A 67,015-nucleotide genomic window follows, 5' to 3' on the forward strand; every position below is an offset into this window, starting at 1 on the left:
CGGCCCACCATGCACCTGTCTCTGTACCAGCTGTGTTTCTGGTGCTTTTTTAACTATTCTGGACGACGCTCTGACAGTAAGAGCAGTGTACCCAGCCTGGCTCTAGCTGTACTGCATAATGTTGGCAGCAAAGAGGCAGAGTTTTTACCTCAAGCATTTTTTGTGATCAAGTTACTTGAGTAACGAGTAATCGTTACTGCCTTCCTGCATATGAATTACTTCCAAAACCATTTATATCATACATTGATCGGACTCACATAAAAATGTATTTTACAAAAGAGCCAGAAAAGACAGCAAGGTAAAACAATTAGAAACTATAGAACAGCTTTTCAAGTTGCTACTCTAGTTTGACATTTAGTGATATACGCTCGTCTTTCTTGCAGTGTTAGATGAGAGGACTGATACCACTCTCTAGTGTCGGTGCTTCGCCAGTTAGAAAATCGGGGGATACAGCTCATCTGGCTCTGTGTAAAGGTTACAAAGTCCACCTATAGGCACCTCTAAAGCTTAGGCCAAAAATGTGTCCAGCTTGTCCAACTCAAAAGAATTGCATTTTCCAAAATCTCAAAACTAAACCCTAAACCAAAATCAGGAAAAATTAAAAATCTCTTTTTCAAGATCTGGAGCCAACTTTCACGGTGAAAAAAGTAATGTAAGCCAAGCCCAGCAATTTGTGTGGTGCCGTTTATGTTCTGTAACTGTATGAAATCAGCAAGGAATTAGCAAGCTAGCTAGACGGCCCCTAAATGAGTAAAAATGAACAGATTAATGCAACATCCACACACTTCCACAGCGCAGGAAGGCACATTGTTATTGCCAGATGATCTGTTAATAACACTGACTCACCAGATTTTGTAATGCTAATATTTTTAGAGTCCACACAAAAGAGAGAAAGGCCTGTGGTCTGCTCCGACTTAAATGCTACGCTAGTTGTGGAAAATAAGCTGAAGATAGATGTGACTGGGTGTGTCTCCCCTGCTAGCTTAGTTACCAGAAGGTGACAGCTGCCTTCAAGGATCAGTATCTGCCAGTAGCACATCAGTTTTAAGTGACACCTGCTGCCATTAAGTAGTATATATCAGTGGAACCACTGTGTCAAGCTGTTAAAGCTGCATAATGTTATATCGATACAGAAGTGGCATTATGCCAATACAAAGCTGCTGGGATACACCTTAACACTGCCAGCAGTTTTCACAGGAATTATTTCTCCAGTCGTTAAGTTTCAATGAAAACTGTTCACAATGGTTTAGTGTTATCTGAGTAACCAGAACTTTGTTCCAGTGAAAACGAAATTCAAACATTTATGCACCATAGTTGAAATTCCATTCATCGCTTTTGTCTTGGGGTGGAACCAGAAACATCAAAACTAACACTGACCTTGCTTACATGCAGTCATGTTCCACTATCATTACGAAAATGACTATATTCCCAATTATATTCTGAATTAGGCCTTATTCCAGACAATATCATTTTATTCTGATATTCGGGTTTTAGAAGGATTTTTTGGACATGTATTCAGAGCATTCCCCAATGTGTCTCATTTAGGGCTTTTAATGGCACTTTGTGACACACTGTCTCTGGACACTTTGCTCTGTGGCAGCGCTGTGTATTGTACACAAACTAACTACCCAACCATTTGTAGTAGAAATGCATGCCCAAAATAAAAGATCACAATTCTAGTCTTAAGGAGAAACGCATACTTTTAAGCAAGTCAACCTCTTCAAGACGGTTGAGGGAATGAAAGAGGGAAGATATGTTTGCACAGTTGAACAACATTTTGATGCAAAAGTGCATTAATCAGAATATGCAGTGCTGCATGTAAATAGGATTATTAGTGAATTCTACAATATTGTCTTACTAAGCAAAAAATTGTCCTTCTAAGGCCACAAACCAGAATATCTGGTGTATGTCAAAGTAGTCATTGTATCTTAAACGCTAAGGAAATGTAACCAATGCTCTCAGCATGGCTTGATACCAGGGCTGTACCGAATAGTATGAGGCTTTATTCATGACGTTGACATTCAAATTCTAAATCATCATTTGAATGCTGCACAACATTTACCATGTCTATTCATTCTGTTTAAACTTTCTGCTCAGTCGCAAATAAGAACTGGGCTAATCTTAGGCTACGCTTACATGACAAATGTCTCACTAAAAACTTTCCTTTGTATTAAAAAAAAGTTCAAATTTGAGAACTTGAGTTGAAGTTGAGATCCTATTCCGGGTGATTATGTTGAAAAATGTTGTATAAACAACCTATGCTTTAATGGCCTACGGCTTACATTGTTAGCATTATACCATTTGATTCTAGTGTTTTAGTTCTAGTCAATTTAGAAAGATGTTATATCTAACAAAATATACTGCTTCAATCCATATTTGTTGGCATATGGTGTTTCAAATGCTAAATTCTCACCATGGTCAAAAAATTTGCTATCCTGCTTGCCCGCACAAAAGGGAAGCACATACCTGCATTAACACCACTGATGAAGTGTGCTGAAAAATACTATAATTGATTCTGTCAATACTGCCCAGCTCTGCTCCCTGCAGCCCCCAGCAGAGTGCTCCCAGACAGAAGTGATGTTTTATGCTGAGCTTCCACAAACAGCTCTGCGATGTGGCAGCTCATCAAGCTCCAAGACGCCCTGCAGCAGCTGACGAGTCATTCAGAGCCACGACAGTTGCATGCTTACTGCTGCACCAGCCATAAAAACAGGTGATTTATCTGGACCATGTGTCTGTCCTGTTGGTGAGCTCTGACCGCGCAAGTATGCCAGCAACACCTTTACTGTGCCCATAATAGAAAGTCAGCCAATTTGTTTAGTAATGCACAAGATTCTGAAAGCTCAGTGTCGTGTGTTTGGATGTTACGCATCCATAAACCATCAGGGATCGCAGTAGCAACGTGTCACATGATTTTGTTGTCACCACTGCTGATGGTAAGCAATAAAATTGTGGTCACTTATATGATGAAACACCTCCGCTATAATTGTATTTTCATCATTACTAGTCTTTCATTAATGTTATCTGGTCCTCAATTAAACTCTCACAACGTTGCTTTAATTAAAATATTGTGAGAACAAGTCTTGTTAGGGCAAAATTACACCTCATACTGAGTCTCTGTCCCTGTTTTGAGTAATCTAGTAAAACTCCTGTGCCTTGGGCTGTTTTGACAACCAGCAGCTCACTGCTGTCATGCTTTATTGGGGATAAAAAAAAAAGTCACAGATCACATGGACACATGTAATGCTTCGGAGAAAAGAGGAAAATCAGTTGATTGAAACAGCTGTTTTCTAGTAATACCCTTACAAAAATCATGAGTTGTTTTTTTCTTTGAGGAAACCAGTGGCCTTATAAGCTGATTCAACGAGACAGAGAATGCCTCTAATGCTTTGGTAATATCTTTGACAGCTGTCAAGCAGAACACGAAGGCTCTCTCTTCTAGCTTCATCTATTTTCTCCACTACTACAAAAGAGGTAGATTATTACTTGACAGGAGCCTTCACAAGCTTGGAATAAAAATATCCTGACGGTCTTGGAGTTGTAAATTTAAAAATGGTCACAGAAAGCAGCAGGATTTACATAACGTTGTTGGAGGACCCCTGAGGAAGAACCAGTCAGACTCGTGGCCCAGGTTTCAAAGAGCAAATGACAACCAGGAATGGATGTCGCTTGAGGCCAGAAAGCATAAACAGGATTACTGTGCGTTATATGATTTGCATACCAAATGTTTGACCCCAATCAGCAAACTGTTGTACCGATGAGAAGTTATTAAGATATTTTCCTCTTGGCATTAACTTCAATTCAGCTCAACATGGCCTGATTTCTTTGTTGCATTTCTCCTGATGAAGACAGACATGTTCAATCAGCCTCTGAATGGGCCGCATGTTAACAGACGGCCAGCATCTGATGACAAGGCCCGCCCCATTAGCTCCATAATCACACCAAGCATCCCTGGCGGTTATGGATGACGTTGCTACAGTAAGGCTTGTGTGTTAGCTCATGTGAACAAACCCAACATCAAATATCCAACTAAATAAACTCTGCTTACACCTCTGTTAGTGTCAGGTGGAGCATAGATTTAAATATTCAGGTGGAGCTCACTGGAACAGGCAGAAGACTGAACAATGCACCTCAAATGAAGAGACAAACAGCCCACTAAAAGTAGCAATTACACGTTGACAGTGTGCCTACTGCCCCGACTTACTCAATCATCCATTATCCGAACTTGTGATAAGCAACAGAACAACTGTAATTCATACAAAACTCCCCTCACTAAAACACTATTTGCTTTCAGTGTAGGCTTACAAATACCATACACTAATTTATGACTGTGTCAAGACATTTCTTAATTCACCATTTCCTATATAAAAAATAAAAAAAACCATAGGAGTTGACACTGTAGTGAGCAAGTAAAGTAAGTAAAATTTGATTTCTTACCATTTCAAACAACATTTTGTATCACAATTATTTGCTGCTTTAACATATAATGTAGACTCTGTTAATAAATAAACAGCCACCCAGCACTGACAATTTCATGGACATGTTGGGTGCATCTGGTCTTGTGTAACCCTGTCCCACAATACCTGTTGTTTGCAAAGTTGCAGAGGAATTTACTCAACCTTTGATCACACAGCACCACATTGCGTATGTGATTATGAGCGTTCCAAGGATGTGCATGTAGCTCCAGGATAGCCAGTCATGTAATTTGCAGTGCCAAACTAGCAGCAGGAGAAGAGAAACAGGTGACAGGCCATATCAGAGCATTCCTACTCTTGGCCTTCAACATCTGGCTACACGGCACTCTCACCGCACCACCGCCACCCTCACAGTGAGCAGAACAGCTGGCCCATGCAGACCCCAGACCCTGTGCCAAGATCCTACACTTTGTACAGATCAACAGCTCGCGGACCACAACAAAAGGGATCACTGTGAAGCTTAGCTTACCGACATAGCGAACATGGTGGCTGCCAAAGGATCACGATTAAGCCCTCATAGTCACTCTTACTGTCAACAATCGGGGCATAAATCAAATCAAATACAGCTGGGACAAGACTCAATCACCACCTCACTATATCTTAGTCCTACAGAAGAGATATTCTTCAAAATATCCTGTTAAAAGTGTGATATTAAAAAATCTAATTTCTCAATTATCAACTTATTTCCATCACATCCATCAAAACTTCCTTAACTTTCATAAACCTAAAAGCAAGCATACACACACATGTGTGTGTGTGTGTGTGTGTGTGTGTGTGTGTGTGTGTGTGTGTGTGTGTGTGTGTGTATATATATATATGCGTGTGTGTAAATTTCAATTTTCAGGAGTGCTGTCTTTTTATTTATATATATATATATATATATATATATATATATATATATATATATATATTATATATATATATATATATATATATATATATATATATATATATATATATATTTATATATATATATATATATATATATATATATATATATATATATATATATATATTTATATATATATATATATATATAAATAAAAGACAGCACTCCTGAAAGTGTTAGTCTTTAAATTTTAAACAGTGTTGTAAAAGCAGGCTGTGGTCTTGGAAAATGTTTTTGTCAAACGGGATTAACGTTAGCTGGCGTTATGTCAAATGGACGGAGTTATAATATGGACCTCTGTGCTTGGTGAATGTCTCTTCTCCCTTGTGTACATGCCCTGTCACAAGATTTCCATTAATGGTTCAATAATGTAGCAAACCACGTGTTTTCTGTCGTTAAGTAAGCACTCTACATTCAACATGGACGGGGGGCAACGCAGCCTGTGAGGAGCAGCTAACGACGTTAGCTAGCTCGATGGCTAGCGGAGAGGCAGGGAGGGACTGGGAGTGCGCCAGGCGAGCCGAGCTATTAGCCCGTGTGCTCTCTGCAAACAAGCTTCATTTCTGCTGTTGAGCTTTTAGCCAATAAAAGTACAAAACTAATACATATCAGGTCGGCAACAACATACATCATTACAAAACTTTACGTCGATTTAACACGATAACAGTAATCAACGCACTTCCCTTTAACCCGGTGACAATTGACGGTTTTAACACCTAGCGTTACCGTTCGAGCACACACGTCAACGTAAACTTGTTCAACTAGATTAACTAACCAAGGCGGCGGCACTGTTTGTACAACCACACGGCGTAACTCAACACACGACATGTTCTCAAAAAGCAAATAGATGCATTTTTCTGGACCGATAGCGAAACGTGTTATCTCCGGAAGCACATGTCACTTGACTATTGTAGCGCGCCTAGTAAGCGATACCGAGCTAGCAAACTGCGTATACTTCCAGTCACTTTGGGTAATATGGTGTGAGATCAAAAGGTGTGTGCTCAGTAGTACGATGTGTGTTGCACGTATTTAAGTGCCTTCTGCCGGGGGCTACTTCTCCTAGTTAGACTACTTCAACTTCAGGTGAGCGTATCGTCACCGTTCGTCTGATTAGCACCGTTAGCATCCCAGTTGGCTAACGGTAGCTAACTCCCAACTCGCGCCGAACTGTTTTTTCCCCTCTGAAGAAACACTCACAAATGTGCGGGTTTGCTAACGCAGAGAGGCGGGGGGACAACGCAGATCAATACTCGGATTACTTACATTGTGTCGCTCGAAGACATTAACCGACTTTCAGCCAGAGGGTGGAAATCCAGGTTGTACGCCGAAGTCATGCTCAAAACAACGTCTATCTAACAATGAGAAGAGACGTCCGCTCACTCGCAAGAGGCTCAACTCCTGCGAGACAAGACGAAGCAGAACAGGTGCGGGGAGGGGGCGTCTTGTTCAAAACTGCATGAGAGAGCGAGAGGGAACCGGTATCCGCCTTGTTCCTTCCTCCTAATTTCTCTCTTGTCCCCGACCGAAATAAATTCAGGCAAGCCGCTGTCACACTGCACATCGAGCTGCAGCAAACCAGAGGCGTGGCCTTTCAACAAAAGTCTGAAGCCATGCTGCTGCCTACTGCTGCTGCTGCTCAAAAAGCCTCACAGCGCCTCTACCCCGATGTAAAATGACTGTAATGTCCCCATAGGGACTGCCATGTGGTCTTATATAGAGCGTTTAGTGACCTATTTGGAGTTTCCGAGGTTTTATACTCTTATAATGACTGATACTCTGCAGCCTTTTCAGAGATAAATGGCACCTTATAATAATCCGATTTTGTCCAGCTTTATTGGTTAGCCTGTCAATGAGTCGGGGGAAGTAATGGTTCTGATTAGAGAGGCAATCCACATGTTTAAATATAGAATCCGGGTCATTATCATCAAGATTAATAACACTGCTCATTTCCACATTTTCTCAGGAGTAAATTAGGTGCCTGTTGTTGTTTTTTAATTGGATTATGCAAATAAGTAAGACTATTTCCAGCTTGTTTATTGCCTTACGTTGCTTATAGGTTCATACATTTCTTCCAGTCAAAAGTGAGATGGTTAAAATGCAGTTTTTCTTGCTGTCTTCAGCAGTGCTCTTACCCCCAGGGTCATAGGTCACGTTCCCTTTGTGCTGGGCTGTTGTTTCCCTGGGGGAGGGGGAGCTTATCTTCTTTTGTTGTGTTGGACTTGCTGGGCGAGTCTTCCACACTTGGGGGGGGGGTGGGGGGGGGGTTGTCATGTACTGTTTGCCATAGCAGAGAGGCATGGGGGCCTAGCCTAATTATCAAATCATTCATTATTGCTCTAGCAGCTGCACAATCCAAAAATATTATTCATAGCGAGTAATCCTTGTATCCATAGCAATTTCAAGGCAACTTGGCACTAGTGCAGAGCAGGCTCTATTAAACGGTGCCTAAAAGAGGTTTTTGTATGCAAAATTTGATATGCAACTTATTTTTGCCATACCTGTAGACAAGCCTACCATGCAACGTGCATAACAGTTAAACTTGAGGGCTTGCTATCAAAAGATAAACCTCGTTGGAGAATCAGGTTTCATTCAAATGGCGGAACAATACAATAATGTCATCCATTCTGCAGCATCCACATATTTACTTTGACTCAATTAGATCTCAGGGGATCTCATTGAATAGATTTGTTATAAAAGGCTCAGGATTCTTGTAAGGAAGGGCTCCTGTTTCTCTCGTAGGTATACAACACAAAATATACAGTTTCTGTAGCATTAATTATGTCATCGCAGCCATTTATGCATCTCCATCTCTTTTCAAAGACGGAGATGTTTTTTGGAGTGGATTCCAGAGGCTGATGCATAGTCGCTAGCACCTTATAATACTAGCCTCCTATTCTTGATCTCAGATTATTACTACTCTAATCCTATCATAATCCTCCACACGTTGCATGCTTTTGTTGTTTACATCAAATGTTTTCCCCGCATGCAGTGGAGCTGAAGTCCCAGACACCCATCATCATCATCATTATCATCATCATCATCATCCAACATTTTTAATTTTCACCCCTTCATGACAAACTGCACAGTGTAAAAGTAGGCCAGCTTCAAACCCAAATGGGTCACATCACGTCTTTTTGAACACGTCACCTCGGATTGGGAGGCACACTTCTTCTCAGCTCTGCCTTCCATGAAAGCACTTGCAGAATGGCGACCAACTAAAGGGCTCTCAAAATGGAGAGATAGAACTTCATCTTATCATGCTTTCCAGAGGAAATCGATTGAGTCGAGATGTACTGAGCATGCATGAGAACACTGCCTTCTCAGAATCCATTTCCACACAATTTAAATCAAGTTCCAAGATGGATGCAAATGCTCATTCTTGTTATTTTAAAAATAATTTATATATTTTGTCGTTTTTGACGGAGGAGTACAGTGAGGCCTGGGTTAGTTTAAGTAGATGTCTAATCACACAGATATATATTTTAAATTTCAGAGGCAAACACCTGCATCACTGACACATCCATCCCTCTTTATCGTTCAATCGAGTATTTGAGCCCTCGTGAAACTTTGAAAAGAGAAGGAAGGTTATTAAATGACATAAGAATGCTATTCATTTTTCTATTCAGCGACAATTTAAAACCGATCCTATACATTCTGATGGAATCATTTTGTCTCGGGAAGATGGGATTGACATGAATGGCCAGATTCAGATACATTGTACCTGGGATCCTAGAAAAAAAATCCTAAAAAATTCCCACAGCCTGCCCACGGTCACACAGTCACAGCATGAAAGAAATGCCTCAACTGGAAACAATACATCCTATGACAATATTCAGCCCAGACAAAGAAGCAGACCAAATACGGGCTGCTCTACAAAAGCTAGCCCAGATTTGAATGAGGGGCCAACCCCAACGTACCTCATAGGCAGGTCCTCATTCCTGACAGAGATCCCGGCTGCAGAGGAGGGACAGCGCATGCTGTTGGCATACAAACTCTGCACCAGAGCCAGCTCAGAAGAGTGTTCCAACATCGGTGCTCTGGAAAAATCCACCCGGTGTAATGGACACTTTCTTCTCTTTCCCTCTTTCCTCTATGTGTTTCTCTCCCTTTTTCTGTCTCCCGCCCACTCTTTCTCCTCGGTTTAGTGCAGCAGAGCGGCGCCCACCCCCTTCGCTGACTGGCGTGGCTGAAATAATCCTCTCTGACAGCTCATCGTGCGCTAATGCATTGTGCTGCCTGCGGCAGCCCAGTTTGCAGGCTGTAAAGCTGTGGCCACAGTAGCACTCTTGCACTAATTGACACCCATATTAGGAAAACTTCAACAAATCGGACATGGATGATTTATCACCACTGTCAGATTGGGGGGGATTAAAGGAAACATAGACACAGTTGCTACAAGATCTCATCCACAAGTCCTGGTTTTGTGGCACACTTCTGTGCATGTTAGCTTGCATGGATGCTCCAAAAACTGCCCATTGCAAGTATTTGTATGATTACACATTCTTATCACTGAGCACCTGCACATAGGTAACCATTACAACCAGTTTCTATTCATTTCCTGTGGAGATGCACTTGTCACTGTCCCTCCATGAGTTGGCTGATGATAAATCAGTGGGTGACAGGTAGACCGCTGATGCCATTATTATTCTGGAGTAGATGGGTAAAGATAGCCTGCTAGAATACAAGCATATATTGGAGTCAGCATGAATATTTCTTAAATAACCTTCAACATTTCAGACTGCAGGTAATCTATGCTGAAATACCTGCAAATACTGCCTGTGACTCTGCTACAGGCCCATCTATGGGCCTACTACAGTATTCCAGAGCAAAATGTACGTATACTCCTCATTACAAATACATTACTGGAAGCCCTAACCATCAACTGATGGCATATTGAAGCAGTTCATTTGCTTTTGTTCTGAGCCGTATAGCTGCTAACATGATGAAGGCAACACAGATAATGAAGCTGCTGAACATTGCAGTACACAGTATTCATAACTATCACATTAAAAACATGTGTTTCTGTCACTACGGCATCCAATTTCAAATTTGAAAGCAATTTGTCACAATACCGTCTGCACAAAACACAAGAGACATTAAATCTAGGTCTCAGTCTCCCATAGGTGTTGTGTCCTTTTAGAGTAATGTGACATTAAGTAGGAAAGTCATCTGGAACAGGGTCATGTCAGTGTGTGCTGGTATCATAGAAGACCAGCATGAAGGGGCTCCACTTCCTCTGATCATGGTACAAAACCCTCCTCATTCCAGCCCTGCTCTTTTCTGCTGACATGAATATTTAAAATACTGAAATCCAGTTCTTTATGATGTGTTGCTGCTTAAATATGACTGTCAGCACCACAGGCGTCATGTAGAGCGCCGAATCTCTGTAAGCTCTGATCTTGCCAACATTTCAGAACACCAAAAAAAGTGTGCTAACGTGCGTATTAACGCTTTCTAGTTGAAATCGAATTCAAAAGAGTTTGTAGTAGTGAAATAACCCAACATGGCTATTGGTGAACGCTGTAGGAAATGCATTTGTAACTCGTGGATGTGCAGCAAAGATGCATCGCTGTGAGAGAATAAACCACATCCTGCTAACATCCCAGCGGAGAGAGAGAGGGGGTGTAAGTGGGTCTCATGTCTAATATGTCAAACCGTAGCGCATGTTTAGAGCGTTGCAGGTGGCCTCGTGATGAGTGAAAGTAACTATCAGCTTTCCCTTTTTACCACTCTCGGGCTCTCTTGGGACTGATTGTGCAAGCAAATACCGTCTGTGTTTTTGTGGATTAAAACTGAAACTGTTCCAGCTCGGTGCACATCGGTGTGTCCTGTAGCGCGTGCAAATGTGCACAGCACGGCACACGTGAGGTTTAACAGTGAAGACGGGAATAAAACCTGAATTCTATCCTGTTTGTGAAGCAGCGTAGATGTATGTCAAAAAGGTGAGAACTTGTTTGCCTAATTAGAGATAAAGACCATTTTCATGTCTGACGTGGCAGAGCTCTATCTTTACCAGTTCTAGGCAGTTAAATTTATGATCCAACAGATATAGCAACAAACTTCGACTGTACGAGACCTGACACCAACATGTGTGATTGAAGAGAGAGAGAGAGAGAGAGAGAGAGAGAGAGAGAGAGAGAGAGAGAGAGAGAGGGAGAGAAAGGGAGAGGCCCACAACCACAAGTGGAGTTAGCATTTTAGCATTATAGATTACTCGACTATCTTGCCATTTTAATTAATATAGTCTCATTTGTCTATGGTTAAACGTATTTGCAAATAATTTATTTATATATATTATATTTATTGATTAATATACTTTATTTTTCTGAAATTACTGTTCGTGTGGACTTGCACAAGTGAATGTGTCTCATATGACAAAAAAGCAACAGCACATTGAAATGTCAGCTTGTTTTTGGGCAGAAGTCTTTTAACTTCCCCTTTTACTTCAGTCACACATAATTTTTTCCACTTCCCCTTTAATTTTGCATTATCGGAAGACACAGGATAGATTACCGTCAGGGCTATTTTTGGAGCGCGGTAAATAAGTAAAATTATTCGTTCACAAATTTAAAAAGCGAGTGTATGCTATATAACATGATGCATCCACATATAATCACGCTATCTGTGGGCCTGAGGTTTAATCTGATCTATTACAAAACCATGACTGTTTTCTGTGACTGCACTCAGCAAATAAGGGCATTGAATTCAGTGATAGGGTGTGCCACGAATCACCTTCAATTAAATGAGGATAAAACTGAAATAATGTTATAAAGGCCTTTAAAAGGCCTCCTGATGACTTTTTAATCAAAACAAGTCTGTTTACTTGAGTCCATCATCATCCAAAAAATATAGCAGAATCAGAGAATTAATGTCTGAAGCAGATTTAATTAATCCATGCTTTTACCGTTAGTAGGTCGAACAAATTTAATAATTTTCTCAGGTTTTCCTCAGAGCTCTCCGGCAGCTCATTCACATCAATGCTGCTACGCACATCAGGCCACTCTGTCAAATAATTTATTTTAAAATAGTGCTACTGTTAATAAATCATTAAATGGTTTTACACCAAAATACATTTCTGATATGCCATCAACCCGGTAGACTTCTCCAGGCAGCCCTGGTCTGCTGATTACTCCCAGAAATAAACAGAAGCACAGAGAATCTGATACACATCTAGACCTTTCAGGGTTCAGTACATCAAGTCAAGCTTGACTGGTAATAAAACCTTCTGCTGTAGATATGACATGTTGCATGTTCACTAGCGTTTGACTTCGATGGAAAATTTTGATTGGACATGCAAAAGTCTAAATCCTATTTCTAGTCTTAGTCGTCGATAGGTCGTCCCATGAAGAATGGCACTTCTGGAGCTGGTTTTAATTGTGAGATTAGGAGTGCACATGCATTAACTAAGAGACACCTGTCACATTTCTTCACATTCATAATGCATTTTATGAGCTGCTTTTCCTCCCTTGCAAGCCTGCTGTGGTGTCTGCACATGTCATGAGCGGCATGCTTCGGTGTCTGTGCAGGAAGAATGACACCATGTGGTCACGGAGGGAAGAGCAAAAACAACACTGCTGCGAACGGCAAAAGGAGACATATTGTCAGACACACTTCTAAAGAGAGAGAAAACAATCCTCAATCGATCTTTTAGAAACACTGCCATGCAATGAGATTGCCAAGCACTCTCCCATTTCTGGCGTAGACGAAGTGCAAGATGACAACTCTGCAGAATAGCCCCAATCTAGGCTAATGCATCGCACAGACTGCTGCAAGGGAGGATCCTGGATTTGATCTGTAACAAAATGGCACACGCTAAGACAAATAGTTTTGTCAACAAGGCTGAAATGGGTAAGAACAAAATTCAACATCTGAAACTCAGTTTGTTAAAATATTTACAATCTATTCTATTCCACTCAAGCAAATGCAAATCATCAGCTACCGAAAAAAAAAAATTGAAATAAAATGTAGGGTACAATTTTGATGGGAATGACATTTACGTCTTAAAGTCTGCGAGTACACAGACCTTTCATCTTTAATATTGAAATATCAGCGAAATTAATTACATTACAAGCACAGCTACAGTATTAACTCCAGGACATATCCATATGAAGGGAAAAAAAATACAAACTTTAAATTTAAAAAAAAGAAAAAAAAATGTACAGAAATTACAGAAAATCAGTCGAGTTAAAAACCAATATCTGAAAATGGATTTAACAATCAGAATTCTAAGAACAGTATGCACTTGGCTTGGAAGTTGGTATTGACACGTTTATACACACCTGATGCCATCATTATTATATACATGACATTTCAATGATACTGCAGAAAAAAGGGGAAAGATTTGACTTGCTGATCATTCCTTTTGTGGCGACACAAAGGGAAACAGAAATAAAGAAGGTGGATGTTAGTTGTTCTCTGCTTTGTCGAGCTCTCATCTTAGACAAATTGTCACGGCCTCCTTATACAGATATAATCGTCATGATCTCCTACGACTGGTCATCCAAAACAACAAGCTAACAATTTACAGGTGAAAGAGGAAAACCACAGAGCCCACACAATAACTAAGGCTGGATATGTGCTGGTAAGCCTTTTTTCTTACCAACTCACAATGCATCATGGCTGACATAATTTTAAAAAAATCATCAGGTGTTAGTATCAGCCACACTTTTAAACTTTCTTTTTTTTTTTCTTCTTTTTTTTTTTTTTTTTTTTTACAGCAGTGCCACGAGTGTCCAGGGATGGCTTTAAGTCCAAAAAAGTCCAAAATATGTGCTTTTTGCATAGTCTCAATGCAGTTTGTGTTTCCTTTTCTTGTGTTTTTTGTCTTTCTTCTTGCTGGAACATTTTACACAGAACCACTGCTGTTCATCAGGGGGGGCTGTACTCATCCCAACACAAGGCCTAAACAGACAGGAGAGGAAAAGGGTTCAGATGCAGATGATGCAGTAGTGAATACAACACTTGTATTAGTCACAAATCATTGTTCAGTTTGTTATGAGGCTTTCTTCAGTTTGGGATATGCCCAGTTAACCAAATATATTCTCTCAAATAAGCTTAATACTTGCTCTTAAATGGGGAAAAATGTGCTGACGTACACTACTAACGGCCACCTAAAGATATTTCAAAAACTATAGAGATGCTTCATGCATTAGTTTGAAACCAAACAATTCTGTATATTCTGATAATAAAATTAAGCTTTTAGATGGCATTATGATGAACTAATGAGCCATGTTTGTGTTTTAAAAGAAATATATAATTCATTTTAATTCTTAGTTATGCGTGTGTGTGTCTGTGTGTGTGTGTGTGTGTGTGTGTATGGGTATCTATTTGGTTGAAATTGTCACGCCTTTATTTGTGACGAGTTTGGAACATTTCTTAAGTGCGAGAGTTCCATCCGGACAGCTTTGGCAGTGGGACAATTAATGAGACAAATGAGAGAGCCGAGCTGGTGGATGTCAATCAGATGTATCCTTCGGAAGCATTATGGTTTACCAGTAAGATCCAATGACACTGGACAAAGCTGAGTGGGTTGTCAATATTATGTCATAAAATGAGTTAGCATTTTGCACTTCCTTTCCATCGAAGTCGATGCAAGCTTAAGAGGTTTGAACATTTTGTTCTATGACGTAAAATACATCAGGTAGATACCCCTTTTGTGAATTCTGAAGCTTTTGCGCGTCTTTAAAAAAGGCGGTTGCTAGCAAATGCTTAAATGTCACTACAAAACGTCATCACGCAGACTAGTCCACCTTTACAGCCTTGTCGTGTTATCATGCTCATGCCACTGGAGTGTCGTTCATTTATAGCCGTTAGCTTTTTACTTCTGGTGGTTGCCGTTAAGCTGTAAAAATCATAAAACTGGTGTTCGTTTGTGACCATTATCTTGCTGAACAAAATGTACAAGAACCGTAAACTTGTCCGTGCCACGTTTGTCGAGGGAATCAGGGCGATGCCAACTTCTGGGGTTGGCTTAGAAGAATGAGTCATCCCTGCACCACTATATGACAGGGCCTCACTGTAATGCGTCTTTGCATGTACATGTCAGTCAAAGGCAAGGAGCAGCCATCCAGGAATTATCCACTGCCTGACTCAGAATCTCATGTATAAATAAACCTCCAGAACTACAGAGAGTAAATGGGTAAAACTTGAACAGAGTGAATGTATTCTTGGCTGAGCATACAATGAAACAACTGCATATTATGCTGCACTGCTGTCTCTGTTGTTTGATATAACCTAATTCTAAATATTATGCGGTTATCTACATGACCTTCTTCTTCCATCTACTTTGTAGTTACACATATGAATCTTTTGTAATAAGAATTGTGTATTATTCATATACTGACGTTTAGCAGGTCGAGTTGAGCCAGAAAGCCCCACTCTGCTTTTACTTTTTTTTCTGACCAACTGTTCCACCGGCCAGTGTCACACTTTTTACATTTTTCAAAACAAAAAGGACACAATTGTGTTCATCTGCATGTCTTCTGAATGTTGTGTATCATTACAACCCAAACAGGCTAAAAACAGATCAGTGAATTAAATATGTAATTGATGGTAACAATTCAAACCATGGTACAAAAGGGAGTCGTTGGGCCAGAAAACAAGTGTCAAGAAAGGAAACAGGTATCTTACCAATGATACCAATCATCGCAGTCATCACATCCTATCATGGGACTGCCATCATCAGGTTTGTTGCATCCGGGACAAATCCAGATCTGGTTTCCCCATTCATCTCGGATCTAAGGTAAATACATATTACAGAAAGCATTAGCAACCCACCGCTCAATGACAAAATAGCTATTACGTTAACATGTAGTTTGTTTTATCTTAGGTGTAATTAATTTACTGTTCACTAAAACTCGAGAAAACCTTAAAAATGAAACACAAGCACTTTATAAATAGTGTCATCATGTGCACTGATTGTCAATAAACACAAGTACAAGCACTCACCACGTAGGTGCTGACGGTCTCGGTTACTACGCTGCGGACCGGCGTTTTGAAGGATGCAGCAGGAGACAGCAGAGGGGCAGGAGGGAGCAATGATGACGGAGCAGGAGCTGGTGGGAGCGGAGAGGGAGGTGGGGGCAGAGTGGGGATGACGGGGCAGAGTACTGGGGGTGGTGGGGGCGTCCGAGGGCGGTTCCCAGGTCCAGACTTGGCAGTGGGGGTCTTGGGCGCTGGTGTCTTGGGCTCTGAATTTGGAACCACCTTACTGATAACACTGGTGATGGACGGGGACAAATAACAAATAGGAGCTTTTATTGTCTTTATTATACAAGTTAGACAAATATATGTCATAATAATTTTAACCAGAAACATCACTAGAAACATTCATTCAGTGCTTACATTTTGTCCTGGCCGGCTCCCACCCTGAGTGTCAGTCTGGGGATGACTGGAGATGGGAGAGCTGCTGGAGTGTCTACTTTCACCTACGGAAACAGGAAGGACAAGGTTAATACCAGAAAGACTTTAACTGAGACACAGAATGACATGGCAAACCAAAAAGTTACCTTCTCCAATCGAATTCTCTCTTTTTCTTTCTCTTTCTCCTTCTCTCTTTTTTCCTTTTCCCTCTCCTTTTCTTTCCTCTTCTCTTCTTTCTCCCTCTCTTTTTCTTTGGCCTTCTCTCGCTCCTTATCCTTCTCCTTGTCTTTTTTCTTCTTCTTCTCCTTCTTGTCTTTCTTCTTGTCCTTCTCCTTGCTCTTTGTGTCCTTATCCTGGAGGATCGGGGCCAAGGGAGGAAGCATGGAGGGGATGCGCAGGCAGGCCGAGGGGCAGAACAGTGGGGGGAGTTCACCCAGAGCAAAGGGGGCTAAGGAGGATTGTTTCTGTCTGTCCTCCTTGTTCCTCTCTTTACCCTTGTCCCTCTTATCTTTGTCCTTTTTACTTTTTTCTTTATCTTTCTTTTTGTCTTTGTGTTTCTCCTTCTCCTTCTTAGGGACATCTACATCTCGGGTTTTTATCTTGATGGAGCCCTCAGGCAGAGTAAAGTCTCGCTGAAGGAAGTGCTCATCGTCCTTCATTCCAAACTCCTTCCAGGGCATCTTGCTATCCTTTGAAAAGTCCTTGTTTTTATCTCTGTTCTTATCCTTGTTCTTCTCTTTCAGTTTGCCCTTATCCTTCTCCCGGTCTTTGTCTTTCGGCTTGTCTTTCTCCTTCTTCTTCAGTTTAGTTTTGAGCTCCTTCTTCAGCTTTTTCTTGACATCTACTGATGACACAATCTTGTTCTTCTCCTCAAACACCTTGAGTAAAGGTTCAGGAGTAGGTGGTGAGGCTGATCCCGACGAGATATAGTCTCCTTGGTTTAGTGGGGGTGCGGATGGACCCCCCTGGTTGACCTTTCGGATCACCTCATTGATTGAATCATCCATAGTCCAATTTCCTAGGCCTGTGTGTGCCTGTAGGTGAAGTGGTGTTGACGTGTCTTTTATAGAGATCCCAATAGAGAGTTTAGGTGTAGACGGCTCCATGATGGTCAGCCTCCTGGGGCTGGAGAATCCATTGCTATCCGAATCGGAACCCGAGGAGAAAGCAAACGGATCAGGCTCCCGCTCAGCACACGCTCTGGCAATCACAGCATCGATGGAGTCATCAATGGCCGCATTATCAGGCTCTATTTTCTTGAAGGGGCCCTCAGCTAACTCCCTGTCCTCTATATTTTGACGCATATGGATGTTCTCTTTGCCCATTCTCTCACTCAGTGCACACATCGGTAGCTTATGCAAACTATCTGTCTTGCTCTGGGGTTGAGATGCTTTGGCTGAAACCATCTTTGGGCTCTTTGGGCTCTTTGTCCTCACTGGGGATTTCTTCTTTTCCTTAGACGATTTCGGAGAATGGATGGGGCTTCCACCCACCGGAACAGGAACGACCCCTTTAGGGGACTTAGTCCGTTGTCTGCCAGGGGATGAGACCTTAGATTTTCTTCCTGGAGTGGTGAGGCCCTTTTGATCAGAGTGTTTTGGTACTACCGGCTGAGGTCTGAAGGGAGGCAGGGCTCCAGAAGGTGTTTCAGGTGACAGGGGGTCAAGGCTATCATGAGAAGGCAGCATGCCTGGGGGAACACGTTGAGGGTTGAGAGAGGTAAGGGGCTCCCTGGGCTCGATCCCCCATTCTGGGCTGAGGCCAGGGTACATGCGTGGTCTCTTGGAGGTGGGCATCATGCCCATAGCTGCATCAGGACTGTCTAGGTGCCTTTTCAGTGGGTGGTTCTCATCGTTGACCGTCTCATCTTCGTCCATTTCCTCCTCATCCTCTTCCAGTGGCACCTGCATGGCTTCAGCTGAGGTGCCCATGTCAGGAAGGACCTCCTCCTCTTCCTCTTCTATAATGGAAAGGGACAAAAAATAGTTAGTAAAACATCTGCATTCTCACAACCACAACACCTGTTTTAACACATGTTCAGGTTATTAAGGTGGACAATCCAAACTGATTTTCCCCGACCCAAAGATATTGTGTCATAGACTCAGTTGACAGTTGAGAAAGCAGAAGTCTCATACAATCTACAGCCTTCAAAAAGGTTATGTTCAGCTGTTGTAGAAACTCTACAGAGTTACAAGTGATGATAACCATCTAGAACATAAGACAATTGTTTGTAGCCAAACAAGATGTGTGTATTTGTAATATGTATGTTCTCTGTTTAAATACATTGTGGATTGTTAATAACACGTCTATCAAAAACAAACTACACACATGCAGAGCATTTGGTCATTATATGTACTGACCTTCTTGTAAGGACACCAGGGGTGGCAAGTGATCTGGAATGTAATCCTTTCTTTCCTCTGCATCTCGGGCTCCTGGCTGGGGAAACTGCAGGACGTTGTTTTTGCTGACAGGAAAGAGTGGCGTTTGTTGGGCGAAGGCCACGGGCTCCAGGTTGTGGACGTAATCCTCCAGTTCACTCAGACTCACCCCCAAGAGTCTGAAAGCCTGGCTGACATCATCCAGGACTGGATCTGTTCTCCCATCTGAAATGCACCATCACAACAAACCCTTTAAACCTTAAACTCGACCAACCTCTTGTTTGTAACTGGGATATAGTCTGGAACAAAACGTTTGACTACATTCTAGCGATTGTGCTGTACATACAAGGAGATACCCTGACTGATGTTGACATTCAACTTGAAGCAGAAAGTGTTGCTCAACAGGTCCCAGATTGATAAAGGTGAACCATTTTATAAATAAGTGTGCTAAAGTAACTAGGCCTAATGCATGGGACATCGCCTAACACAATGTGGTGACCACAGCTGGAAGCACAATAACAACAATCCATGGAAGCTACTTAGCCATGTAGCTACTGTACTTTTTTGACACATGAACCTTTGCTAGGGGGCGCCAGCCACAGAGCCAGGCAACAACAACGTGATAGACGACTTCACATTTACGGGTTTAAAAAGTAATCAGAGTACTGGAGGAACTACTTACAGAGCTCAGAGTACCGATGGCAAACCCTGCCCAACTGCTGGATATATCGATGCAGCACATCGGACAGCTGATCGCAGGCAGTGAGCTGAATCGCATCCCAGCCCAGAGCCTGGCAGATCTGCGCCACCGAAACACGCAGCAGCGAGCGGGCATAGCTCTCGCACATCTCGCTGACTTTGTTAGGGTATCAATCCCGGTCAGTTCCTCTCCCAAAACATGATTCCGGTCTTCATGCTTCACGGAACCCCTCGGGGGCTTGAGAAAACCCGCTTTCGCTGTTAATTTCGGACATCTACTTCAGTAAATATATTGGCGCTTTCGCCAGAGTCGCCATCTTGATTCCGTCGATAGACCCATCCCCGAAATCTAGATGGCGCATGCGCACAAATCGGCGTCCGCCTACGAGGTTCTGCTGTGTTCGAGCGGTTCATCGACGCCCGAGGATGCGCAGAAGCTCCGTTTGTCGGTCAAAGTACAACTGTAGTTAATAAGTAGGAGAAAGTGCGGCAGTTAATCTTAAGGAGCGGTCAAATGTTCACTCTGGTCGTGGCCGACGAGGAGTGGCCATAATGACGGATCTAACGAATCTGCTCGGTAGTTTTTAACCGTGTATTCAACGTACAGAACACGCTGAGGAGTAGTAGTAGTAGTAGTTGTAGTATTCGCTAGGCCACATCCGCTCTGCACAGTCAACTGAAGGTGTAGAAACCGTCAACGATGATTCAGGCTGACAGACTTTACAGATATGGCGGCAACACGTATAGGAGCAGTTCAGCTTCTATTTAAGCATGAATGTTGTGCAGGCCATGCCTTTGACAGTCATTTAATTAGTCCAATTTGATTTCCTGTTAAGTTTTCGAACATCAAGTAGGCAGAGATTTGGTGAATTATTGGGCTAGCAAACTTTAGCTCCAGTGGTGAGGTTGTCAAATACTTCAGATTTTCATAATTATGGCTTATACCAATTCTCGTTTATTTAAGACAGATCCCAATCTTACAGAGCTCAGGCAAGCTGTGCTATCAAACTTTTTTTTACATTTTATTTGGTTACAAATATTAGGCTAATTACTCATTAATCATCAGTGTTATCCATTTTATGTATTCATTTTGAAGCCACTGCATATTTGTTTTTACATTCCCTGTTATGGTGTATGTATTAATGGTATTGCGAGTGAGTGAGTGCATCGCTGTGTCTGTCTGCGGCTAATCTCACATGCTGCACCAAACTGCTCAAGGACATCTCATGGTTTCTCAAAACGTTCTTCGTTCACTAACTGGCACTGTTCATGCACAAGTATGTTCAAGCGACGGCCAGACCGGTCTTGAGCACCCCACCAGCGACTCCATCACATCTCTGCAAACGTTACACCAAATTGTAAAAACACGTTAAACTGGCCACATATTGGGAATCTAAATTAATACTTTCTCAAATTAAAACATAACCAAGTTACATGGCTCCACAACTTACAAGAATACAACCAATGATTAAGTTAGCCAATCTTGGGTTGTCTCCATTCAATCAAACATTACAGCAGTGGTTGTTTCAGACACACATGGCAGAAATCTGCACTCCTTAACACCTTTTTACTTTTATAAGTTTAACATTATCCTTCTCATCATATCTGCTAATCAAATTTTCTCTAGTTCATCATAAATCTGACTTTTAATGTTTGCAACCTGTGTTTAATGTGCTGCTGCAGTGGACACCTGTCAAAGACATTTTTGTTTTCAGTGAGGTTCTCTACTAGTTAAAAGTCCTTACTTATCATTTTCTAATTCATGTGTTATGTGTCAGTTTACCTACACAAAAAAATTAAAGGCGGCAAATTTGCTTATTTGAGTCTATTCCTTTTACAGCAATATTTACAGCACTTCATCTTTCACTTGTAAACAGTTGTGGGCCCGATTTTCTAAGCGTGGTCTGTGAGTGGGAACACATAGTGTAGTGTGAGAATCTCGCTCAAAGTGTATTTCTTCGGTCCGGGTGATTATTTAAAGCAAAACAATTCAAGAAACTGTTTTATTCTCAGTCATAGGGCTCTGTACAGTCATAAAATATAAAGATTTCTTAGTAATAATGTTCAATTGCTCCAACTCATCAACGCAGCAATAGTTAAGGATCACTGTCAGCAACCATGACAGTCAACATTAGTATACTTAAACATATACAGTATACACCATTTGAAAACAGCCTAATTTAGCTTTGTTGCAATATCTCAAAATGTACTTAAATGCTAATGCTAATAATGATTGTGCTGCAAATGTATGAAGAAAAGATTTGAACAAAAACAAATATAAACTGTAAAAAAAACTTTACAATAAAATGATACAAAATACATAGTGTATACAATACACCTGCCTGTACATGAACATATGTATCACTCTATTCATTAACTGAATGATAACTTAGTTGACAAATGAAACAAAAATAAATGTCAAATCATTACTTGAGAAGTATTGCTCCATACAATGTATTATTGGAAATCAGTATAAAATTATAAATTAGGGTTCTCCTCACATCCAGTGAGCGTTTTTCCATCGTCATGTTCTTGAATTAGCACAACTTGTGTGTCCATCTGACCTTTGCCAGGTCAGGCTGTAAATGTTTTGCTTGGAGAACACGTCAGGAAAGAGTCAAAAGTCATTGTTAAAATTCCATTCTTTCCAAACGAGCTGTCTGCTGTTGTATCTGTGAGAATAAGAAAAACATGTCATTACTTTTTATGCGATTTATTATGTTTATATTTACCGTCATCAGCAGTCGCTGGCAGGTTGATGTAATTAAAAAGAAAAATGACAACTGTACAATAACTAATACCTTTACAGGCACAATGCAGAAACTCAACAAGTACCATGTGATCATTTGTATCGTCCTATCTGACTCACCCGATGTAGATTGTTGGTACAATTCTGCCATTGGCCGTATCTCATATGGCATTCTCCTCCCTTCTGCTATCTATCTATTTTGCATCCTGTGCTTAGTGCCGCCCAAGACGACTGTGATTGGTTTGAAGAATTACTTAACAAAGACTAATGTCCACTGAAGTAATTGGTCTTAATTCTGCATTAGAGGTGTTTACAAAATCTTGCACAGCTTCAAAATATAATATAATCTTCAAAATTAAACCATAATATCATGCGACCCAGTGAATATAAAGGTACAGTTAATGTATTTGTGCATTAGTATCTCACCGGTTATAAAAACAGTGTAACGGGCTGATATATTCTGGACCTGCAAACGGACCAAACATGTGAGATAGTCAGGCAGATCTTTTGACATGAGATCACACTCATGATAAGGCAAGACGTCCAATATGCCAGCATCTTGGCAAAAGTTTAGGAAGTGCTTCTTCTCTTTGGCCTCTGCACTCAACCTGAATATAAGAGGAGACATGATGTTCAGAAAAGCAACATTTTAACATTTTTGTAAAGTGCACAATCAGCATCAGTCTTTCATAAAATGATAGCAAACACTGACAGCTGTGAAAATATGAGAACATTGTGTGAAATATCTGAATGAAAATATAGAGTATATAGTAAAAGTATATATATAAAAAAAAACATGAATTACCAAAACGCCTGTAAAGTGCTACATGGGACATTTAAACATTTTTTTTTTTACAAATTGAACCCCTACCTTGCATTTTCTTTCAGCCGACGGCTGTCTCTGTAGTGCAGCATCCATTTCCACTTCCCCATTCTGCTTAGCTCTTGCAAGATTTCCGACATTTTTTTCATGTTGCCTTAAAATTCATACAAAAATTAATATTATGAGTCAAACTGGCTGCATACCTGACAAGATCTTAAACAACAAAAATGTGGTATTCATTTAAAAGTTCACATACAAAGGCTGAGGGGCTCCAGTGCTGCACTGTCGAGCATTATACAGCCACCCCTTGTGAAGAGCTCCTGGTGAGTGAGATTCACAACATCATCTGGTTCGTCAATTCCGGCAAACTGCACAGCCGATGACTTCTTCAGCTCGAGCAAATGCGGGACCTGAGAAAGCAGAAAGCATTCATTTAAGTTGCCGTTGGTGAATTTTAGGATGTTTTTTTTTTTTATTATCATATTTGCTCAAACTGTCACTATATTGTAATAGTGTACATGAGACACATAATCTGTGAAAAAAAAAAACAGATTCCTCTGCCTCTCCCTTGTGCTTCTGATGGAATTTGCAAGACTTCACCTCGCTCAAAGGAAAGTAAGAGGTAGGAGTAGCAAGCTGGTCTTCCGTATAAACTCAACTGGCTTATGGCAAGTCGCTGGGGGGTCTCATGTACTACTGTCAGGGTATATTGACAAATATTATTATTATTATGTTATTTCTTTATTAAATTTACCAACTGCCGCTCTAATTCATGATCACTGCAAAAGTCCTGTCTTTTTCCCACAACTTTTTCCACCAGCTGATCAATTACCTCACAAATGTGCTCTGCAATGTCTTCATTCCTGAGGATAATGAGTAGAGATGAAGAACTATCCTCCGCAAGGAAGAACTCAGATGGCTGTACAGCAGTGTGGCCCTCCGCCTCTAATTGTGCCTTTTGAAAATTGAAAGGAAATCAACCAAATTTTAACAATGATTAGTTCTGTCTTGACTTGCTTTAATACATTTTGTGATTGGCTGTATGACATCCTTGAATTCGGGATTCCTTTAATATTATCTACTCAGTGCCCTTTTTTCAAATGTCAAACAGCACAACAATAACTGGTAAGGAGTAGTAGTCGATATGTAGTCAGACATTACATTTAATAAGACACAAAATGCTGGAAATGCCTCAGTTTTGGCTAATACATTACACAGGGCTGTCAAATATTCTAAATTCAAATATATATTTGAATAGTAAAAAAAAACTTCACTATACAATTATTACTAAATAGTTGGATATGAAAATGAATATTCTATTGTGAAAAAAAGCAGCACTATCAGGGCTACCTCACTTTCAGTTCAGTAGTAACAGTGGACACAATCCACAAAAATAGATATGCAAATAGCTCAAATCTATGTGTTTTTTAAGAATGAAATAAGGAACATTGGGGCAGTCACTGCAACATTGCCATTTGAGTGACAGAATGACTACTGGAAAATACTGAATGAGTTATTACTTGTTACTATTTAGTACTGAATGTACTAGGTATTGCAGGCAGCCAAAAGTGAAAATGTGGCAAAAACAATACATTTTGCTGCCTGGCTGGTCTGACTAGCTACTCAAGCTCAAATTACCACCGTATTTAATGTTTGTCCGTTTGTCTTTATCTTCCCTGAATGTGTGACGGTACATTTGCTGTGCGATCAACTTTAATCCAAGTTAACCACAACCTCTAACTCCATTAAGGAGCAACAACACATTTGAACTGGCACCTTCTAAATGGGATGAGTGTTACATAAACAACATTTTGGGTGGCATATCAGTAATGCAAGCTTTAAATTGTATATATTTGAAGAAATATAGTTTATAGAAATACTGCATTGGAAGTGTGTTGAAAACAAGTCTTACCTTTGTTCTCTCAAAGAAGGCATCATCTGACGTCACTAATATGTAGAATCTGTACTTTGTTCTACAGGATTTCTTCACAACGGATTTCAGATTACCACCCAAACTTTCATCCATTTTTCTCTTCATTTGATCACAGCGGTCAAAATGGTTACTTGGTTCAGTCTTTGGGTGACCGCTATCCATTCTTAAGTGTTTAGGTCTAGATGGGACCTTTTTGACAGCACAAACATCATTCATCATCGCCTTGTATTGCCTGGCACACTCTGAAGTCACACTATGAACTCCAGCATGGTTCATGTGCTTCCCTGTTCCTTGAGAACATTTTTGAGGATGCAAAGTCTTCTCTTCCTCCCACAGGTCCTTCCTGTCAGACATGTCAACCTTTATTTTTTGTCCAAGTAATGGTGCATCTAAATATGCCTTCAAGTCATCCACTGAATCCTCTTGCTCCTCTAGATTGGAAAAGTGCACAGTCACAGGACTAGCGCCAGGCAAATTCAGTCTGTCTTGTGTGTCCTGTTGGCGGATGGGTCCCTTCCTGCTCCTTTTCAAAAGCTGCTTCATTTGTTCAGAGAAGATGAGGCACTCCTGCTCCATTGACGCCTCAGTGGGATCATCTTGTATGCACCTATGAGAAACCTGCTCCAGGAAAGAATACGATCTCTTCCGACTGGTGTTATAGACCGTACACATGAGTAAGCCGCCGTCTTCGTGATCTGCATGTGAAGTCGATGCATCAGAGCAGGCTTTATGATTCATCTTAATGTTCTCTTTAGCCGTTTGCCCGACTTTCTCAAGAACACTACATGTCACACCTTTGGTTCCATCAACAAGTTTAGAGTAATGTTTTTTAGATTCAAAAGACTGCACGGCGAGAGATGATGAAGGGATCTTCTTTGAAATGTTTTGTGACTTACTGTCACTAAGGTTTGATAGCCAACTACTCTTTGACGAAAGCTCAATGGCCTCTTGTTTTTCATCATTTAGCCCATCAGAAGTACTCTCAAGACTTTCGGCCTTTTTCTCCAAGAGCATGGTAGTGGGTAAGGTGTATGTGACTACGGGGGTTTTAGTCAGTTTATTTTCAGGAAAATGTGACATTACATCGTTTTGAATTTGTCCGTCTTCAGACATGTAATCTGCTTTGCTGCTGCTGTCATCACTCTTAGATGGTTTCACTGCCATGACAGGACGCTGGCTGCATGGACGTGTTTCATGACTTAAATTGGTCGGTGATGTTGTTTTATGTATATCTTGGCTAATGTTTAATTTAATAGCTTGCAAACTCTCAGTAGAGGGACCGATTCTGTGGGGATGACAATAATCTTGCCCTGGTGGTGTTTCCTGTGATTGATCTGTTCTTTCAAAATAGTGTTGACCTGATGAGTCAGTTTTCTGTAGCTTCAGCTTTGCATCAAGTACTTCCTCTAATTTACTGAAAGCTGACAGGAGAAAGTGACCCGTTGATTCTGTGTGCAGTTCTTGTGAGGTAGAGGCGGACTGCACTGCTGGTGTTGTATTGTTCATCTTCTTGTCCTCAAAGTGAAATGAGGTGTGGCTTGGGGCTAAACTAGTGGCGATGCACTTGCTTCTGGGGTTAGGTGTTTGATCAAGAGTTTGTTTGATATCAGCTGTTTCAATCTGGCTTATTGTGTTAGTGTGGCTTGATTTGGAGAGAAACTTGTCTATACTTAATTCACATTCAGGGTGACGATCATGATGAGGGTTGGCATCAACTGTAGACTGTTCACTCATACTTAAAGCATAAGCACTTGTACTACCAGGGTCAGAGAAAGTTAAGCAATCATATGGTTTCTCATCCATTGTTGGGGTAGAGCACCGCTGGTCAGACGTACTTTCAGAGACTATTGGCTGGTTTGTTTCACTTACATCGATAAATGAAAGTGATATCTTGCCAGTAGACAGCTCTGCATTTTGACTGTACATTTGAGATGAACTGCGTGCTCCTGTGGGTAGGATCGTTTCAGGGGAGGTAGTTTCACTGAATGGTATTTCTTGCTGGCCCTGAACAACTTCTTCAACCTTGCCATCTGAGTGTGAATCATGTGGTTGTACTGTCTCCTCCCCAGAGGAGTATATTCCTATAAATGGAATAACAACCTCACTATGGCTCTTTTCAAATCCCTTATTTGTTGGGATCCATTTAGGATCCGTGTCTTTAGTCAGTGCCACTTCAGCTTTGCACAGAGATGAATCAGACCGATGATCAAATAGTTCTTTTTCAGTTGTGCTATCCACCGTTTGCTCTCCTTCAGTTGATTTGGTATCCCGATCATAATGATCATCACTACTCAGATTGATGGTTGCGATTACTTTGTTTTGGCTTTCTGTTTCATCACCGTCTGGGGAATTTGACCCATCTGTGCAAGACCCATCTAATGAACACTTCTTCTCATCAGACATGGGCAATGTTGTCTTCCGATATAGTGTTGTGTCGAGAAAAATATCGTTTTCTGAACCTTTCTCAAACATAGGTTCATTCGAAATAGGCTCTGTTTCTGATAGAGCATGAGGAAGTTCTTCTAAAATGAGATCTTCACATGTAAATGCACTGCCATTTTCACACGGCTTTCTCAACTGCAAATCACGACAGGCATCTTCTATGTTGTCGGCTTGAGATGGCTGCTCATCCAATGGTGGATTGGGATCACTCTCCGAGATGCAGTCCTTCTTTACAGAGTCTGGGCCGTCACACATCATAGACATTGGTTGATTGTTCAAATCACTGTCAGCTTCCATATGTGAAACGCAACTGTCTTTCTCATCAAGTCCATCTTCTTTTCCAAAGTAATCTTCAGCTTTGTGTACTGTACAACAATCCACATCTTCAGCCTTACCCGGTGAGACTGATTTAGACTCCTCTCTCGATAAACGCTTCTCATTCTTTGAAAGATTTACATTGCAGACTACACCTGAGTCTTCATTTGTTGAATCTTCATTTGTATGAAATACGTCTGGAGAAGGTTCTACATTGCCTTGTTGGTATGGCTTTTCTTTCACTTGCCAGTTTTCCCCATCTTTGGATTCGATTTGATCATGTTCAACAGTATGAACCACGTCACCTGCTTCTTTGTGTACTGTACAACAATCCAAATCATCATCCACATATTCAGCCTTACCCGGTGAGACTGATTTAGACTCTTCTCTTGATAACTGCTTCTCATTCACTGAAAGATTTCCATTGCAGACTACACCCGACTCTTCATTTGTTGAATCTTCATTTGTATGAAATACATCTGGAGAAGACTCTACATTGCCTTGTTGGTATGACTTTTCTTTCACTTGCCAGTTTTCCCCATCTTTGGATTCGATTTGATTATGTTCAACAGCATGGGCCACATCACCTGCTTCTTTGTGTACTGTACAACAATCCACATCTTCATTCACATATTCAGCCTTACCCGGTGAGACTGATTTAGACTCTTCTCTTGATAACTGCTTCTCATTCTCTGAAAGATTTCCATTGCAGACTACACCCGATTCTTCATTTGTTGAATTTTCATTTGTATGAAACACGTCTGGAGAAGGTTCCACATTGCCTTGTTGGTATGACTTTTCTTTCACTTGCCAGTTTTCCCCATCTTTGGATTCGATTTGATCATGTTCAACAGCATGGGCCACATCACCTGCTTCTTTGTGTACTGTACAACAATCCACATCTTCATTCACATATTCAGCCTTACGCGGTGAGACTGATTTAGACTCCTCTCGCAATAACTGCTTCTCATTCTCTGAAAGATTTCCATTGCAGACTACACCCGATTCTTCATTTGTTGAATTTTCATTTTTAAGAAACACGTCTGGAGAAGGTTCCACATTGCCTTGTTGGTATGACTTTTCTTTCACTTGCCAGTTTTCCCCATCTTTGGATTCAATTTCATCATGTTCAACAGTATGAACCACATCACCTGCTTCTTTGTTAGAGTCTACCTCTTCATCCGTCACATATTTGGATGAATCCTTTCCATGTCTTTGGACTAAACTAATCTCTGTAGCCGCTGAATTTTCAATGCCACCTTTCATATCCGTCTTCTCATTGTTGTATTCATGTAATGCATGTTCAATTCCTGAGGCAGTCTGATAATGTTCTGGCTGAGCAGATACATTTTCCATCTCTTCTTGTGCAAGAACGATTGTTCCATCATCTTTACAAGAATCAACATCAGTGTGCTCCAGGCTCCCAGCTTTTTGCGCTGGGATAAAAGTCTTCTTATTTTCATAGTCACGTCCAACATCATTCACCTCATTAATAATCTCTGTTGTATGTAGCATCTTTTTGATACACTGGAAAAAGAAAAGAAAAAAACAGTATAAGAATGACTTATCTATTACAAATAACTTTCATTCAGTGAAAACAGTGACAGACAGTGGAGAGAAATTGTACACAGATGTCTTAACAAAGTTTTGCTGTTGTTACATATGGCAACCATTTAATTAAATGAATCAAGAATTTACTCCGATTATGTCCATTTCTGAATTCTCAGTTCACTGTGGAGGAATTTCTTAAGAATTAAAGGTGATATACAAATGGTCATTTTAAAAGGTGAAGTATTCCTTTAAGAAGATAGTTGCTGCCTGATATGAGTGTGCATCCGTCATCCATCTGGGAAGTCTGTGCATTACCAGAGTGCACCATAAGGCTGACAAAATAGACACTGCACAAGGCACTTGGAAATTGCTCAGAAAGTACACAAACATTGATACTACTTCTATGTCTATTTTTCTAGACAATAATTTTAACAAATGGCAAACCATCATGACCCAATTCACAATAGGCATTATCTGTAAGTCATGAGAAGAGCACATTTGTCCGACAAATCATTCTACAGAGCCTGAGTCGACTGCCAATCTCTCAATCGACTCGTCGCAGTGATGGAAAAAACAGTGATGAAACAAAAGGATAATTTATCATTCATAATTAATGACATAACTAATTAAAAATCAAAGAATATTCCTAAATGTGTTACTCTAGCACACGTATCTATCAGAGAACGAGATACATTTTTACTTTATAAATGATTCTCTAAAATCAGCAGGGGTAGGCATGTAAAAACAACTGTTTGCAACACACAACAGGTGTTTAGCCATGCCTCGTAAGGTGGAGAAACCAGCAGCCAAATGTGACTTCATAAAGTGCACAGCGCTTATTGACTCTGGCTCTCAAGTAACCAGTATTACCCACAGATACTGGCGTAATCATCCCATAATAAGGGAGCAAAAGCCACAGCCCTCTGAAATACCCATAGAGGGCTCAGGGGGCCAGAATGTGCCCTACACTACAGTGTCCTGTGCATTGAACTGAAAGTACTGGGAAAAGAGTTTAAGAGTTAAGGAACCAATGCCATTCATGCCTTGAGAAGTCACCTTCAAGCAGCCTATGGTCAGCAGTTTCTCAAGTGGGTCAGAGAAAGCCATCCAGAGTGGTATGCAGCTCTACTGAAAGTTGGAGGCACCAAACGGAGAGAAACAGATGACACAGTAGGCCCTGCTGTGAACATTGGCCATAAGGTGCTTTTCTGGTGGACTATGGTTTGGAGTTTTCTGATGATAAGCAGGAAGAAGCTCACAAGGAGGTAAACAATGAGCTGTGTCTGAGCTTTGATCAAGTGGTGGCTGGCTGTGGTGTGGACCATAGTTAAACCACAGTAGAGGATAAGCACAAGCGCTTTCTCCTTAAAGAGCTTGTGAAGAGGAATTCAGGGGTTTTTCACAAAGCATCCCACGGAGTATGGACACACAAAAATGGTACAGCATTAAATTCTCCTAGTTGACTAAGCCCTTTTGGCTGCCATATCGCAAGAACCCCTCTTCTCACTTTTCAGAGGCTCATGTTGCTTTGGTGATTTCAAATTCACCCATCACCTGATATATCTTGATGACCTCATTATCCTCTCTTAAACATTTGATGAGCATGTTTGTTTGATCAGCTTCAGGAACATGGATTTAATTTAAAGCCCTCCAAGTGCCAGCTTGTGAGGAAGGCAGTGTAGTATCTGGGACACTTGGTGTCCGCAGAGGGGATCGACCCAGTGAAGATCAGCAGGGTCCAGGACTGGGCGATGCCCACCAATCGAAAGGAATTGCTGCAGTGCCTGGGATTTGCAGAATACTATGTGCAGGGAAGCTCAACCCTAGATGCCAGCCTCACGACTGGTGACCCCAGAAAGAGTCATAGGAGTCCTCACTCACCTTTCTTCTTTTCTTGATTAATGAATGCAAGGAGGCATTTCGGTCACTTATAGAAAAGCTGCTCCCCTGCTGGGCTATCCAGCACGGGAGCAGTCCCTTGCTGGGCTATCCAGTCTGCCATTTGTCCTTCAGACTGACGCCTCCAGAGGGGGACTTGGCATGGTCTTGGCACAAGTGCAGGATGGAGCTGATAAGGACATAGCCTATGCCAGCAGAGGCTTGAACCCAGCAGAGACATGGTATCCTGCGCACACACTTGAGTTTTTTTAATCTGAATTGGGCAGTGACAGATAAATTCTATGACCATCTCTATGAGTGCCAATTCTCTGTTCAGACAGACAACAACCCCCTCAAGTATGTGAAGACCTCAGTGAAGCTGACATCTGGCTTCTGACATCCCAGGTTTCATTTTGACCTGATCTTTGGGCCCCCTAATAAGAACGAGCGATGCAGATACAGTGATAACATCCAAACTCCACATGACTATGTTTAGGTCAACCAGATGTCTAGGAATGCTAAGATGAAACAGAAAAAGTCAAGTCTTCAGTTCAGGGAATAGAGTCCTGGTCAAAGTGTTTCATGTGGTCGGCAGAAACTGGGAGATAGATGGGAGCCTCATTCATACATCATGGTGAAAAAGCAACCTGGTGTCCCTGTGTATGTGGTGCAACAAGTGGTTGTTGAAACAGAAAGGTTGATCGAAGGCAATCTCCTTACACAATGAGTGTTTCGCCCAGTAGAGCAGGTTGGTGAAGCAGTAATGCGGCGTTCACACCGGACGCGATAGACGCGAATACAATCGCGTGAGACGCGTGTATTGCGCCGCTTGATCATTTTGCACTATTCGCTTCATTCGCGTCATTCGCTTCAGATCGGATCGAGGTAGGCTATGCTAACACTGTAGCTGCTTAATCAACGAAAATAGTTCTTGGTACAGTCTCCCATTACAAATTGGTCCATGTCCAGAGGCAGTTTTGAACACCCTTATGAAAAGGCCAAAAGAAAGCATTGTCACCCTATCTGGAATATGGAAATGGGTCAAAGTCTTGGAGGGGAATCTATAAATGATTGCCTATTAGTTGGGCCTGGCCCCATGCAGCATTGCCAGTCAGGGCCTTTTCTGTCCTGGGTAACCAACACGTAACATAATGAAGGGCCTTGTACATGGTAAGTGAGCAGCAGGCAAAGGTGAAGGCCTTGTCTAGTGGAGCACTAGCTACTGAAACTAGCAGTCAGTATGTGGAATGTCCCCTTTGGTGGAGGAGCTGTGACTTATTCAGGGGGCAGAATGACAAACTATACGTGGTAGGGTATATTTCTGTTATCCTGGATAGAAGCTGGAGTCTCCATGTTTGGAGTTGTCCACTGTGCTGAGTTGAAAATTCTGTCAGAGGAGGCTGGAGACATAATGTCTGGGAGAGCCCTGTTCAAAGTCTCCATTGCAGAAACAACTGTTTGAAGCTTTAGCTTAAAGGTCTGAAGTGATTGGCAGGGAGTTTGTGACTTCCATTCAGGTCCCATTGCACTTATTGGTGGTCCCTTATGCTGATGATTGTAAATTCATTACATGACAATCACACAAATATGACTCAGTAATTGTTCTATGTTGTAAAGACCATCTGAAAATCATGCCAAACATTACATGCAAAATAGTTAGTCTTTAATGTAGTAACCATAGAATCAAACCTCAACTGTGACGTCCTCCTGTAGTCCCACAGATGGTTTAAGTGTGTTCAGTGCTTCACCATCTTCTTTCCAATCACTGGACACAGAAGTCTCTTTTCTGTTGACTTGTGGATCTTTAGTGACAATCTCTGCATTTGATTTTCTCAGAGACAAGTCCAAAATCAGAGATCCTTGGTCCAACGCAGAGTCATCTTTTTTGCTGAGGTCAAAAGCTTTTGAAATCAAAGGGTCTGCAGTGTCTGCTATACTCGGGACAGGAGCAAATGAGTCAGCCTTGAGCTCAGACTGAGCTGGAGCTGATGCTATTCCACCGGACATTTCCAAAGAATCACTCTCTTCTGAGCACAAGTTTGAGTCAACATGAAAGAACCTTGATGTTGACCGACTGTAGAACAGACCTATCCACATGTGGATGATTAGCTGCACCTCTTCACTGGTGTCTTGCATAGAGAAATCCCATGGGCTAAGAAAAATGTGAAATGTACAAAAAAAATAGTTAGTTTCTGATGATCATATTAACTGAATTAATAGTCAACTCCACCGCATATTGCTCACATTTTGTCAACCTGATAGCACAGAAATTATATGAACACTAAAGATACATTTTTACTTTTATTTTGAGCTACCTTATATAAATAAGTAAAACAATGTACATACCCATGCAAGGCTCGGATGATAGTTCTATCCTTTGGGTCACTTGTAAACTTGCTGTCTAGATTGAAGTCATAGTTTTCTTTCCATTGCTTTGTGACTTGGATAGATTCATCCTTGTTTACCAAGGTACGGGAGTGTCTGAACTTTCTTCTGCATTTCTTCAGGTATTCTGGAGTCCAGGGGTTTTGTCTTCCAGGTTTGTCTTCCAGGCCGACAGACCGGTGTAGTGTTTCAATTCCATTGGCATACATTGTCTGGTGATGGTGCAGCAGTCTGGTAGAACCACTTAAAGGGGATACCTGGAAAGGTGTACCTGGCAAACCCAACAGTAGAGAGGAAGACGGCGGCAGTGAGTAAGCATGTTCTTCAGATACCAAACCAACCAATTCACTGCTTCCCACAAGATGGCTTGGTGAAGGAGACTCAAGAGGCAGCATGGCTCTAACAGCAGGCTGTCTAAGCAGAGCATGAAGAACTGACGCTTGTTCAGCACTGGTTAGATCTTTTGTAAGGTCACCCTTCTTCAAACTTGGCTCAGGTTTTCTCTCAAGTGCTGGGTCTGGTTGTGGTGGAACCTGGTCTTTACTTGCACTGAGTGCCAAGTCAGCAAGTAAGTTCAAAGCATCTGTAGAGGAGCAAGCATTGTTCATTTTTCCCTTAACAGTCTTCCTGACAGAATTATCTCTAGAACACGCTTTGTATTTGCGTTTTTCACTGGCAAAACAAGCTGGGCTTTGAAAATGCAACCACCCTGTGAAGACAAAACAGAGGAGAAAAAAGAGAAACGGCATGAAGATAAAAAGTAGCACATTGAAAGCATTTGAAATATAACAATGTATTACTGTTAGGAACCTATGACCAACTTGTAAACTATGCCTTGTTTCAAACAAAGGGGTTGGTTTATTAAGTCAATAACTAATTTGGGTGCAGATGCAGAGGACAGGCAAAAATGCAGCATAAGCAAAGGCAGAGCTAAAGCAAACTATAAACTTGCAAAGCGCAGCGATAGAATGTTATGGTCAGATGCAGGTGATCCATGAAACAGGTCATACATATACTAAAGAGATGTCACATCATGCACAAAAAAACAAACATTCCAAATTTCAGAATTGTGAAATATGACTTACATTTCTTTTTAACATTTTCTGTCGAGATGTCTTGATGCTTTTTAAGCATTTTAATTCTTCCCCTTCTGGGAAAGATTGATGGAGGTCTTTGTATGATTTTAGTTTGTTTGTCTAAAATTGTTTGTTCTTTTGTCTCTGACAAGTAGTTCCCTTGTTGATTACCCTGCCCCTCAGTTTTCTGTATCTTATTGGGTGTCTCTTTAGGGGTCAGACCTAGGGCAAATGCAAAAATAGGGTCAACTGATAACATCTTTGAAACTTCCTTGACATGCACATTGGTGTCCTGGACACTTGTAATGGCATAATTTCTCTTCAGTATCGCAGTTTGTGAGTCAACTTTGTCCTTTTTGAGACAGGATTCAGTGCCCAAGACAGTATCTGCAGTTATTTCCTCTGATACAAGGAGATCAGATTTTCTCTTCCCTCTTAGAAGAACTGATTTTAATTTGCTCAACAGAAGTTCACCCTTTGTGGCAATCTTTCCTGGGGCGAGGGTATCAGTTTCTTTTTCTTTAATTGTTTTTGAGGGAGGAGTTGCTGTGCCATCAGTCTTTGAATCAAGAGAGTAGTGAGCATTCTTCAAAATCAATGAACCATTGACATCTTCCGGCAGCCTCAAAATACTGTGTTCGGGATTAAGATTGCCGACAACAACATTTAGAAGATGGTTCCCACGATCCTTGGATGCTTTTTCGCCCACTGCTGTGTCTGGAGTAGGGCTACGCTCTTGCTCCATTTCAACTGTGTCATGAGCATTTACAGAGGTATCAGACATTTTTTGAGGGCACTGTTCATCTTTTGTAGATTCAAGATCATGCTTTAAAGACTTTATCTGATCCGTAAAATCTACAGAGCCATGGGGAACCAAGACTCTTCCACATTCGCTGATGACTGGCTTTAAGGCCCAGCGCTCAGTTTTCCTTCTCAGAGGACAAGCTTCAAGGTCCATTACAACGCTGCTTTCCACACTCTGCATTCCAGGGTGTATTTTCTTTTCCATTGGTACTGCTAATTCCCCCGAAGCAGACCTCACCTTTTCCATTTTTGGTGATGATTTTTTAAATTTGCGTTTTCGCCTTTGTACTTTCGTTTGATCAATATTTGAAGGATTACTGGACTGTAAGTGACCTGATGGTTCCTTGGCCTGTTCTTCCTTCTGACTCTTCAAGTTGTCATCCTCCACTGGTATTTGTAGAGTGGGAATCTCAACACAAGCTTTAGATACCTTTTTCTGACCTTTGGAATGCCTCCAGTGTAGTTTTTTCCTTTTTGATTTTGTAAGATTGGTGACTTCAGGGAAATCCACAACAGTCTCATCATTCAGAGAATTCACTCCTGCCTTTTGTAATGTAGCTGTTGAAAAAACTGAAACCTGAAAGTCATTAGGTTTTGTTGCAGAAAAACTCTTGTCAGTGACAGTTCGCTCTGCCGAAGTGATGCTGACAATAAGCTCTGCAGGAAGGTCATCTGGTGTAGAAGGAGTCAGGACATTTGTTGCCTTCATGTCATCAGTTTCATTCACCACAGTCAGATCAGATTTGCCAGTGCTTTTTGTAGAAACCCCAGCTCGCAAATCATCTGGTACAACATTTTCAGGTACAGCTTTTAAGTCAAATTGTCCTTCGGCGCTGGGTGTACAACTGTCTTCAAGAGTTTCTCCATTTACAGGAGATCTCTGGTCTGTCAACTGTTGTTCTGAATCCACGCTAAAAGGTTTTGGGGCCTCCTCAGGAGATGACAGACAGATGTAGACATCTTCATCAAGGTCTTCTATTTGCTCCTCTTGTCCGGCTGCCAGGATTTCTGAAGCCTTGGACACCGGCAGTTGAAAAGAGATTGGTTTGTTCAAGTATGACCTGAAACTCTGCCATGCCCCGTTAGTCCACTCCGGGGATGAGTACAGGTGCTTGTGGGCAACCGGCACATCATACTGATCTGGAAAGATGCTGAGTTCCCTTGAGGGACTTGTTGCCAGCCCAGGATTTATCAGTGCTGTGTAACTCTGCATATGATGTGCCAAGACGTCACACAGTTCTTCTCCTGGGTCAATGGGTGCTTTCTCAACTTCGCCTTCTGCATAACTTAGCACTGGTAGAACCTGCAGGATTTCAGATGACATGGCACGCTTTCTCTGTCCAAATTTTGTGTCTGTAAAGAAGTCCAGAAAGAGTACTTGTTTAATCTCTGATTTTGTAATTATTAACTTGTAAAATGAAATGAAATATCCACTGTTAAACATATGCTGTAATGACCTCGCTGAATCACTTGTGAGTCTGGAAACACAAACATGCCTTGCAGGACATCAGTCGCACTGGACGCAGTATCTAGAGTAAAAAAGATGTTTGTTGCTCAGTTGAAGTGAATCATTGTTAAAATAAGTTCAGCAAGTTTTGTTGTCAGACTGACTACATAACACTATCATCATTTTCATATCTTACCATCATAAGTGAGGAAATTGGAGGAGTGCAACAGGATAAGAAAACCACCATCATTCAGTTGAATAGTGAGAGCCTGTGCATAAATGTTTGTAAGTACAAGATTTTGCATAGCAAGTCAAATTCAAATACAACATTATCATGCAGTGCAAACTGACAAAAAAAAAGATGTAAGGCATGGTACATTTCCAGTTCTGAAACTATTGACTAGACAATTGACAGAAAAAAAGTATAGTATAAGTACCGTAGATGACCATTTAGTAGCCCGGGCGTTTAATATGCTAAATCGACTTGGAGCCCAGGCGTTTATAAGAACCAGGCGCGTATTTGCAACAGGCTACAATTTATTTTTGCAATGAGCAGCACCAGACCATCATGCAAAGAACAAGGAGCTCACCATAGCACCATAGCACCACTGGAACAAAACTACTTTTCCCCCCCGACGCATCTTTATTGACATCAGACAATAAATACAAAGACAGTTTGTCTGTGTTGCCGCGACACAGGGAGCTGATCAGAGCAGTGTTATGAATGATAACGGAAGGGGGGGTCGATCGCGGTAATTTCAACACTGTACATTAGCGCATTTATCTATATCCCTATATCCCTCAGTCTAGCGCGCCTGTGTTTGTGTGTCTGTGTGTGTGTGTGCGCGCGCCTGCATGCGAGAGAGAGCGCGAGAGGAGGGGCTGACTGACAGAAGAGGTGAGAGCCGGTGAAGTGCTGTTAAAAAAAAACTTTTGTTTTCTGTGCAAGACTATGGTAAACACTTAATCGCCCGGGCGTTTAATTGAACTGGCGTTTATTATGCAAAATGAGGTCGGACCCCGGCGGCTATTAGAGCACAGGCGCGTATTTGCACGCGGGCGATTATTTGGTCATCTACGGTAATCACATTATAAATTGATTTCTTTAGGTTTCTGACTGTTGGCCACCCAAATAAAACAGCATTGTGGGCTCTGATAAATTGTGATGCACATTTGTGATATTTTTTTGACATTTCTGGAGTGACTGAATAAGCCCTATACTCTCTGACAGGTTGCTCATAAACAGAAACTCACAAGATCTTTCTCCTTGACTTCCTGCAGAAGTATGGAGAGTGAGTGAGTTCCTTCTTGCTCAGAAGAAACCAACACACACAGACTGAAATATAAGCCATCTATAAAGACTGAAAGACATAAAAAGCCAGATGGATTAATGACATTTTCAATAAATCTTTGTGTTGAAAATGTTACTCCTGTGTAATAAGGCTAATATTTTACTGCAGCACACCTTCACCAGAGAAGCAGGTTTCAAAGACAGCACTTGGCAACAGCTGTCGCAGATCTAACATGGTAATGGCTCGGTCAATTTTCACCACTGGTGGCCTTCAATGGAAACAGGACAAAGCACAGAAACATTGTTATATAATCTAAATTATCTGAAACTTTAAAGAATAAAAATTTGTTATTTTCTATGTGCATATTTTAACTTACAGTTCTGCCGGGATCAAGGCCCCTGATGCAGACCTCAGCCCAACATCAAAGAACTGGGTGCCTATTTGAAGCTGACCCCTCCACGGAAAGTAATGAAAAACTGGGGGGCAGATTATGAAATTTCTTTAAACAGTGGTCCAAATCAGCTGTTTATTGTGCTTGTATTTCTATTTGACAGCAATATGTATGGAGAAAGGCTGCAGCTACCGTTTGCTATTAATTACATGTTACTTACCAAGTTTTTTCTCCTCACTGAAAAGATAAATCAGGAAACAGTTTATTAGTATGACTAAACTACCGGTATTCTCAATCTGTATGAAAAGGTATTTGTGTAGCCGTAGTGATACAGTACCTTTTCTCCTGTGGTGCTTCAAGTTTTGCTTCGGTATCCGTATATGAAAATGATACAATGGCAAAAGGACAGGCAGCGCTGGGAGATTGAGTCGTCAGATTGCTTCCATCATCTAGCAGCTCATACACGTAATACTGCAACGACAAAACAAGCCACACTTGAGCTAGCTGCGGTCTATGCCCATGTTTTCTTAACAATATTGTGCTTACAAAGGTGCATTTTCAGACAGGCAAATAAGAGAGATGCAAAATGTCATCACTTTATGATTTTTATCACCAATCAATGTCTCGTCTTACCTGTGTTCTCTCAAAAGCAAGAAAGGAGCTGGTTTTGGCAGATACTGAAGGCAGCTGGTCAGACACATGACAGTCAAACCCCGCTGTGGGCATAGTGAAATTCTGGGTGTAGTTTTCTAGAACCTTTTTAACTCTACCCTGTTGGTAAAAACAAAAGAACAATGATGTTGATCACAAAATGTTTTCTCTCAATTAGAACACGATTACATACCTGCACAAGGATTTCACAATTTCTTTTTTTCAATACCTTCGTCAGCCTGATGATTGCAATGTATCCAGATTTCCCATGATACCAGCGATTTAGATCCAGACAGTCCGAGTACATTGATATGTAAACACCTGAATAAACACAGACAACTTTTATTTAATGTGTGTTCAGTTAAAATTAAATACAGGGAGGGTCACCTATATTTTAAAAAATATAATAAATTAATTCATAATATCAAATTGTCTTTCCAAAACAACTGACACTACAGCAGCAAAGCCACACCTTGAAATAAGAATGTGTCATGGCTGCCAAGGGCACACTGCACAATTAACTAACTGACTGACCTCACCCACTGCAGCTGAACATGACACTTTTTTACATTGTGCTCATTATACAGCTTATAATGAGCCACAATACAACTATCACAAGAGCTTTTTTAAGATAAAAATAAAAGTGAACACAGGGGGTGAACACAATAGACACTTTGGGCAAAGTTTTACTTGCACTTATAATCATGTTCTTAATGATTAGTTTCCATAAAGCAAACCAATACACTCTACTGATCCCAGAAGGAGAAAGTATAGTCTCCCAGCAGCAGAAAGTACCTATAATGGACACCAGATGATGGGACGTTAACAGTCACTTTCACTACTTGCAGTGTGTCTTGGTAGGGATTGTATTGTAACTTACAATTGAATATGAATGAGCATAGATAAGAAACTTGAATTTCTGAATGTAGGAGGCTAAACAAGAGGACACACCAGACTTGCAAAGCCAAACTGGATTTGCAAGTCTGGTGTGTCCCCTACCAGCAGTGTGCTAACAAAGTGAAGGAAGTTACGACATAGTAAGAAAAATACTAACTGTATAACCTTTCCAAATGTCTTTTTTTGGCCATCAAGAACCACAGTCATAAAGTTAAGTGATTATGTGAAGGTATTTGAGAAAGTCTGAAAGTAGCATTGCAATCGCCACAAGAATTAAAACAGATAAGAACAGTTGTAGATGTGAAGTATAACTCAGATTAACACCATGCAATGCTGCTACATTCAGTGACATGTGACACTGTCGTCTCATACAAGAACAACAAGGAATTTGACCACTGTTTCCAGCTGATAACTTCGCTCTTATCACAGCCTAGAGAATGAGGAGGGATAACAGCCAAAATGTTTGAGGGGAAATGTTTCAATTGTAAAGTTAAACATTAGAAAAAATATAAGAATACATGTTACAACGTATAAGGAAATGGACAATAAATGGTTAATTCTAAGTCTTTCTGCCGTCAACACAATCCATATCCTGTGCAACAGAATCATGTATGCGTTCCTGCTCTGCACCAACATGTAGTTTCTGTTTCACAACAGAAATACTTCCACTTTCAGTTGTATACATTTATAAAACTAGGCTAACTTGCTTTCACTTTCAAACGCAGGCATGCACTAGACACTCAACACGGAGCATTCCTTAGTTTAACGTGCACTGTGAATACTTTGGATAGGCTGTATGCATGGATGATGTCCTGGAAATGCCCATCAAGGTAAGCCGTAAGTAGATCTATGTTATTATTTTATAACAATTGTTGTGTACAAATCTTAACAGTGTTTTCTGGGAAGCAATATGACTTCTTGTTTGTGGCTGATCTGGCCTTACTAAAATGTCACAGTGATCTCACTACTGGTTGACAAAGTGACAGTATGAGAGGGAGAAAAATAAACCTCACATCCTCATAATTTACCGTTTGAGGGATCTCCCAGAGTTGTGCATGTGCTGTTTCCAGTGAGCACACCAGTTTCTCCAAGTTCATTGGCCTTAAAAAAACACACACACACACAATTTTGATGTCAGCAAGATCATAAAGATTTGTTGGAGCATGTTTCTTCTTATGGTGCCAACATGACAGTGTTTTACCTTGTTGACATCATCGAACAGCAAAAACGCAAAGGATTCCTTTAGATCCTCCTCTGAATATCCTTCTTCTCTTCTCTTCGCTCGGAAAGCAGAATACTGATAGGCAATGATAAGCAGGAAGCAGGAAGAAATCAGTTGGAAGCTGTCAAATGTAATGTCGATTTCATGATTGAGTTTCCTCTCATAGCATTAAAGGACTGTTCATTAACGATTCTCTGAGGGATACCAATTATTCAAGAGTAGTCACTGCTAATGGTCAAAAGGATATATATATTTTCTTTTTCTTTTAAATATATGTCTATTCATGACATCAAACATATCTGTTTAATGGCATACACGTGACACGAGAAATAAGATTCGGACTGACCTTTTCTTCCAGTGCTGGATTCTTCAGCAAAACAGCGGACTTATATGTGAAACACTGCTTTGACTCCTCATACAAGTACGCACTTTTAAGTGGGGGCAAAATATCGGTTTGAAAGACGTCAGAATACTGTGAGACAGGTACTAAAGAACCTAGAAGTGAACAAAAAAAAATAGAAACATGAGCATAACACACGAAACGGTGTTACGAAATAACAGAAAATTACGTTTTCGCTTTTCTACAGGGAAAAAAAAGTTTCACAAGCCTGGGACTGTTTGTACTGCGAGACAAAACGTCGTGTATACGCGTCCTTTTACATCTAAACATACAACAATAGATAGGTTTGTATTTCAAGTATAGTTAGGGGGGATACCCAAAACCACGTAGCCTAAGTGAAAGTTAATGTACACGCAGAGGACTCCTTACCTTTACTCGAGGCACCACCATTCCCACTTTCCATCGCTGAACACTTATGAAATCTGTCGTTCTCCTTTCGCCCTTCGTTGAAAACAGTTGGTTTTAAACATTACAACAGAAATGTGAAGTCCTGTATATCCGGTATCCAGTAAATCGTCCAAAGTAGCTCGAGCTTTCGCTGCGGTTTCAACAGACATATTAATGCGACAACCAGGAAGTTACAAAATACGCCGACAGTCCGGACACGTAGAAACAAAAGAAGAGATTCACTGAAATAGATTTTTTATCGGGTGGAAATCCGTTTCGTTGCGAAGCATCCAACGTGTTCACGCGGGGGTGATCGGCGCATAGTCCGTTTCGAAAAAGAAACAGAAACCTATCGTGGCGAAAGCATCCATCTTGAAAGTCTACACTGAACTGGGTGGTGTTGTTGAAGCTAGCTTGCGCCTGCGGGTCACCTCTCCCGTGTGTGCATTTTCCCCTCTTTCTTGTGAATAATTAACGATTGTTAGTCGTAAACGAGCTGACTGACATTGAAAAAAAAAAACAATCGTGTTCGTACCCATAACGTAACACTGACATATGAAGGTTAATGTGGATTCTACCAAATTATAGACCTACACTGCAGTTTAGTTTGTGTAACAGTAGATGGTGCGAGACAAGTTGGGATCAGTGCTAACTGCTAAACTACTGCACTCACACTTAGGCAGCACCAAACTTTACTCACAAGTTTAACTGCTGCCGGTTTTAGGTGAAGTATTTGTGGAAAGAAACCAGTATACAAGAGATCATTCTGCCTTGAGTGAGTTATTAACAAGTGCTTAGTAACCTGGTATGGGGTTGCTTTTACAACACCGTGTACCATATTTGGCACGGGTCATGTGTACTCTGGTATGGTTCGTATCAGGCATGAAATCCAACCGTACCATAACAAAGAAGTAGGACACTATTTAGAATGTGTTATAGTGGCCGTCACATTCAGACATAGCCATAAATTCAGTGGCATTGGTACTCTATGTTGTACAACCCGTTGTCTTGCTTTTAAGCTGGTTGTTCCAAGTCCCAACAAATATCTGTAAAACACTAAAATGCCCTGGGTTTCAATAGTCACGACCAAATTGTCACGTTTTCGCCACAATTAAAATAATAATATAATATTATAACGACGTTCAACATTTATCAGGTTGGGTCTCGTCATTATTACCTAACCCAATATAAAAACAAATAATTCAATGCTGATTATGTGTCATGTCAATCAACGCATAATTGTCAAGGCTGTTGCTATGACGCTGGTGACTCTTTCTGACAGAACCTGTCGGTATGCAAACAGTTAGCTGTCGTGTCATGTCATGTCCTTCATTCGTAAAGTGAAGATGAATGATGAAGATGCTGCATTCTGCACGCACCGTAAGAGTACACAGTGGGAATGCCGATAAAAGGATCATATTTAAGGCAGTCACATAGCAATATAAAGTCGCGTGCCTATGGTGCATGAGCTTCTTTCTAATTACGTATTTTCACAGTCTTACTTTAACAGTTTTACAATAAAATTAGATTTTCATAATGGGCAAAATTATCTATTAAATTGACGAACAAAAGTGTAATTCAAATTTAAAAAAGAGATTTGTCTCTTACTGTGACCACCATCCATCCCTTTTCTGAAATAAGGTCCCATGGTGGTCTACCAAGGGTGGGACTTTGCCTATATGCTGTGTGTAGCTGAAATCATGCCATTACCTGGAATTTGAAGAGAGAATTTTTTTTATCATACTAAAAAATAATACCATAATATTATATACGTATGTTAGTACGTTATAATGTAACAGAAGGAAGTGGGTGAACAGTGACTCCTACTGTTGAATTTAAACAGCTGCCTTAAAAGCTTTAAAACGCCAATTATTCATATGAGAAATTTCTGTAAAATACAATTTACAAAATTTCTGCTGATTCATAATTGACCCTTGGAAGTACCACGTTTGAACGCAGACTGGCCAATGATAGTGTTGCTATAGCTACAGCTCTGACCAGGGTCCAACAAATCAGGCTGTGCACAATAGACTTTCATGTACCGTTGCAGATTTTCTTCCTTTTCAGACTGCTTTTTCTGGATTTGGATTAATGGTTAAACGTTGTGCCTGTGGCGTGCATAGTGATACTTGTTAACATTAGTATGTTACAGAATGTCAACACTTCTATGCTACGCTAGCTGATGGTGTAATGATGCTGCTTTTGCTTTTTAACGATTGTAAACATTTATAAAATAATGGATTCCTACAGAGGGCTGCACGGTGGTGTAGTGGGTAGCACTCTCGCCTCACAGCAAGAGGGTCCCGGGTTCGATCCCCGGGTCGGCCCGGGTTCCTTCTGTGTGGAGTTTGCATGTTCTCCCCGTGTAAGCGTGGGTTCTCTCCGGGTTCTCCGGCTTCCTCCCACAGTCCAAAGACATGCAGGATGGGGATAGGTTAATTGGTGACTCTAAATTGCCCATAGGTGTGAATGTGAGTGTGAATGGTTGTCTGTCTCTATATGTTGGGCCTGCGATAGACTGGCGACCTGTCCAGGGTGTACCCTGCCTTCGCCCAATGACAGCTGGGATCGGCTCCAGCCCCCCCCGTGACCCTGAATACAGGATAAAGCGGTAGAAAATGGATGGATGGATGGATGGATGGATTCCTACAGATATAGATTTGTTAATGAGTAAAATCCTTTTTGTTTAATGAGAAATGGCAGCAATATTGCTCAACCAGACCATTAAAGAAACAGCAATTTAACCATGTCATAACACACACTTAATTTAAACTTGACAGAAATACATACATTTTACCAAAATTGCCATGGTTCATCTTTCCACATTTTCAACAATCGCTAAGCCCCACCCAATGCTGCTACTCTCTCAAGCTGTCAGATGGAGCACATGCTTTCACTACTGCACTCCCTAAAGAAATATTCACATTTTTGGAAAAACAAAAAGAGATTTCAGAGAGAGCTAGACAGATGGATCTGCATTTGAAGGCTATATCCAGGATGTCAAACTGACTTGAAGGTTAAAAAGATAAATATAGATCAAAAGTGAACCAGTTTGTTGTTATCATAAGTGTCTTAGAACATTGTGGAAAGCACCCTACATGGTCAGACCTTTTGTTAAAGAGTAAACACATTTTTGTTTAACCAGAAACAGCAGCTATTGCTCTTGCACAATTTGCTGACAAAACAGTTTGTGACCCTGTTGTAAAACACACTACATTCAAAGTTGTCAGAAACAAAATAAAACGCACCAAACACTTCTTGGTCAGTCTTTCCAATTACAACATCTGTTTCAAAATAAGTCCTTAATTCCCTGTGTTAGATTTGAAAAATCTGGCTCTACAGCTGTTTCCCCTTGCTTCTATTATGCCTAACCTCCCTTTCTCCTCTCCTGGTATTTTCACTGGAGTTAATTACATTTTACGGACATTTAGGATTTCACCTTTTAAAGATCATTTGGTACAAAGTTTTTTTTTTACAGTTACACCACATTGATATTTGTACCAGTCAGTGTCCAAATATTCTCTCAAATATTGATTAAAACCAGACATTTTAGACTAGGTCCTCAGAAAAGAGTGTAGGCTATGCAAGGAATTTGTAAGTTTATTTTCAAACTTCAACTACACCACATGGACACGAAAAAAAGCAGATCCCAGCTGAACTTGGGTGAAGGCAGGGTTCACCTTGGACAGGTCACCAGTTTACTCATATTCACACATACAAGCAATTTACAGTCATGGGAATATAATATAGTAAATAAATACATTTGTCTAATGTCTTTTGCATTGTAAAATATCATCACAATATTTTATGTGTCTATTTTCAGTCAATTACTTGAATGTAGTAATCTATTTTACTTGAATGTAGAAAAACATCAGACAGAAATGTGGTCTGTACTCTGTGTTAAAAGGTCTGGACACAGGCATGGAAACTATGACTGGTCTGCCTCTTTTCAAAAAGCCAGTCGCCTACATATCCCAGAGTACCAAGCTATTGTTTATTTGGATTGGACCTCCGCGGCTCTCACCGAGCACCCTGCTGCCCAGCGTGTTTACTATAATGCAGGCCTTTCAGTCTCTACTCTTCTGCTATAACATGAATAACGTGTTTGGCTGAATCTACGCGGTTGCCGGAAAAGAAAACAGTAACATGAAATGGAGATCACTCGCGCCAGACCGTCCTTGTATGGAGAAATCGGTAAGTAGCTTACAGTCGGTGACCAGCAGTAACCCAAGACAACGGTTCTAAACTGAGCTAGCTAAGCGAGGGACCGGATGGGGCTGGTATCAGCATTAGCTTTCATTAGCTTCAATTTCACGGTGGCTAGCTTGTAATGTCTGTCAGACGTATAATGCTAGCTTTCTTAAACTGGCTGTTTGTGCATGGCAGCAAGCTGCAAACGTGTTAGTGAGGCCAGCAGGCACTGAAAAACACGTAGCTTCGCTCTTTAACAGCAAATGTGACATACTTAAAGATGAAAGTTAATTGACCCAATAACCCGCACCTTACAGTGTAATGCAATCTAATACACTAGTGTTATAACCTGGTTTGGATCATGCTGTACTGAGAGAGGTTTATTATGCCCCTTTCTGTGCTATCTAATATAGATGATCATGAACGTGTGAATATCTTTTTCTCTACTTTGTGCTTGATGCTAAATGAAAACAAGTAACATTTCAGCTGTATTTTAACAGTTGGAATGATAAAATAAACTTGGAAGAGAGAATCTTGTGAATCATCACAAGTTACCATGGAGATGGAGACACCCCCAAAAATATGTAAACATGTAAATATCATGAATAGAAAGGCTCAGTGTTATATATATATATATTTGCAGCTCATGGTCTTGGATTCTGGACGGACCGGTCAGCAGTGCACGAGGCCGCCGCGCAGGGCAGGGCCCTCCAGCTGCAGCAGCTGATCGAAGGCGGTGCAGCGGTTAACATTGTGGCAATTGACTCCATCACCCCCCTGCATGAGGCTTGTATACAGGGACAGACACAATGTGTCAGACTGCTGTTGGACGCTGGTGCACAGGTGAGATGGGGTCAGTGATGTTGGTGGCTTCCTTTCGCCAGTGCATGATTGACTCTGTCTTTGACTTCATCATGTTATCACTGTTTCCTCCAGGTGGATGCTCGGAACATTGATGGAAGCACTCCTCTGTGTGATGCCTGTGCAGCCGGTAGCCTTGAATGTGTCAAGCTGCTGTTAGAGTATGGAGCAACAGTTAATCCTCCACTGTTTACCTTCTCACCGCTTCATGAGGCTTGCATGGGAGGTGTGTCTTGTTACATACAACATCGCACAGGAATGTATGTTGAGCCGGTTTTGTATTGTTTCGTCCGTTTTGCATTGCCAGACCTGATCCTAAACAGTGTTTGTACTTGTACTGTTAATGCAGGTACAAACATGAACTACTAGAACTACCTATCTTTCTGGGAAAAGTGAATTAATTACTCATCAAAACAGTTTGTAATTACACTTTGTTCATCACAGTCCTAAATCGTGCTAGGAGCACATTTTCCTGTTGCTGAGTCACTGGTACGCACTCGATTGATTGCAGTATTGATTTGAATACTGAAGTGACGCGGTTGAAAAAAGCTTTACAGTAAAACTCCAGACAAAATCTATTCATACTGAACAACATACAACTGTGTATGTACTCCTGGAAGAAAACTACTAAATACAGCCACTTTAAAAGCCCACAGCAAATGAGACATCATTTGGGGTGTTGGGGCCTATATTGATTTTATTTTTTGACTCCCTGTCTCCTGGGATTTATTTCCCAGCTGTGGTTGGAAAGTCACTCTACTGCAAAGCATTTAATTTAGTTCTAAACAGGCTTTATTTTCCTGTCTTGCACAATAGGAAATTCAGATTGTGTTCAGCTCATGATTGACCAAGGAGCTTTCATGGAGGCCCATGACTGCCACTATGGGACACCGCTTCATGTAGCCTGTGCAAGGCAACTTTATGACTGCGCCAAAGTTCTCCTCAATGCAGGTGAGTTCAAACTGACCTATGTCACAATATGTTTGGTCAAAACCTGGATATGGATGAATCGCCAGTTTAATGTAATGTTTACGTATCTTTGCCTTTTTGCATTATTAATTTCAAGGCAGCAGCATGTGTTAAAGACAACCGGGTTGCATAACGAAATGCTGTAGTCCTATTTTTCTCCATAAGAACAACATACATAAAACACACAAACTTTATGTCGAGGGTGGAGGATGAGTTCTAACAGCCTGAGGCAAGAAGCTGCTCTGAAGTCTGATGGTAAGGCAGCTGATACTTCCGTAACGCTTGCTAGACGGCAGCAGGGTGAACAGGCTGTGGCTTGGGTGGTATGTTTTATATCCTCTGGGCTTTTCGCATGCACCACTTGTCACCAATACTACTGATGCTTAGTAGTTGGGTGCGAATGATGTACTGGGTGGTTTTAATCACCTGCTATAGAGCTATAGATCAGGACGCCTTACTTTAGAGGTTTTCCGGGCATCAGAGACCCTAGGGGTAGGCCCAGAACTAGATGGAGAGATTATATATCTCTTCCAACCTGTGAATGCCTCTGGGTTTCCCGGGAAGAACTGGAACGTGCTGCTCATGTGATGGACTCTATAGTGCCCTCCTAAGCCTGCTGAATCTGGATGAGTGAAAGAAGATGGATGGATGGATCATAATTGGTGTCTAAATACAAATACTACAAACAAGACTTTTTTCTCTCTCTCATACAGTTTTGTCTTTCTTTCCCAAAGGGGCAAATGTAAATGCTGCCAAGATACATGAGACGGCTCTTCATCACGCAGCCAAAATCAAGAGCACTGACTTGATTGATCTGCTTGTGGAGTTTGGGGGGAATGTGTATGCCAGAGATAACATGAACAAGAAGCCCATCCACTACACCAGCCTGGGATCTCCCTCTTATCTCTGCCTTGAGTTCTATGAGAGTAAGTTTGTCTACTTTAACTGTGCATCCAGTCACTGCATGTATATATCTAAAGGTATGTTTGGAGGTTGGCTACGTCAACAGTGTAGCTGCTCCATGACACTTAAAATAATGGCAGCAACCTTGCTATTTGTACCATACATCTGTAGTTTATACACACAGGTTTGTCTGTTCTGTACCAATATAAGGTACTATCCTAGAGCTCTAGATGACCAGATAGGCTTTCGCTTTCTGTTTCCTTCCTGTTTGGTTTGAATGTACTTTAAGAGCGTAGATAAAATCTGTTGTTTCTCTCTTCCGTAGATACCCCTCTAAGTCTCCAGCAGATCAGCAGAGTGGCTGTCAGAGTGGCTCTTGGCGTTAGAGCACGTGAAGTTGTTCCCAAGCTGAGCTTGCCCAATCCCATCATAAATTTTCTTTCTTACGTGCCACCTCCAGTTTTTGAAATTTAATCAACTATGAGAAACTTAAGACCCAGCTCTTAGAAGGTTAAATCGAGACCAGATTTGTCTGCTGACTGTGAATCTCTCGTTGGAAGTCATATGACAGGATGTTGACGAATGCGTGCTGGAGGAAGTGCAGCACAGATCAAATGTCTTAAGATTGCCAAACTAGTTGGGTGCATTGAGAAGTCATAACTAATGTAGAACTTATAATAATAATAAGAAAATTAGATATTGTTGATACATTAGCATTAGTTTCACAAAAGGTTTTGGCCAACCTCTCAGCAAACAACTGCCTGCTTACATATCCAGCTAACACAGAGCAACAAGAGCATCCCACTGAAGACATTTTTAAGGCCACCTAATGAGTCCAGTATCTACTCGCAATTAAATTCTTCACAAGAAGTGATTGCTCCTGGTGGGTAAGAGAGATTAGACTCAACCATACAGTCCTGTTTGTAAACCCATACAAGGGATACTAGTCAATGAAGCCACTTTTTGGGATTGTCCATCAAACACTCCCGTTACCTCTTTGCATGTGCTACAGCAACAAATTACACCTTTTATCTTCCTTATTACTACATGGAGTCTAATGACCTCACCCTGAGGTTTGGCCAAATCAGCCACACCTGTGTGTGGATGTAGGTCCCATAACAATTCATTTACAGAGATTTTAACAACAGGTAGGTATTGATAAATGGAGCTTGAAATATAGAAACATGAATTTGGCTTGGTTGTCATGACTTCATTGGTGTGAAATAGATCCTGTAACACCTAATTCAACCCTGAGGGAACATGAAATAGTTTGATTACTAGGATTATATCACTGTATATATTATGTATCTATTTATTTTTAATGTAAATTTGTAAATAATACAGATGGTTCTACCTCTCTCAAATGTGTGTAAATAAATAGACCACTACAGGAGTATTTTAAAAAGAATTCATTAGAGTTGTGTCTTCTGTTGTAACTAATCTACAAGGATCAAAATAGGTTCTTGTTGTTTTGTTTGTAATGTTTCTTTCAGGAAAATATTCCTTAAAAGAGGAAAACATGTTAAAGGGACAGTGTGTAGGATTTAGTGCCATCTAGTGGTGTAGTTGCAGATTGCAACCAACTGAATACCTCTCCACTCACTCATCCCTTTGAAAAAACACTGACATTAGCCACCTGACTCAAAACCGTGGTCCAGCCAGCTGCCCTTTGATTTTTGTTGCTTCTTAAGTAGTGTGAGCGAGGCGAACTTCGTTACCTTGATTTTGCACTCGGCGGCTCACTTTATTTGCAGTCTTGGAAAGGTAGTAGAAAGCTGAGGGTTAATCAGTTAGTTACCATCTTCTACAAGCTTGTTGGTGAACTACGGTGGCCTCCAGATAACAACAAAAATGCATAACACAGAGGATCCGCTCCCGACATAGATACAAAGGTTTATCAGAGCTAACGAAAACACAATTCTTAATTCCAGGTAATTATACATTAAAGAAAACATAGTTACGAGTATTATATTATTTCTAACTCAAATATGAGTCCTCCAGGATGGACACATGGATCGGAGAAATTCAGAGAAGCAATAATACATAATCAATTTAAATGTAAGGCTATATTGCCAAGTAAAAATATTTTGTTAATAGTGGGGAGATGGTTTGTAAATCTTTGTGACAGTGGAAAAACTTGCTGGTGTCATTAGAACCTACATGAGGTCAGATGGTCTGTGAACAGTGATACAAGTTCAGCTACTGCTGTCATTTCCACTGGGCCAACTTGGTCTGGAAACTTTGCTTTAAATAAAGAGATTTCCTCAAAGCCCTTTCATCTGTCAACACTGGAGAAAATAATATAATAGTAGTAAACTGGAGGATATTTGTAAATGGATGAAAAATAATCCTTTGATCAGGCCTCACAGACAGCCTTTGCCAGGCTGGATGCTGCGAGTGGGCAGACAAAGATGAGCTGGAATCACATGAAAGATAACCAAGATAAAAACACATGTAATCTCTAGGGGAAAAAACAGTTCATTTACACATTTTAAGGTTTTTGCAATGAGGGAGTTTACAGTCTGCTATTAAAAACCTGTGGTGGGCATGAGAGCTTACTTTGCTAAGTAGAAACATGTTTTTTTTTAATTTTTTTATTTAACAACATAAAATTGTTGTCACACAAATAATGCAGCAGAATGAATTGAACGGAACTTAATTTAGCCGTTAGGCTATTGCTAACAGTCTTAGCTTTTTAGCTTACCACTTTTAACTTTGTGGAATGAATGAAGTAATTGGAGCTTAAGGCTATATTTTTGTTTGTAAGTATAAATTCTATTACATAATGAATGGTCAACATGTTTTGCAACAACTGAAACTATGGCAGGCATTGTGCAAAATAACTCGGAAGCTAATATTAAACAGATAATATGCAGCTCAGTTAGCACGCCTAGAGTGATTCGTATTTTTTGTGGGAGGAAATGATGAAATAAGCCCCAAAAAAGATTAGCTAAATGAGGTTAACTTATCTTGACTTGCGTGTCACAAATGAAATGTGTAGCAGAGAGATGGTTATGTAAGGGCTTACTCAGTGAAAAAGAAAGACAGCCACATTCTTTGAAGGTGTTGAAAATCCTCCAACATTTTCACTTTCTTGAGCTTGTTATTGTATCCTACCTGAACCACAGCAGCCCGTTGTCTCCACTAACAGTTACCTTTTAAATCCTAAAATAAAGACAGCACTGACAGCTGTAATCTACACATCCAACAGTGTCTTACTTCAACAGAAGATGGTGTCGGCAAGGTTGTTGAGAAGCTATAATTGTTGGTGGTTGACCATGAGATATAAATACCAAGGTTCAGCAGCTGACACTGTGTGAGAGGCCCCAACAGTCAAATGGTAAGGGGTTTGGTGTGCAGCTGTTGTGGCAGGACCAGCAGGAAGAAGAGGAAGGGGAGTAGGGAAACAGACAGGTAACTTTAATGGGACAGGATGCTGCCGACGTGTTTGTTTACAGTTTGGATCCTGATCTTGTGCCAGACACCGACAGCCCAGTTAACCAGATGAACCAAATGATGTAAAAGCTGTTGACAGAGGAGGATTGAAGTCTGTCTTCCCGAACAGGATTCATCCAAAAGTGACTTCCTCTTTGTGCACTTTCGGATTTGGTTCCTTAACTGCACTGCAGACGTTAATGCTGTATTTTTTTCTGCATTAGGCACACATCCTTTTCTAATGTTATGTGCTAGCGTGTCACTCTTGACACATCAAATGTTGAAAATATCATCTACACGAGTACAAACTCAAGCATAACAACATTCAGCTATATTTATACTTCCATGTAAATCTAGCTTTGGAAATAAGTAAATGCACCAGTCATTGCTAATCATTTCATAGCTCTGCAGTATCCAAAGTCTTTCAGGCCAAAAAACAGCTTGATTTGTATGGAGGGCAGATCATATATCATATTTCACCAAGAACTGGAAATAAGTCAAAGTGCTGTTTTCCCCATTGGGTATTTAATGTTCCAGACATATCAAATGGTCTTTACAATTGTATTCTGACCTGAAAAAAATAACAAAACTACATTAAGGATATGAAAGATTTCAACATACTTAGTGGAAGGAAGCACGCTGAAGAAGCTTCTATTTTCGTGGCAGATTTCGCAATCACTGGTGAACAGCTCTGTCAACAGGGAAAGGAAGTGACTACGGGGTTAATAACCCCAAGCAAACTGAGAATGTCAGTCTGCTGCTTGTAACATACAATCTCAGTCAATCAAGAATCTTTTCAAGTAGAGATTCGTTCAACTTTTCAATAAATGTTTTTACTTGATCACATTCATGGTCACTGTTCTTCTCATTATCTTATATCTCGTCTCAAACATTTTTAGACATGTCTCCCGTGACGGCTTCCTTTATGGACAGCGGAAGCCATCACAGTTTCTTGATCCCTTATCTTGACACTGCACACATGCAATATAAAGTATAGATTCATTGACATTATGACTGCAGTAAAAACATGTTTTGAGAAGAGGAAGTTGCGTCAACACCGAAATGAATGTTGAAACTATATTTAAGGAGCTACAAGTGGTATAAAGGTAGACACATAAAGCCCCGACTCCACACACATTTAGCTGGCGCAAACACACATTTAAGTTACACTGATACATTGCTTTTTTCTTTTTTGTAAACTAATTACACTTTTTAAAGACTAAAACTTGACAATTCATTTGGACGGAAATGATTGGAAAGACTTTTCAGTGCAGCTACAATGACATAAAGCATAAAAACAGTGGTTGCTTGAAAATTCACAGACAGACAAATGACGAAACAGAGGCAATGTCTACACTCCAGTCTCCTTCCTCCTTAGTGAACCTTGTAACTTCTGGTCCAGTCTGGTTTTGGAGAGCGTCTGAGGCCTGAGTTTAGGACCAGAGACGGGTGGACAGTTCTCGTCTGCCTCCTCGTCAGAGATGGTGGCTAAGACGGTGGAGGAGCGACGCTTAGCTTTGACAGCTTCTCCTGGTGGATCTCTGGCTAGAGCTCCCTGTTGGTGGGCCATTGCAGTGCGTAGACAGTTGAGCCACTGCTGCTTGTGGTAGACATCATTGACATGCAGGGTGTGGGACTGGCCGTGGGAGGGATCCAGAGATCTCACACGGAAAACGTTCTTAGCTAGAAGGACAGAAAGAAAAGAGCTACGGTCAGCTGGACAACAGGCAGCAAAGAGTGGGATATACAAATCTTTGTTCATGCCACCACTTACTACTCTTACTCCCCACTCCCTCTACCTCCACCCAAAATACTGTACGTATTCTCTCCATATAGTATTTAGTCTGTCTTCATCACATTGTTAAGGATCATTAGTCAACACAGAACATTTGATTTATATCTGCTTTTCAATTAAAGAATGGATCAAACGACTATGTGTTATGCAATAGGGTCTCTTGAAATGCTGAACCAACAGGGATTTCTCATCTCACTCTGCAGTTTACGAAGTGTCTTTTTTTCCACAACAAAAACAAAAACTCTGATATGCCCATATTCAAAATGGAACATTCAGCTGCTAAAGAGTCCTTTTATTTCCTTAAAGAGCTGGCACAGACTAACATAATGATGAGAGTGAATATTGGACCTACATTTACATCTCTGAATGATAATGCTGCTCCTTGTCTGCTGCATGTGTAAATTAACCAACTGTTTGGTTGCATTTACAGCTCGTTTCTGCTGCCTCCAAGTGGTCATCACAATCAGTTATAGCAAGTTTACATAGTTTTAAAGAGGAAGGCCCATCTTCCTTGGCCATTTTTTTTACAGCTTTTGTTTATGCCTCATCTTTATGAGAAAGGAAAAAAACAGCCCCTTTAAATTGTACATTATGTCTTATGACATGTGCACGTGACAAATGACAATGTGACATGACAATGTGCATGTGACAAATAAAAATCTTAATTAAATGGTCAGTAAAGGGACACTGTACCTGGGTTAGAGGGGTGCAAAGTAAAAAATTCAGCTATATTTTATGAACACATAACAAGGGTTTGTGTGGCTGACATGTTGCGAAAACATCATTAAAAATATATATTTTTTAAATGTAAAAATAGCAGACAATACAGAGCGCAAATTGTCTTTCTTCCTGATGAACTGATCAGTGTGAATGACATAATGGTTTCTGAGCTCACAGTGAGCCTATAACAAGTTCACAATACTGTGAATGTCAGCCAGAAAATGGTATTAAGAACACAATGCCAGAAAAACCTTGAAGGTGGAAAATGTACAAAAAGTACAAGGTACAAATACACAAAAGAAAATGCTACGTAGACATCATTGTCTGTGCCGTTAGATCCATCTGTGCAGTAGCAGATCGAATGTTACAGCTAAGGTAAGATTCCAGTCAAGTTCAGTTCTACTGTTCAAGGTTCAAATTGTTGGTGGTGTGAATGCAAACGGATAGAAAGTTCTTGAGGTATAACATTCTCAGGGAGCTCCCCATTTGGCAGTTTCTCCAGGGAGTCAGTCCCCAGAACTGGTCCGAAAACGCATATTTAATACCTTACTTCCACACTGATGATTGCTTTCATTACAGATTCATCTGTGAATTACTTTTCAAATACTTAAACATTCCTGTCAGTAAATGAAACAACATGCTTCAGACACACTCTTCCAGCAGGTGGAGTGCAACTAAACCCACCTTTCTCTCCGTTGGTGAAAGCCCCTCTGAAGGAGCCCCCCATGCGGATCTCTCCATCCTGCAGGTCCTCTAGAGCCAAATCCAGAACTGGGATGGGCTGTCGATACACCTGGAAGCAGCTCCTGTCGTTCCGGGTCACCGGCCGGGTCAGAACCAACAGCTCACAGAAGAGGAACACATGCAGCCTCTGCAAAGAAACACATGAAAAGAAAATGATAGAACACAGACAACATACAGTATGTGTGTATGCTAATAATAAAGAGAGTAATCCCATTTCTCACCGAGCCACTCTTGTTCCGCAGCTCGCCGTGACAAAGTAGGGTCTTACAGTTGTCTATGAGAGGATCCCGCTGCTTCTCATCCAGATACTCCAGTTTGTCTATGTAATATTGGCACTCAGACTCCCCTTTTCTCACATTGATATCAGACAGAATCTCCTGGATTATAGTGATCTGGATATTTAAAGAAAGACAGATTAGTTGCCAAAATGCACAAGATTACATAATCAGTGAAATAGTAGCATAATATGTTATTTATCAAATATAATAGGTCATTATAAGCAACAACAGTCTGTGACTGTAATGGTATGTAATGAAAAACATACAGCTCTCTCCAGACTGACTACGTCTGGGTGATCAGGAGGAGTGTGTCTGAGGATCTCTCGTAGCAGCAGCGGGTATTTCACCAGGCGTGAACGTGGGATGTCTAGGAAGCTCCAGAGGTCCAGCTTCCTGCTGAAGGGCGACTCCAGGCAACGCTGCAGGAAGTCCTGGACCCGCCTGTCCTGTTTTTTCTGGTCCAGCAGGGCTTTGGCTGCGAGCTGGTTGCTACAGTAGCCTTTGTAAGCATTCAGACCAGGCAGCTAAGAAGATAAAGTAAAAATTACAATATTTTACATGCAGAAATTGGTCATATCTGAAGGTAATATGTGTAAGGTAAACATCAACACACACCCAGTCTATAACTATCTGTCCAATCTGAGCTACTGTTCCATCGGGGCCAGTTCCCTCTGTCAGTTTCATCAATAAGTCTGCAGATGAAAACAAAAAAACACACACACATGGTCAGAATCACTTGAAATTCCATAACAACCTAGGCTGTTTTCTGGAAAAGGCAAAACACACAGGGCATAATTAAAAAAAATACATCCATAATCCTGTAGCTCTGTCCTAAGCCCCTCCTACAAGATGAGCACAGGCATAACACAGCTGCCTGCCCTGGCCTTAAAGCAGTTTGAGATCAAGAATGGTTGGTGGAAATGTACCCTCATGTAAGGGGATGTATGCATCCAGGTCCCCAAATATGTGAGCTAGTTCCTCCTCTGTGATGATGGAGAGTTTTAGCATCGGATCATGGTATGCCTAAACGTGAGAAAGATAGCAGTGTTAGCAAAAAGGGAGCAGAACATTTTTTATTATTTTGTAGCATTTTAATGAAAGATTTCTTACCTTTCGTGCAAGTTGAAGATCTTCTATGAGATCCTGCTCTCCCCTGTAAAGCTCATGAATTGCCTGAAGAGACACAAGAGAAATCACAGCACGAGAGGTTACCATTTTTCTGCTCTCAATACTTTGAAGACGACTCTGCTGTAAACGCTTAAAAGACTGAACTGCAGAACCTCTTGTCTCTTGATCTCTTTGGTGGAGAACGTGCTCTTCTGATGGATATCCAGTGTTTCCGACCACAGCGTGCTGTTTCTGCGTTTAGTGGGCGTGGGGCCCGTGGCCTTGCTGCTAGCTCTGAGGGACATCCCCGGTGACTTGTTGTCACCACGTAATGACATGGACTAGAGAATAAAAAAGATTTTACAGTCAAACACAAATTTAACACATGTAAGTTCCTGCAATGTAAATTTGTAGAGTGAGTGTGACATTTACCTGGATGGTCTGACCAAAGCGCCGCACTGCTCCATTCTTTGAAGGAGATATCAAGTTGACGAGGGATGAAACTTTGACCAGAGGTCGGACACGCTTGTTGCTGGGTTCCTGAGAATCAAGGATATGAACCGTCTTCAGTTTAACTCAGTTATACTAAGGTGTGGATTGTTGCGGTGAAGCATACGGCATGGTTTAATACAAGGCTCTCTCAATTACACAATATGGAATACTTTTTCCAGCCCGTTTTGTTCAATGCCTGGGAAAAATGCTTTTCTGCAGTTGCAGAAATTACATGATAGATCTACCCTTTCACTTTATTACTTACAAGATAATATTTGATATGTTATAAAGCACTGTTTGGTGTCAGTTATACGGATGAGAAACCACCCTAAACGCATCAAGAAATACTCCACTGTTTTATTCCGTTCTCAAATACCATAGCTTAATTTTAGTTAAGTTTAATGTTATGGAATAAAAAATGGAGATTTAAGCTATTGACGTATAGAAAGCGTATTAACCACAGAGCCAAAACCTGCAAATCATGCTGACTCACGGATTTTCTGTCACCTTATAATTTCCTCAGACAGTTGTGCCAGTCTAAGGTGTAGTGGGATTATCCTGAGCGCATAAGACACAAGAGCACTCATGGCTGTCCAATGGGAATACCTGAGTCACGCAGGGGGATTAGAGTTTGTAGTGAGGACACATTCAAGGGTGCTACACTGGTCGCACAAAAAAGACAGACAGGAAATTGACTCTCACCTTGAGGTCAAAGCTGGAAAGACTGACTGTGTCATCTTCCTTCTCTTTGCGCTTTCTCTTCTGTAGAAAACATAAGAATACAAACTGGTTATTTACTTCCATTACAAACTGGTTACTTCCATACAGTCCACTGAAGATTCAAACAACACATTTGCAGCAACATTTCTAATCTAATCGAATCTAAGGCTCACAGCCCAAAATGCTTCAACAGGTTATAGGTGCCTTGATGTGTCCACTGCGATCTAACATGATGTTATTATGTTTTCAACGTTAACTCACTAGACTGAAGTCCCACGGAGTCCCAGGTGTGAGGAAGGTGAAGGAGCTGCCTCTCTGCAGTGGAGGTCTATGGGAAATAAGACAAAGAAAGCAATGGTCAAGCACAATGACAACCAGTTTCTATCACCTTCATTGCAGAGAGATGTCCCACTACTCGGCTGAAGATGTTTCCTTGGCTTCTATTGATGTACAAATATGATCATATGTGCAGACATAGCAGCTGAAATAGCAAATCGAGGTATATAAACTGCACTGAAGAAAAGCCAATGTATTTCACTATTGAGGGACGTTTATATCTAAAGGCTGCAGAAAAAGTCTGCTATGGACAGAACAATGCAGCTACAGAGAGTTATAATGTTTTCTTCTTCGTGAATGACACCCTGAGGGTGTTGTCGAGGCTAAAGTCAGCTGAACACACTGCTACACAACCTACTCCTTGTAAACCTGCCTTCAAGTCATCCTGAAATTAACGGCATCTAACTTACACCACCATTGATTATAGAGCTGTAATATGAATTGTAAATTGGAATATCTTTCAGTTTTAGATTGTTGGTCAACCAATACAAAGCAATAAGAAGACAGCCTTTTTGGGCTTTCATAAGTTGTGATGGGCATTTTTTTGTTGTTGACATTTTGTAAACTAAACAATTACTAAAAATCTACTTGATCAATCCATCGATTAAAAAACTATATACAAACAATACTCGTTTCAGCCACAGTTGGTCATGTTTTCATATTTAGTTATACTTGTAGCTTTCACGTGTATTAATAAACTACATGATTCTAGATTTTCCCTGCTTAAACAATCAGACAGCTTAAAGCAGCTGTTTATTATATTAAAGGTTAAACATTTAGTTTCTGTATTAGCTACATCAGCAGTTCAAAGACGAGTCGTGGGGACAACAGAATATGGAGAATATGGTTTCCGATGTGCACTTGAATGCACCGTTTGCCAGTTACAATAACAGCCCTGCCCGTCACAGTTGGCCTACCAGATAACGTCAGCGCGTGCTAAAGTGAGATTACGTGATTAAAAACAGAGTCCCCAAATTAACAAAAGAGTACATATCACATTCCATAGGCGTAATCTACGTACTTCTTGGAGCTGTTTCTCCGCAGTGTTTGGGGAGACGGCTCCGCAGCGCTGATGATACTGGTGGTGGACGTCCTCGATGACGTCCTGCGAAGTTTCTGCTTTTTCTTTACCGCCGTTCTCCCTCTAACTTCTTCATTTTCTTCCATTTTGCACGAGGCTTCGTTTTGAGACCAGTTACACCAACACGTAGTTACGGCTAAGCGAACAAAAGGCAAAGTCCAAACGTATGAAAACTGGCCCGATATGTACAAAGAAAGCAGAAGATCGATGACAACAGAACACACACCACGGCGGAAGTTTGAATATGGCGGATTCTTGGATATGGACCAATCAGGAGAGGGCTCCGAGCTCCGCTGCTCGGATACCATGAGCTGGGAGGGGCCAGCGAGACTAAAAGGACCTTGAATGTAGCATCGGTTATCGTGTTTCTTCTCTTTCTTCGATTTCTATTCATTCTTTTTAGTCTACGGTAAGTCATATTTCCTTGTCCCAAAGGATTTAGATAACACGTTTAAAAAAGTAACACTGACCATGCAACAGTGAAAATTCTCCAATTCTAGCGCAACCAGACCGTTCCCTTGTATAACAAATATTTAAAAATGACCTTATATTGTCTGAATGTTATTTATGTTCTATCTATGTTGGTGCTTGCCTGTGGGTTTCATACCAGCTATGTTTATGTTGGCTTACCATTGTTTAGCTTTATAGTCATTTATTTCCCTGCTGTGGGTTATGTTAGTTCTCTGCTAGCTATTCATTCCTTGTAACACAATTAGCAAATAATTAGGATTCTGATCGTTCAGATGCCACGTGGAGTCTGTATTGTAGACGTGAATCTCATTTTTATCCCGAGTGGGTTAATTAAGCCATGACTATCAGAGAAAAAGCATACACATTAAAGTGAAAATAAAATACATTTTAATTCATTTCTTTTCATTTGAATATATTAATGTGTTTGTGTATGTAAAGGGATGTAAATATGATGAAAATTAATGTCATGAATCTTATATCAGGATGCCTGCCTATAACCTTTTCTTGTGAAGACACTGTTTTCATGTCAGCAGTGCCGTCGTATAGGGGGGAAAGGTGATGACATTTCTAAGGGCCCACAGCCCGCTAGGGCCCACACACAGCCCCCAGTAGGTGGCAATGAATGGGTAGAGGGGCCCACACCGATATTCTTTCAGGGGGCCCAGAATTCCTAGCAACTGCCCTGCATGTCAGTAACAAAGTCACATGCAATATGGTTCCTTAAATCACTGCTTTGGTGTCTTCATGAAGTCAGGGTGGAAAGGCATTTTGAAATGGCTGCTTATGGACATTAAGGCATGTTCTGTACAAAAAACATCCTGCAGTAGTGTGCCTTTATTCAACTATAAATGTGTCTTTAAACCACAAGGTTTGATTCCCGGTTCGTATGAGCGAGTCACTGAACCCCAAGTTGCTCTGGGCACTTTACAGCAGCTCCATCCATCGTCTACGGCTTATCCTGTATTCAGGGTCGCGGGGGGGGGGCTGGAGCCGATAGCTGTCATTGGGAGAGGGTAGGATTCACCCTGGACAGGTCGCCAGTCTATCACAGGGCTATAATGTAGAGACAGACAACCATTCACGCTCACATTCACACCTACGGGCAATTTAGAGTCGTCAATGAACAGCGAAACTAACGTTCTGTCTGAAGATTCATTCCCAACTTGATATAGAAGTAATGTATTTCCTTCATCAAATTCGTATGGATGCTTTCAAACATTTGCTATATAATACATTAAACAACTGAGTCTGGTTAAAATGGAGCAGATGGATTCAATCCAGAAATTCTATTGATTTCAGCTGAAACTATAACCCGGTAACCTACATGTAAATCTACTGGTAGCAGCACTGCATTGTTGTGATTAAGCTATTTTTCTTTTTATCAGTGACAGGTGCTGTGAGATTTATTAAGGACACAAGAAAACACTGTAAATTTACAATTTTATTTCCACAAAATATGAATTAATTTTAATATTTTATAAATATATATAAAAAAAATCAACCTTCAATTTGCCTCAGTGTAGCTGGATACACAAATCTGGAAAAATAGATCAAGGACCAGATAAGCACATGCATGCACAGCAACATATTCACCCATAACCAAATCAACAGTAAAAGGTTTGGCTAATAACGCCAGATAACCATTTTTACATACACCCACAATTCCAACACCATTGGTTAGTGTTGAGATTGTGGGTGTTAAATGGTTAGGCATGCAGCAAAAACATGCTAACAGTGCATGCGAGCATAAACTTCTTCATGCTACCACAAACAATATGACATCATAAAAGCTGATCCACTATCTCTGGTTCATTTTTGAGTTGATTCCAGCCTGCTGTATTCATCTGGCTGGCATGGAGGAGCACTTACACTCGGCTTCCCTTCAGCATTGAACAGCCGATCCTCAGCTTTTCATGTGAAAACACACTCGGGGTCTTTTCAGCAAAATGGAAAGAGAAAACAGAGACGGAGGGCAGGGTCTCGGCGTTTCCAGCCACCACACACACTTCTAATGGGACATAAGTGATGATTAAGAGGGATTATTTTGTATGAGTCAATACATCACATGCTTTTAGGAAAGACCTTCTCATTTCTCATTTGCCTTCAAACAACAAAGCCAATGGGTTTAGTATCAATGAAACTGATTCATTTGTTTGAGTCAGACACAGGGAAAGGAAGAAGGGAGGTTAAACAAGAAGCAGGACAGCAGCTATGACCATGTTAGTGAATGAACAGTCATTTAAACAAATTTGAGCTTCTTATTCTGGGGCATAAAAACATCTTGTATTTCAACTTATGAATTCTACAGCATCCGGACACGCTGATCATCCACCTCCCAGAACACTGATTTCACATGGTGCTAGAGACTGGGTACAAACATCTACGCTACCAGATGAAATCAGTTTCTGAATGCAGACTTTAAAGGCAATACATTGTGCTTGAGACATGCAATACAAGTCATGTTGGATAAAGAAAGAAGTCCTGGATTGATTTAGGTCAAAAGTGTTGTTTGAAGAGGCAGGCTGGCTGTCTTGTGTCGCTCCTCTCACTGCACGAAGGCTCATTCTAGAAACAAGCAGCAGAGGGTGTGGTTACGTTGAAAGCCAGAGCCAAACCAGTGACCCAGTGCTCGAAGACATTTTTAAAAGAATCCCATGAAGTTCAAAGGGAAACCCCTGTGTGTTTTCCTGGTACTCCACCTAAAAGAGGCCAAACTTAGCACACACACACAAACATAATAATAAAAACAATCATATATAGTTTCAGACCGACATGGTATTATACATCATGATATTTCTGGGGGAAAGTCCATTTTTATTGGAAAACAACAGGTATTGCAAAGAAACGACAACAGGAAGAGAGGTGGATTCAAAACATGCATTATGGTCTGAGCTGTAGAAATACTGTTTACATTAAATGTGCGACATAAAGATATCAGGTCTAATAATAAAGCTATGACTCATGTTTGTTTCCAGATGGCTCCATTTGAACAGGAGCTGAAGGGGGTGAAGCTTTATCTTATTACACACTGTTCATCACACCTCCTCTTCCTCTTCCTTCCAACCACTTTCAAATCATTAATAAATATATATATTTTTTAAAAACACACAAACATTAAAAAGATAGAGAATAAATCATGTGACCATTGAAGGAGAAGGTCTGTTGTGGTTCAGTCTTTGCCACATCAAACCAAAACCACCCTGGAAGAGTTAACTGGATTTCATTGTCTCTTTACTTGTACTCTGCACAATGACAATAAAGTTGAATCTAATCTAATCTTAAATGGAAATCCCTTAAATTCTACGTGCTCTGCATCACCGCATTGGGACGATGACTGAGCCACAGCTAAATGAGAGTCCTTCCAAAAAACTTTAGTCATCAGAGTATCTCTCACCACTCCCAACATTTTTAGTCATCAAGCGTCCCAGGAATTTGCAGCAGTATTGAGTCAGTCGGATGTCAGACACATTAGCATCATCAAGGAGGTCCTGCTTCCTTTGGGTGTAATTGAGTAACATTTTGGGAAATACACTCATTCAATTTCTTGCAGAGATTCAGATATATCTCTCATATATGTATAAATATATAGATATGATCAGCGGCTGGTTAGCTAGCTTAGCATAAAGACTGGATGCTTGGCTCAAATCAAAGAGTAAAAATGTTGTGGTTTTAGTCATCTTTAGAGGTGCTGGTGGATTTTGCTTGGACAGAGGCCACTATTTTAGCTAAGCTAAGCTAAGCTAAGCTAACTGGCTGCTGGATGCAGCTTCATTAAATGGACAGTGGCATCAATCAAACTCTCAACAAGCTACAAAGATATTGCTTCTACAGGATGCCTCACCCCCCCAGAGGAAACACATCCCCTTCTGTTTTTAACTACAGGACACTGAGGATTAGTCAATCACCTCCGTGTCCACATGATGAAACAAAACAACTTTACTTAAAGCAATCAACCTTGTGACGGATGAGTCATAGAAAATATTTCCGAGGCTTTTCATTTTGAAGAGGCAGTGACGGACGGTCTCCTGTTCATGAAATCTGTCTCTGCACACAATGATGTTATGTATGATGGTTACTTTTGTCAAAATATGGGGGAAAAAATGTGATCGTGTTTGATGCTGGAGAATGAGCAACCAGGGGATTTTAGAGACCTGCCAGTTTGCCGTTAATTAGTCTGGCCTTGCCTGAGATCAGTGACTGTGCAGGCAAAGAAAGACGTTGTCGCACGCAGGATTTAAATGACAGAATGAGGTTTGTAAGTAATGTGTACTGTAGCTATATATATACCCGGACAATGTAGGACAGGATCCAGGTGTGGTCACCTGGCAATCACATTATGCAACGCTTAAGTATGAGAGCAAGAGAGCAAAAATAAAGACAGAAAGTGATACAGACACACGTACTCCCGAGATAATTCAGTAAAGGAAGGACATTGAGCCTTGAAAATCAATCTCACAGACTCACCAAGTGGCATCACATGTTTCTGTGAGTGACAGAGGGAAAATGTTTCACCGAGAAGAGACAGAAGGACGACATCTTTGTGTCACTGCATTTGAGATCACTATAGTGGCTCAGAGAAGATCTCCTCCTGGACAGATCGCTGATTAATTTCCTCCCGCCAGCAACACAAATATGTTCATCTTTTTCATGTCAGAGTTGTTTACTTTTCCCAGTAAATACATTTATATCTAAACAAGTTTTTCCAAGACATGATAGAAATTCATTACCCAGCATGGCTTCAGGCTGACTGTGATTCAAAAAGAGACTGAAAGTGAAACTGCTGCCTCACTTTCTGTAACATGCCATGAAATTACACAATTCAACACAGGAAATACAGCGTATTTGTCTTAATCACACAGAATCATCCAAATAAACATGAGCACAGTGACAAACACAAACACTAACCTGTTGCAAATCATCCGTCGCCCACCACACGGTGCATTATATCCTCCCCCGGAGACATTTTATACTGAACTGTGGATGCTGTAGTCCTCAGGCTTATATGAATGTGTGTGTGCGTGTGTGTGTGTATGTGTGTGTGTGTGAACTGAGTGGCAGAGGAGTTATGAGATGGAGATGGCAGGGAGAGCACTGCCCCTTTCTACTCTCTCTCTCTCTCTGCTCTCTACAGTCAGTGTGAGCTGTTCATCTGGCAGCTAAAGAGTCATTATTGTAAAATGTGAGTCAACCTGAGCCAGCCCCCCCCCCCCCCCCCCCCCAATCCTCCACACACACACACACACACACACACACATACTGCCCTGTATTATCTTTATTTAAGTTATAAGGATGTGAATGGAAAGGATATTATTTTTGAAGCCTTAGAAACACGATAAGATAATAAGCCACACAGAACATAAAATGTCACTCCCTCTCATAAACAGACACACTGACACACCCAGCATGACAAGGCATCCTTTCTCTCGCCAATGCAAACAAGCAATTTACTCCACACACTTCTTCCATATTTATTTCCTCGATGCCTGTAAATGATCTGCTTTAAAATGCTTTTTCCTCCCCTCATGTTGGATTGTATTACGCTTCTGACCTCCTTTAAATGAGCACAATAAATTCTGTGTACAGAAAACAGGAACATAGCCACAAACTAACCCACAAATGATGTCTAATTGTTGCCAGAACAACACGGCTTTTACAAACCCTGGAACTTCCTCCATGAGTCAAAGCACACAAACTGAGGAATTCCCCAGGGCTGAGAGGGGAAAGGAAAAGATGAAATAGTATCCTTATGGTGATGGCAGGTGAGAGGGCACGACTCACTGAGCGGGAATCTCACCCTGCATTCCTGTGGTGGACGGGAAATCGAATAATTGTGCCTCTGTCAAACACCAAGGCATAGCACACTCATACACATGCACACATAGGCCACTCCCCCCTCACATCGCCGTCACCCCCCAACCACCACCCACCGCCCAGCACGTGCTTCCTTCCCAGTATCCGTTCCTATATGATGAGTCAGCTGGCCACACGATGAGTCGCTCCCTCTCTCACTTTCATCTGTCCGTCATGAGATGCCAAAGGAAGTGGCTGTGAGGGCTGAGTCACATCAACTTCTCAGCAACAACATCTACAGTCGGATCCGGCTGTCTGTCATCCAGCATCCTCCGACTGCGCTGTTTGCACCTGTTACACCTCCTCTGAACTCCAACCCTCCTCCCTTCCTCTTGAACATCCTTCCAGCTGTGTGTGAATCCACAGCCGCATCCTTGCACGAGTCCTCAGATGAGCCGTAAAGTCTCAGAGAAACTGAAAATGTGTCTCCTCTCCTCACTCCGATGCACATTCATCTTCTTCTCCTCTCTCTTTCCGTTTGTGCAACTCTGACAACCAGCATACAGACGTGAGCTATATCGAGACTGCTGAACTGTCAAAAGCTCAGTTTAACTTCCCAGTCCGCGTTGAACTGAGAGCTTCGTCAAGATGGTCTGACTGCGTTGGTGGATGTTAAC

At 41.0% G+C, this 67,015-nt stretch overlaps 5 protein-coding genes across 10 annotated transcripts in view; 1 reads left to right on the top strand and 4 right to left on the bottom strand.

Moving 5' to 3' along the window:
- LOC311018280 (CUGBP Elav-like family member 2) overlaps positions 1-9,540 on the bottom strand; it is a 31,995-nt gene extending 22,455 nt beyond the window's left edge. For 2 of the 5 annotated variants that reach the window (XR_014597709.1, XM_084017164.1), the window contains exon 1: positions 9,282-9,540. Coding sequence is in view for 4 of the 5 variants with exons in the window: in XM_084017164.1 (XP_083873290.1) it covers positions 9,282-9,394 (113 nt within the window). In the remaining variant the exon portion in view is untranslated. Of the gene's footprint in view, positions 1-6,627; positions 6,927-9,281 lie in introns of those variants that run through there. The other 3 variants (XM_084017168.1, XM_084017167.1, XM_084017165.1) reach the window with 2 other exon arrangements.
- Positions 9,541-13,356: 3,816 nt separating this feature from the next.
- Positions 13,357-20,148, bottom strand: taf3 (TAF3 RNA polymerase II, TATA box binding protein (TBP)-associated facto). Its single transcript, XM_084016803.1, has 7 exons — positions 19,786-20,148; positions 19,086-19,328; positions 16,872-18,685; positions 16,708-16,790; positions 16,312-16,582; positions 15,994-16,100; positions 13,357-14,265 (listed from the first exon to the last, which is right to left on the bottom strand). Exons 1-7 carry the CDS (start codon positions 19,949-19,951, stop codon positions 14,151-14,153), a joined length of 2,799 nt encoding a protein of 932 aa, XP_083872929.1. The 5' UTR covers positions 19,952-20,148; the 3' UTR covers positions 13,357-14,150.
- A 1,643-nt stretch (positions 20,149-21,791) lies between these two features.
- On the bottom strand, positions 21,792-43,283 carry tasor2 (transcription activation suppressor family member 2). Of its 2 annotated transcripts, none has more exons than XM_084017140.1 (22): positions 42,428-43,283; positions 42,005-42,153; positions 41,638-41,733; positions 41,465-41,537; positions 39,769-39,860; positions 39,522-39,659; positions 39,226-39,359; positions 39,109-39,125; positions 38,874-38,973; positions 38,671-38,765; positions 38,460-38,566; positions 37,402-37,474; positions 37,216-37,287; positions 34,964-37,111; positions 33,840-34,149; positions 33,183-33,645; positions 25,287-29,591; positions 24,207-24,329; positions 23,631-23,784; positions 23,423-23,528; positions 22,978-23,159; positions 21,792-22,474 (listed from the first exon to the last, which is right to left on the bottom strand). In XM_084017140.1, the coding sequence occupies exons 1-22, from the start codon at positions 42,459-42,461 to the stop codon at positions 22,377-22,379; spliced, it is 9,069 nt and encodes a 3,022-aa protein (XP_083873266.1). In that variant the 5' UTR covers positions 42,462-43,283; the 3' UTR covers positions 21,792-22,376. The 2 variants fall into 2 exon arrangements, with proteins under 2 accessions (XP_083873266.1, XP_083873265.1); XM_084017139.1 differs by having other exon boundaries at positions 33,840-34,587; positions 42,428-43,282.
- Positions 43,284-46,446: 3,163 nt separating this feature from the next.
- Positions 46,447-50,777, top strand: asb13b (ankyrin repeat and SOCS box containing 13b). Its single transcript, XM_084017794.1, has 6 exons — positions 46,447-46,639; positions 47,280-47,479; positions 47,573-47,723; positions 48,314-48,448; positions 49,201-49,392; positions 49,695-50,777. Exons 1-6 carry the CDS (start codon positions 46,597-46,599, stop codon positions 49,841-49,843), a joined length of 870 nt encoding a protein of 289 aa, XP_083873920.1. The 5' UTR covers positions 46,447-46,596; the 3' UTR covers positions 49,844-50,777.
- Positions 50,778-52,079: 1,302 nt separating this feature from the next.
- On the bottom strand, positions 52,080-60,302 carry LOC311018277 (neuroepithelial cell-transforming gene 1 protein-like). The gene is made up of 12 exons (XM_084017157.1): positions 60,018-60,302; positions 58,922-58,988; positions 58,643-58,702; positions 57,881-57,988; positions 57,622-57,789; positions 57,452-57,514; positions 57,268-57,364; positions 56,957-57,033; positions 56,608-56,865; positions 56,285-56,455; positions 56,004-56,190; positions 52,080-54,487 (listed from the first exon to the last, which is right to left on the bottom strand). Exons 1-12 carry the CDS (start codon positions 60,161-60,163, stop codon positions 54,156-54,158), a joined length of 1,734 nt encoding a protein of 577 aa, XP_083873283.1. The 5' UTR covers positions 60,164-60,302; the 3' UTR covers positions 52,080-54,155.
- Positions 60,303-67,015: the final 6,713 nt, after the last annotated feature.

This window comes from Eutrigla gurnardus (genome assembly GCF_963514095.1).
Source record: "Eutrigla gurnardus genome assembly, chromosome: 9".
In the NCBI taxonomy this organism is placed as follows: Eukaryota; Metazoa; Chordata; class Actinopteri; order Perciformes; family Triglidae; genus Eutrigla; species Eutrigla gurnardus.

Excerpts from the sequence above, each read along its gene's own strand:
- taf3 (XM_084016803.1), bottom strand. The coding sequence starts at position 19,951 with ATGTGCGAGAGCTATGCCCGCTCGCTGCTGCGTGTTTCGGTGGCGCAG. Across the intron at positions 18,686-19,085 it reads CCTGGTGTCCTTACAAGAAG|AAGAGGAAGAGGAGGAGGTC; the intron begins GTCAGTACATAT and ends TTTCCATTATAG. Across the intron at positions 16,101-16,311 it reads AGACCGTCAGCACCTACGTG|ATCCGAGATGAATGGGGAAA; the intron begins GTGAGTGCTTGT and ends TATTTACCTTAG.
- tasor2 (XM_084017139.1), bottom strand. The coding sequence starts at position 42,461 with ATGGAAAGTGGGAATGGTGGTGCCTCGAGTAAAG. Across the intron at positions 39,861-41,464 it reads TCTGGGAGATCCCTCAAACG|GTGTTTACATATCAATGTAC; the intron begins GTAAATTATGAG and ends GTGTTTATTCAG. Across the intron at positions 39,360-39,521 it reads TTGCTTTTGAGAGAACACAG|TATTACGTGTATGAGCTGCT; the intron begins GTAAGACGAGAC and ends TTGTCGTTGCAG.
- asb13b (XM_084017794.1), top strand. The coding sequence starts at position 46,597 with ATGGAGATCACTCGCGCCAGACCGTCCTTGTATGGAGAAATCG. Across the intron at positions 47,480-47,572 it reads TGTTGGACGCTGGTGCACAG|GTGGATGCTCGGAACATTGA; the intron begins GTGAGATGGGGT and ends TGTTTCCTCCAG. Across the intron at positions 48,449-49,200 it reads CAAAGTTCTCCTCAATGCAG|GGGCAAATGTAAATGCTGCC; the intron begins GTGAGTTCAAAC and ends TCTTTCCCAAAG.
- LOC311018277 (XM_084017157.1), bottom strand. The coding sequence starts at position 60,163 with ATGGAAGAAAATGAAGAAGTTAGAGGGAGAACGGCGGTAAAGAAAAAG. Across the intron at positions 57,365-57,451 it reads ATCTTCAACTTGCACGAAAG|GCATACCATGATCCGATGCT; the intron begins GTAAGAAATCTT and ends TCTCACGTTTAG. Across the intron at positions 54,488-56,003 it reads TTTCACCAACGGAGAGAAAG|CTAAGAACGTTTTCCGTGTG; the intron begins GTGGGTTTAGTT and ends CTGTCCTTCTAG.